The sequence below is a fragment of the Anabrus simplex genome, chromosome 12 (assembly GCF_040414725.1).
Source record: "Anabrus simplex isolate iqAnaSimp1 chromosome 12, ASM4041472v1, whole genome shotgun sequence".
In the NCBI taxonomy this organism is placed as follows: domain Eukaryota; kingdom Metazoa; phylum Arthropoda; class Insecta; order Orthoptera; family Tettigoniidae; genus Anabrus; species Anabrus simplex.
The window spans coordinates 45,520,214-45,592,302 of NC_090276.1; the positions used below are offsets into that span (position 1 = coordinate 45,520,214).

Genomic DNA, 72,089 nt, shown 5'->3' on the forward strand with positions numbered 1-72,089 from the left:
GGCCAGTATCCAGTATTCGGGAGATAGTAGGTTCGAACCCCACTGTCGGCAGCCCTGAAAATGGTTTTCCGTGGTTTCCCATTTTCAGACCAGGAAAATGCTGGGGCTGTACCTTAATGAAGGTCACGGCCACTTCCTTCCCACTCCCAGCCCTTTCCTGTCCCATCATCGCCATAAGACCTATCTGTCTCGGTGCGACGTAAAGCAACTAGCAAAAAAAAAAAAAAGACTTTGACGTTTTGAAATGGGTACAAGTTTTCCTCATGCAATGTTCGCCACTCAGGTGTTCGTGGGACACTGATGCGTACAGAAAGTGGCCGTATACTGGTAGTAGAACTACACTGCACCATTTCAGCAACGTGTTGCTATTCCTGCACAAGTTGTTGAACTACGCGTTCAGAATAAAAATGGGAACTTGAAAGAATACCTGCTTCAAGAAATGTGCTGACAGCTCTAGTAAACACTCTACGGTCAGGAATTCGACGTGTCGGAAAGCGCCGACGGTGTTCCTCGACAACAGCAGGAGCCGTAAACATACATCATATTTGCATTTTCTTCATTAGAGTAGATGTGTGGCAATTTAGCCAGCACGTGTACAAACACAGTTAACCGATGCTTCTTTCTGATACACTCTCAATCCCTCGCACTACTCACATGGACAACTGCGCGTTCAACGGGCTAGTTTAATGGCAGAAAGACATCCTGAGCAGAGAGGTTGAAAGAAACGAGGTACTTTGGGCTGGAATAAAACGTCAAATAGGTTGGGTGGGTAAGACCCACAAGAGTGCGCGCAACTTGCCCAAAAAGAAATGTACATAAAATGTGCTCTATTTCGGAAACAATTCGCAATTGGGCAAATGTCCATATGAAGATTTTTGCTTCAAATAATTGATCCTGTCATTTCCCTGAATATTGACCATTCTTCCTTGGACACCCTGTCGTCTACAACAACGAAAATAAGTAAAACTTTCAAAGCTAAAATTTAGAGATTGGAAGTAAATAGTCACTAGCTGTAATTGTAATGTTGAATGTAGTAGTAGGAAAATTAATTGTAGAAAGAAAAACATGCATATATCGAACATAATTTTGGTTCCAATAAATGACTACCCCCTCTCCAGTTCCAGGTGATCCGGACCTAGGGGATGGGAGTTTTCTATTCTATCAAACACTGACGACTTAAATATATTGCGCAAGTGGGGACTCAAAACAGACTGAAACTAAATTCACCAAAATACGGACTCATAACTACGGAACGGATTTCTATACGGTAACAGGCTAGATTTCATCGAGTCGAATGCGTATTTTAGACCGCGCGTAAGTAAAAACGTAATTATACAACAACAACAACAACAACAACAAGCAATTCCATGGAAAGAAAATATTACAAGAATACTACTAGATTCCAAATCCAGCATCATCATATATAAATTCATACACAACTTAAATATTTTCAGTGCCTAACACTACGGCTTACGGTACTCTAGGTTGAGCAGTACAATGACTTACTACCAGCTCAACATTTCAACACCGTCATATACAAATCCGCACGTGCCATAAGTATTTCAAAATTTTACACTATAACACAGCAGAGTGAACGGTCCAATTACTTCCCCTTAAGGCAGGACCTCTCAAACGCCCAAAATCTCACGCGTGCAAATCAAGGTGCAAGAGCTCCGTGCACTGTGCATCGGTTCCACTCGGCTGGGCTCAGACCAATGCTTCGTCTCTGGGCTACTCGGCTAAGCTCGGCTCAACTCGGCTCGGATTTGGAGCGCTACGAAGAAAGTGCGGAAGAGGAAGACAGAGGCAGCGAGCGAGACAGGCGTGGGGAAAGAGAGAGACAGCGCTATTGCTCCAAATCGAGGAGTAGGGGTCTGCACTCTGGGCAACCAAGCGAAGTCGTCTTTTGCACCGTGCACAGTGCATGCACCAGGCACATGCACCCTGAGAGGCCCTGCCTTAAGGGAAGGTGTTAGCCAATTTGGATTTTAAAAAATAACTTTTTTGCATGTTGTGTTCTATTATGATCTCATTTATGTACACATATCAAAAAATTGTCCAACGCCCCCCTCCCCCTAGTGGTTTATGGGCGCTTAAATACCATGTTGTATTAGGCGCCACACCCACATTTCTCTTTCGCTCATCAGTTCTCTTCTATAATTCGGAAATGTTTCCTACTTTGGAACTGAGACACATTTTATTAACGGTGTAATTTAATACAGCCATGAACGTCCACTCCCTGTGGCCGTTGGAGATACCATAAAAAAAGTGTACAGGGTTCTAGTAGACCTAACTTTCCTGAAGAAATGCTTGAAAGGCAAGACACAAAATCCTAACGAGTTCTTCCACAATGTTGTGTGGAGTAAAATCCCTAAAGACTATGTTTGATTGGATATGAAACTCTGTGCAGTTGTTGATGCTGTCGTGACTTTTTTTGCTGTTGCTTTACGTCGCACCGACACAGATAGGTCTTATAGCTACGATGGGCCAGGAAAGGCCCTAGGAATGGGAAGGAAGCGGCCGTGGCCTTAATTAAGGTACAGCCCCAGCATTTGCCTGGTATGAAAATAGGAAACCACAGAAAACCATCTTCAGGGCTGCCGACAGTGGGATTCGAACCCACTATCTCCCCGATGCGAGCTCACAGCTGCGCGCCTCTAACCGCACGGCCAACTCGCCCGGTGTCCTGACTTTTAATGATGGAAATTATGGAAGGGTATGTGTTTTGAAACGTTTGAACATTGAACCTGGCAAAAACACTGTGAAAGCGTTTAAAGAAATTGATATTTTGAGAGATAATAGAGTTGATAACGATGTTGAAGACCTTAGTAAGGAGGCTAGGAAGGACAAGAGGAAAAGTATAAAGACATGATGATGATGATGATAATGACTAAAACCCGAAGTACGCTGCAGGGATTGCACTGATGTATGTTGGAACTTTAGGTTAATTTTCCCGGAAACTTATTTTTTCGTAAAAAGGACCCGTTTTCTCAGAAACTGCTCATCATAGACCAATATTACTTTCCTCCAGTACATATTCTTATAAGGAAAATCTACTGAGTTACCCCTAACTCCCTTCTTGCATTTGTGTATATGTTACAGATAAATGTTTGATAAAAAGTTATGTACTACAGAAAAATATGTTTAAATTTCACAGTTGATTACAACTTCATGATACAAACTCAGTGTGTATACAATGTATCACTATAAGCGCATACTAAATCTGGTATATGTGGGGCTAACAGTCTCTGAGAGAACGGGTCACAAACTATTGCAATTTAACATTGGTCTATAGGGGCTAACACCTCTCCTAAAAACAATAATCACCACCACCACCACCGCTGTGATGTAAAGTATGGCTGGATGGCCAGGTAGTGTTACCTAGCAACCGTGCAGGCTATGTCGTATGGTCGGCGGTCATCTAGCGATACACGTGTTACCTAGCAACCGTTGATGGATGGCCATGACCGAGAGACATACAAGATAATATATTTCTGATCATTTGATTTTCCCATAGGAAAATATGAAACGACTTTCCTCTGCGAAATGGCAGACATGTGGTGGCTGCAATTGCTCCAAGAAGAAGTACAACTAAGCAGCCATCCTCAGATTGCAGAGAAAGCAGAACTGTGCTGATTGATGCCCAACAAACAGCAAATATATCACTACATACATTTTATATGCCGACATGGAGTATCGAATACGTCGAATTGATGAGCGTTTCCTCATACCTGTTCTGTACATCATCATCCAAGGCAGAGTATTAATCAAATCTTGTGTGACACTGGCACATGATAACTGCGAACGAAAATTGGTGAAGAACTTTCCCGCATCATATTTTAATTAATTGCCCGAGTGAGGTCTGCCCGTTCTCCTGCGGTTGAAAGTGAACGGCTCGGTTTTGAACGCAGTGTCGAATGTCAAACAGAACTTACATATTCCTTCCTCGTTACTAATGACCCTTTCTCCGAGGCAGCCAACTTAACAAACCGAATGCCCGGAGGAGGTCAACTCTCAGGAGGTCGTAAAATAATAAAGGTCCAAGAAGGTGCCTTACAAAATAAATGAGACAGGCATGAGACATGAGAAACCAATTTAACTTTACTACCTAAAGCTATCTAGAAGAAAGTGCTGGATGTTATGCCTACAATGAGATTATGTGTATGTTGAGTGCTCAGCCCGCAGGCTGGTTTGGACCTCAGCAGCTCCGCCATCAGGCCTCACAACATTCATAACAGGGACTGGCTGCATACGGAATGGCATTACTAGCATCGCTCATACCTCAGTCACTTTCATGTTGTCAAAGCCAAGGATGAGACTGAGACAAGTCAATGAAAGTAACAAATTTGTTCTAGCCCACACCAGAAGACTTAGTGCAGTGTAAACACTAGGTCTTGCCTGCAACGGCGGAGATGAAATTAAACTAAAAATCATCTCCAAAAGTCAGATTATTAAATAATTAGGGAGCGCTTACGACTAGTTCATTTTGGATTCTTACTTTCCTTCCCAATACCTCTTGAGTCCTGTTATTAGTTTTTCCTTTCTTTTCCTGTTAAAAAGGTTTGCGAGATTTCCATTCTTGTAGCAACTTCAGCCGCCTACGTCGCAAGCTATGTTAGCCAACTGTTGGTACAGTTCAGAGTTCACTTTCAGTCGCTAGATTCCAACCGGGAGCATTCTTGGCCCGTGAATTTTCCGGAGAATACGCCTTTCGAATTATTTCCAGGCCTTCCATAGTGCCTCTCCTGTTCATCAGTAAGGTATCCGCAGCATATTAGAACTGGGGGTCTTCCTGACTCAGTCCGGTGGTATTTGAAGGTGCTCAAATACGTCAGCCTGGTGTCGGTAGATTTACTGGCACGTAAAAGAACTCCTACCGGACTAAAGTCCGGCACGTCGGTCTCTCCCAATACCGTAAAAAAGTAGTTAGTGGGACCTAAAGAAAATATTATTATTATTATTATTATTATTATTATTATTATTATTATTATTATTATTATTATTATTATTATTATTATAAATGGGGTCTGAGAACAGTTTTGTAATGGCATATTTTGGCGTTCTTCAAAATGCACTTCTTGCTGTAACGGTTTTGCGAAAGATGGTATGCTGGTTGGGTTTGATACATCTGTCTAAAATGGAGGTTCCACTGAGATACCGGAATCGATTTCCTTTTCCAATCTTTCCACAGATGGTCGTCAAAGGGGCTTTTCCGGGGTGCTTACTCACGAAATATTTGGTCTTTTTGTATGATATTTGTAGTCCTGTCTTCGCCGTTGTCTCGTGTAAGGATTGAACGGCAACCGCAGGATCCTCAGAGTTGCTGGTTAGGATCGCGATGTCATCTGTGAAGGCCAGGCTCCTGATCTCGATCTTCCGTATTCCGGCTCCAGTGTTAACCGGTTTAATTTCGAGATTGTTCATTGGAAGTTCCCAGTTCTTTACGACTTTGTCGAGCAACATTGAAGAGAAGAGGCGAGAGGCCATCTTCTTGTCCCACACCAGTTGTGATCGTGAGATAACTCTCCTCTGAATTTTACCTCGGAGGAGTGTCTGGAGATTCTGTTCGATGAGGTGAAGTTAGTAAAAATTCTTAAATATTTTCTTTTTGCTATTTGCTTTACGTCGCACCGACAGAGACAGGTCTTATGGCGACGATGTGATAGGAAAGGCATAGGAATGGGAAGGAAGCGGCCGTGGCCTTCAGTAAGGTACAGCCCCAGCATTTGCCTGGTGTGAAAATGGGGAACAACTGGAAACCATCTTCAGGGCTGCCGACAGTGGGGATTGAACCCACTATCTCCCTGATGCAAGCTCACAGCTGCGCGCCCCTAACCGCATGGCCAACTCGCCCGGTGATTTAAATTTTAATCATAGCAAATACTGTATACCTACTCATTTTAAAAGTGTAAAATTTTTTGTGATAATTTAGCATACATACATTCATACATCTTCATTTTTGGACTGTTATACCTTTCAGCGTTCAGTCCGCAAGCCTCTGCGAATTTACTAATCGCCGCCACAATACTGAATTTGTAACTAGTTCTGTGTGCTTGTTGACTTCTATACCTCTTATGTTTAAATCATTAGAAACTGAGTCTAACCACCGCCGTCTTGGTCTCCCTCCACTCTTCTTATCCTACGTAACAGAGTCCATTATTCTCCTAGGTAACCTATCATCCTCCATTCGCTTCACATGACCCCATCACCAAAGCCGGTTCATGCGTACTGCTTCATCCATCGAGTTCATTTCTAACTTAGCCTTATCTCCTCTTTCCGACTACCCTACTGGAATTGTACCCACTTATTTGTACTCGCTACTTTCATGTCCGTTACTTCTAGCTTATGAATGAGATATCCTGAAGTCCACCCAGCTTTCACTCCCGTAAAGCAAAATTGGTCTAAAACAGACCGATATAAAGATAGTTTCGTCCGGAAGCTGACTCCCTTCTTGGAGAATACTGTTGATCGCAACTGCATTAGCTTTACTACACCTTGATTCAATCTGACTTACTATACTACCATCCTGCGAGACACGCATCCTAAGTACTTGAAATAAATTCTAAATTAAATTTCAATGAATAACATTTTATGTAACTTTAAATTATATTAAATTTACTTCTAATTTTAAGTAGATATAATGCTCAGTATATTCTGTTTGTGCAGGTGTATGATTATATGGTTTGGCATAAGCAAGCTTCATAGGCTGAAACCCAGTATGTACAGATAAGAAAATTAAAATTAAAATCCACAGCCTGCTTTCAATCATTCGATCGGTTCAGGAATGGAATGAATGAAGCAGTGAGGATAGGAATTGTGCCGGCTACCGAAGCCTGTCGCACTCCTCTGGGGAAATGATTAATGAATGGCAGATGAAAGGAAATGATATTAGAGAGTGGTGGTGGAATGAAATATGACAGGGAAAACCGGAGTACCCGGAGAAAAACCCTTTCCCTCCTCCGCTTTGTCCAGCACAAATCTCACATGGAGTGACCGGTACTTGAATCACGGAACCCAGCGGTGAGAGGCCGGCGCGTTGCCACCTGAGCCACGGAGACTCGTGAGCAGAAAAGGCATTAATAAAAATAAGTTAAGGGTTTCATCCTACTGAATTAGTCTTCTTTCCCACACAAAAACACATCGGTTACAATTCATCAGAAAGGTCAAAATTGCCAATAGGCCTATAGTCACCCTCTTCGCATTTATACAACAAGTTTGGCAGCCTATGTGAGCTGTTGTGGGACCACTTCTTCAGAATACATTATAACAGAGGTGCTCAACTGGGCATCCGTTGAGGCTAGCCCAGTGCGGCCGGGCTCGAGGCCGACGAGAAATACAGGCCATGGCCCGTTAAAGTCACGTGACAGGACCAGTCCCAGCAATGGTAGAGTGAAGCCGGTTATTGCATGTGTTCTTGCGGTGTTATTGCTAGTTTATTGTGGATTATGGAAGGAAATAACGGAGATTTTGTGTTTATATGAATATGTCGGTGTTGTGAAACAGTTCCTTACATTCATAGTGTTGTGTGCGGAAGTGTAAGTATTAATTTACAAAAATGTGTATATAACCTCAACGTTGTTCACATCATTCAGCAATGTTGGGCTGCAGTACACGAGTTGGATAAATTACAGCACCAGTGCTGAAGATTTAGAAGTAATACATTCATATCCTATTGAATTACAGATATATGAAAATGAAAATTTAAGTATTACATATGATGCTGAAGCCAGGTATGGAGTTGAACAAATACGAGACTTGTGAATAGCTTACAATGGGCCTACCTATCACCTTTGATTCAACAAGATATTCCATACATGAATGTTATTATAAATATAGACTTGATTGTACTTTCATTAGCAACATTTGACTTATTTGAGTGTGCATCTCTTTACTACAGTAAGATTTTTAGATTTTGTCAACCAAGGCTAGTAAGATACACTATTTAATTTATAATTGAATATGGTGGTTCCAAGGTAACTTCCACGAAGGTAGCAAAATTTAAGTATTAGATATGATGCTGAAGCCAGGTACGGAGTGGAACAAATGTAAGAGATGTAAATAGCTTACAATAGTCCTACCTTTCACCCTGGATTCAATAAGATATTTCTTACATGAATGTTATTGCGAATATAGAATTACTTTTACATTAACCATTAACATTATTGAGTGTGCATATCTGTACCTCAGTAAGATTTTTAGTGTTTGTTCAACCAAGGATAGTAAGAGACACTATGTTTCATTTGATCTGTAGTTCAGTAGTGTTATTTTAGTATGTTGAAATACGCTGAAATGTATTTTATTTACCACGCTACGATAGTCTCTCGCGTGAGCCTGGGGATGCATTCTCTACAGTAATACCGGTCGAGTCACGTGACATTCAGTGTATGACGTGCGCGCCGCGGCCTGTCTTTCTCGTCGGGCTCGGGCCGGGCCGGAGTGACGTAAATGCGGGCAGCTTACGTAGCAAGTATACGTCACAGTGAAGTGAGAGAACGAACACACTTTGCACGGAAGTAGAACAGTGACGTTCGATTCTGAATACGAAGCTCTCCTCGATTACTCATCGAAATGCTGACTGGGGTAAATACATTTTTTAAAATGAGATATTCGGTTTGATTTATAGTGCGCTCGATATAAAGCAGCCCTTTTTCTTGTATTTTTACATTCAAAGCAAACGGACACGTTATATTTTTTGTGTTATAATTCACAAAGTTACAGGGTTTAAGCGTATAAGCTACGATTTACAATTCCTTGGATTTAAAAAGGTACAATTCCTATCATTCATTCAGCAAAAGTAATATGTTTACATAATTCAACAAGTTTAGAGCTTAATTTTGCACAGTGTTGTAGTGTCGTGTAACTTTCCCTGTTCACTGAATTTATGAAAATAGTATTTATACTTATCAGACGTCTGATGATAATAGCTAGCCTCTGAATGGTGGGGAGTTTCATCACTAGTGAGGACATGGATATTTCTTCTTCTTCTTCTTCTTCTTCTTCTTTAGGCCTATCTGTTTACCCTCCAGTGTCGGTGTTTCCCTCGGACTCAGCGAGGGTCCCACCTCTACCGTCTCAAGGTCAGTGACCTGGAGCTTCATACTCTGGGTAGGGGATACAACTGGGGAGGATGACCAGTACCTCGCCCAGGCGGTCTCACCTGCTGTGCTTTGCGCGTGGATGGGAAGATTGGAAGGGATAGACAAGGAAGAGGGAAGGAAATGACCGTGGCCTTAAGTTAGGTACCATCCCAGCATTTGCCTGCAGGAGAAGTGGAGAAACCATGGAAAACCACTTCCAGGATGGCTGAGGTGGGAATCGAACCCACCTCTACTCAGTTGACCTTCCGATACTGATTGGACCCCATTCGAGCCCTCACACCACTTTTCAAATTTCGTGGCAGAGTCGGGAATCGAACTGATGTTATTCGCGGTAAGCGTGATTGAACTGTTGGTGAGTTTATCAGGTAATTTAAACCCAAGCAACTACAAGCTACAGCTTATCCACCTTAACTCCGTATTATATTGGAAATGTTTCTAAGCCCCTTTTAAAATATAATAGAGAAAATTGTAATTCATTACTTATAGTACAAAAATATTATTATATTTATTATATTTGAGGTTTTAGACCTAACTCCTTATTGTATCCGGTCAAAAAACAAACTGCAACAAACATAAATAATTTATTTCTTACAACGTTAATTGAAAATGGCGTGGATTTCCGCCCTCTTTCCTTCATTAGTCTCTGCCTCCATTTCAAGCTCTGCCATCGCTGCAGTGATCCAGAGTAGCTGGGAGAACTTCACCGAACCTTCACGGCCTGTGACGTAACCACAACGTCACTGTGGCTGAATATCATACGCTCACGTCCTGCCCGCCCGCCCGCTTACAGGGCTGTGTGCCCGCAGGACGAAATGGCCAGTGTGAGCACCTCTTGCGTTACACTCTTGCCTGGATTCTTGCTTCCACGTCTTCAGAGTCCGCAGATAATGTACTAAAAACCTCAACCTAACATCTTGGAGCTAGAGACAAGCTGTAGCGAACACAATAAGAAAATTTGCACTTCCAAGATTAAAATGATGCGAGTTGGGAAGGAAATGTATGAGAAATGAAAGTCCAGTGGGGAATATAAAACAACCGGATCATTTCTAGTCCTCAGAGTATATGGGATGGTATTAAAAACGAATGTTGAGGCAAAACTAATGAGGTATGAGGCAAAAGAAACTACACTGAAATTATTATTCACCTACTATCTACGTCTCCCTAGCAACAAAAATGTTGCAAAGTTCGGGCTGGGAAGAAAGGAGACGAGTTGCTCGACTAACTGATACGTTACGAGCTGTCAGTGGAGGCATTGCGTGGAATGATATTAGTAGGTGAATAAGTTTGAATGGTGCCTCTAAAAGTAGGAAAGTTCAAACATAAAGCGGAATTCAAGAGGACAAATTGGGGCAAATATTCGTTTATAAGAAGAGAAGTTAGGGATTGGAATAATTTACCAACGGAGATGTTTAATAAATTTCCAAATTCCTTGCAAATATTTAAGAAAAGACTAAGAAACCAACAGATACAGGATCTACCACGTGAGCGACAGCCCTAAATATAGATCAGTATTTATTTATTTATTTATTTATTTATTTATTTATTTATTTATTTATTTATTTATTTATTTATCGTATATGATAGTTCGACATATTGTCAATTCAGTGTTGTGATGGTGCTACAATGATGATTCTCACAACAGAACAGAATGTGTTTATCGCGGAACATTATTTCCGCTCATACGGAGCGGTGCGTCAGAATGAGCGGAATTTTTAAAATGAATTATTTGAATGACTAATCTTCTATCTTTCATTTGATGAAAACAAAATGAAAATATCTTCAATACTTCCGGAAATATGGTCCTAAATGTTAGTTGACGTCGTTTAAGTTCCTTTAAATTTCAGACTACCACACCCACATCAGTTAGTCACCTACTACTCTAAAGTATAGAGCCTCCGTGGCTCAGGAGGCAGCACGACGGCCTCTCACCGCTGGGTTCCGTGGTTCAAATCCCGGTCACTCCATGTGAGATTTGCGCTGGATAAAGCGGAGGTGGGACAGGTTCTTCTCCGGGTACTCCGGTTTTCCCTTTCATACATCATTCCAGCAATACACTCCAATATCATTTCATTTCATCTGTCAGGCATTAATCATTGTCCCAGAGGAGTGCGACAGGCTTCGGCAGCCGGCACGATTCCTATCCTCGCCGCTAGATGGGGCTTCATTCATTACATTCCTGACCGGAAACAGGCTGTGGATTTTCATTTCCATTTCACTCTAAATTATGTTTACTCCTTTCTTGCTTGTTCTCTGTTTTCATGGAGTGCACCGAATTTATTTTACTCTCTGAGGAACTGGACTTTCGAATTTCTATTGTTTATCTTTGTTTACTTGATAAATGTGGTTTTCGCGAGTACAAGGATTGAAATTGTTTTGTTTTCAAAGTAGTGATATTTGCGCGTATATAATTGATTGTAAGTGTAGTCGTTATTAGGGGAATATAAATGGCAAAACGTAATTTTATATATATGCCTTTAAGGCAGGGTTCCATGGAAACCAATAGAAAAACATTGGAAACAAAGCACAAGCACATGGTACCCCTAACCAAGTTTGCAGTAGTGCTTCAGCAAGAAAGCTTTCCAGCAACACTAGTTTTAGTAGCGATTGTGTCAATGATGTAAATATGGTTAATTTAAATATAACGTTTAGTAAACTTGAAGAAATTCTTGCATTGTGTGTGTGGAGCTAATGTAAATATTAATGTAGACAGGATACTAGGGTTAGGTTGTGATGTTAAAATAATGTGTAACAACTGCAAAGAAATTGCCTCTCTTGACAATTGTAGTAAATTAAGGACAAACAATAATGTTTATTCCATAAACAGACACGCTATTTATGCTATGAAGTGTGTGGGACAACGTTTGGCAGGTTTGACTGTGTTTTGTGGGTTCATGCATACGCCGCCACCACCTGTTAAAGAATCTACCTATTGTATGGTAACAAACACATTCTGACTGCAACATCTGAAGTAGCTAAAGGGTGCCTACGTAAGGCAGCCGAAGAGGAAGCAAGCCTCACAGGAAGCAGACACATATCTGTGAGTTGTGAAGGATCTTGGTTGACCAGAGGACATAGTTCACAACATGGGGTATGTACCGTAATAATTGGTGCTAAGACTGGTAAAGTAATAGACACACAGGTATTGTCAAAAATGTGCAGGGTTGTGAGTAGTGGAAGGGAAATGCTAATACTACAGAGCATTCTGAATGGTTGGAATGTCATAAAGAAGTTTGTGTCATAAACCTTGAGGGTAGTGCTGGTAACATGGAGGTGGAAGGTATGAGAGTGATATTCAGGCGCAGTGTCGATAAGCACAATTTGCGATACCTAAACTACGTTGGTAATGGAGATACAAAGCTGTTGCAGAAGACAAACCATATGAACCAGTGACTCATATTATGAAAAGGGAATGCATTGGTCATATCCAAAAACAAGGACGGGTACCCAGTTGCGCAAGTTGAATGACACCACGAGGGAAGGGTGGGGGGGGGACTTAGTGATGGAAAACCTCTAGGTGGTAAAAAACAGATTGACTGATTCTGTGATAAATACCCTCACAGTTTACTATGGGAATGCCATAAGAGGCAATTGTTCATCTGTAGATGGCATGAGACAAGCAATCTGGGCGATTTGGTACCATACGCGATCAACTGATAAAGAACCTACGCATTATTTTTGCCCAAAGGGTGGTGAATCATGGTGTCCATATCAAAAAGCTGTGGCTGAGGGATCTGTACAGCAGTACACTCATAAGAGCACTATTGACCCTGCTATAATGGAGGCAATAAAGCCAGCATTCAAAAATCTTGTTCAGACTGAGTTGCTACGGAGGTGTGTCGGTGTGTGATGAATTCTAATTAGGAAGGTATATCACACACCCTTTCCTAGAACAAGAGGAATTAACCAATGATAGTTAAAATCCTCGAACCGGCCGTGAATCAAACACGGGACACTTTGGAACAAAGGCCAGCATGCAAACCACTTAGCTATGCAGCCGGACAATTGTACAATGATTAGGCCTAAACATATACACCAGAGGCGCGGGCACACAGCTTATAACTTAAACGGGCGGGCGAGCAATTAATGTGTGCGCTTCAGCGACACCAACGTTATGATTACGTCACAGACCGCGAAGGTCAATCGACGGCGAACGTTCATTTGAGTGTTAAGGGACTTACGTTGTATGAAATCGGCAATTTCTGTTCTGTTTACTTATATTGATAAAGAAGGGTTTACCGGTACATGAAATTGATTTTGCAGTTCGAGTCTTCGCCACTCGACCTAATGAAAACTTTTAAACATTTTAAGAAAATGTGTGAAAGTTGTAATTGCGTTTTATACATCTACTAGATATTGCCTTTATAGTGTTACTGTTCTTGGGTAGTAAATTTCTGTGTCTTTATTAGTGATGAAACTCACTCGTTCATTAGAGGCTAGCTATTATCAATGGACGTCTCATTATAAGTTTTAAATACTATTCTCAGAACCTAACCTCCGTGGTTCAGACGGCAGCGCGTCGGCCTCTCACCGCTGGATACCGTGGTTCAAATCCCGGTGACTCCATGTGAGATTTGTGCTGGACAAAGCGGAGGCAGGACAGGTTTTTCTCCGGATACTCCGGTTTTCCCTGTCATTTTTCATTCCAGCAACACTCTCCATTATCACTTCATAGCATTTATCACTCATTAATAAATCCCCTTGGGAGTGGCGACCCCACTGTAATAACAGCCTATATATGTCTCATTCATCACATATCTGACCCGGTCAATGACTGGAAAACAGGTTGTAGGTTTTCATTTTCTCAGAAACTAAACAGGGAATGTCTCATAGCATTACGACACTGTGCAAAGTCAAGCATTAAACGTTTTGAAGTATATAAATATTAATTAATAATAAGAATTATAAACCAAACCCCACGGCACTTAACGCCCTTGAAAGGGCCTTGGCCTGGCCAGCGACCACTGCTGGCCCGAAGGCCTGCAGATTATGAGGGGCCGTGTGGTCAGCACGAAGCGTCCTCTCGGCCGTTATTCTGGGCTTCCGAGACCGGGGCCGCCATCTCACCGTCAGATAGCTTCTAAATTCTAATCACGTAGGCTGAGTGGACCTCGATCCAGCCCTAAGGTCGAGAGAAAAATCCCTGACCTGGCCGGGAATCGAACCCGGGCCTCCGAGCGAGAGGCAGGCACGCTACCCCTACACCACGGGGCCGGCAACAGGAATTATACTTTTCTTAATGGAAATTCTGGCATTCCTATCCAGGAAATAATTATAAATCGTAATTTGCACGCTTAAATCCTGTATATTTGTACATTGTAACACCAAACTTGCAACGTGTCACTTTTATTTTCAATTTACTTTACATCGCACCGACACATCGGTCTTATGGCGACGATGGTATAGGAAAGGACTAGGAGTGGGAGTGGGAAGGAAGCGGCCGTGGCCTTAATTAGGGTACAGTCCAGCATTTGCCCGATGAGAAAATGGGAAACCACAGAAAACCATTGTCGGGGCTGCCGACAGTGGGGATCGAAACCAATATCTCCCGAATGCAAGCTGAAGGCTACTGACCCAAACCACGCAGCCACTTACTCGGTACCTGCCACTTTCCTTTGAATGTGTAAATACAGGAAAATAAAACCACGTCTATTAATATCGAGCGCGATATAAATCAAACCCAAATACTTTTTTAAAAGGTATGTTTTCTTGCGACTGTAGTGTACTTTATATATATAATTACTCCAATCAACATTTCGTTGCACGGAGCGACGAGAGCTTCGTAGTCAGAATCAAATGTCACTGCTCCTGTCTCGTGCCCAGTGACGTACGCTTAGTATGAATGCTGCCCGCATTTCAGAGAAGCAAGCACGGCTGCGCCTGAACGGGCGCCCAGATGAACAACTTTGATCTACAGTAGATAGCTTTCTGTTGTTACTTGAGAATGCCAATTACTACATTCGAAGTATTCATTGTTATTCAACATTTGAACACAACTGTTACCGAACTCTAAATATAATGAGGTGGTAAGCTAAGCAAATGAAGAACAAATTTTCAAGTGTAGTGCTAGAGTGGCGGATACTTACTGCCATGTTCAGTGTGAACTTTAGTGCCCTGTTATGACTCATTTTAGAGTTCAGTGCGGGATGATGGGCTGCAGTACAAGGTGCAGTACTTCACCGCGGTAGAAACCAACGGAAATCCAAGCTGTTTACGGAATTCTGCATAATGAGAACTGGGGAACCAGTAGTAGATTCTTCACAGTTAATAAAAACACTTGGCTGAAATCCTGCATCAGCGATAATGATGTGAGAAGCAATTAAAGCCTTGCAAATCTTCTAGATGTTCCCAACGGTGAAAAATAGAGTTTGCGAAGGCAAATTAGCCTTCTTGGCCTTGTCGTAGATTACAATGGAAAAGGAGAAATAAACTTGTGCATCCGCATGTGAACTACTGGTTGAGCATGAGCTAGCGCAGATTTCCACTTCATGCACATGAGCGCTAAACGCTGAGAGGTTTCTGTGTGATTACATTTCACAAAACTGTCGTCAATTGATATCAAAATGGGTCTCTCAATGGAGAGAAGCAGTGCAATCTTCTCTCAAGGAAGGTCAAGAGATACTGGCCATTTCATATATTTTGCTGCTGATCAAAATTGAACACTTACTTAGAATGCTCCGACTGTTTCCCTTTGTTGATGGATGTAGTATTTTTGCGTCTATCTCTTGATGCAGCCCAGAGCAAAGTGTAGCTTCCACCGAAGTCCCTGTCTCATCCATGGCTCTGATAATATGGAAGCTGCTGGGGAATAGTTGGTGCTGAGTAATGACATTCGGAGCACGACCAATGTATCTGAGTGTTATGAAAGGTGTTGATCGTAGGGTGAGTCGTGCTACAGTAGCACTGTCTCTCCCAGTGTGGAAAGCAATGGCAAACTACTTCATGCCTTGTACCCTTCTTAACATTTTTGGTGGTACTACTGCATTTGAGGATCCAGCCAGCCCCCCGGGCTGAAAACTTAATATAGCCGGGCTGAGTGGCTCAGACGGTTAAGGCGCTGGCCTTCTGACCCCAACTTGGCAGGTTCGATCCTGGCTCAGTCCGGTGGTATTTGAAAGTGCTCAAATACGACAGCCTCGTGTCGGTAGATTTACTGGCACGTGAAAGAACTCCTGCGGGACTAAATTCCGGCACCTCGGCATCTCCGAAAACCGTACAAGAGTAGTTAATGGGACGTAAAGCAAATAACATTATTATTATTATTATTATTATTATTATTATTATTATTATTATTATTATTATTATTATTATTATTATTATTAAAACTTAATATACTTAGAATCCTCTTTGTAATAATAATTTCGTGTGGCTATTTCTAGCCCAGTGCAGCCCTGCTAAGGCAAACCCTCCGATGAGGGTGGGTGGCATCTGCAATGTATAGGTATCTGCGTGTTATTCTGGTGGAGGATAGTGTTATGTGTGGTGTGCGAGTTGCAGGGATGTTGGGGATAGCACAAATACCCAGCCCTCGAGCAATTGGAATTAACCAATCAAGGTTAAAATCCCCGACTCGGCCGGGAATCGAACCCCAGACCCTCTGAACCGAAGGCCAGTACGCTGACCATTCAGCCAATGAGTCGGACATCCTCTTTGTAAAACAAAATAAACGAAGAACACGGGCCGGGATGTTTGGCTGATTTCTTTTGGATTTAATTCGAGTTTTTGTTTTAAGGGTAGAATAGTGGGATACCAATCCTTCGTAAAGTATCTGAAAGGGAGGTAGGGTATCAATCCTTTGTGAAAATAATAATAATAATAATAATAATAATAATAATGATGGAGAGTTAGGGCAGAGGTAAGGGCAGTATAAAAAAAATCTGAAGGTGATGTAGGGACATAATTCCAAAAAATGTTTCGATTGATGTGCTGCTATTTTCATTCTTGGTGGTGCTCTAGTTTTTATTTTTATACTTTCTGCTAATGTTTTGTTGTTGTCGACTACGTTGTTTCGTTCACGTGTTGTTCTCATTGTAGCTGTGTTATCGTTTCTATTGTAGGTATATTTTTGATGTGGCTGTTATTGTTGTATTTCACTTGTTCCTATTGTTGTTACTGATATTTTGTTGTTTCTGATGACATTGTTGCAGTGGATGTTATTGTTGTATTTTGGACGTTACCGTTGCTGTCTTACCTACTATTGATATTACTTTTTTTTTTTTTTGGAGATGGTCAAGGTTGAATTATAGTAACCATATGCTTTATCCAATCTGCGTGCGAAATATGCCCGCTGATTGTTTCTGCGAAACTAACGTCGAACTAACTCAGGACGGCGGAAAATACTTGTTAAGTTTCTGGAATTTCAGTATCCCTCCTTCCCAGTGGAGAAAGCAGATCTTTGCTATAATAATAATAATAATAATAATAATACTCAGCGTAGTGGCATTGTACTAGAAGGCTCCTAGTTCGATTCCCGGACGAGCTGACGATTTTAACCGCGTCTGTTTAACTCCTCCAGCTCGAGGACTGGGCGCTTGTGTTCGTCAACACACGCAACAGTGAATACATCCCACCACACAGGGCAACCGGCTCTAAAACTGGGCTAAATGCAGGCCAAGAAGAAAAAGTAAAAGGTGGAGAAAACACGCGAGATATATTTTTTCTAGCGGGATTCCGAATATAAAGTCACATTTTGCACGTCCTCAAAAGCTCACTCCTTCAACTTGGCTGCAATAGAACCGACAGCCTTAGACAGAATAACACTTAAGATAGTCCACTAATTTATTTATTTATTTATTTATTTATTTATTTATTTATTAGTACAACTAAATAACCGATAGAGCGGCTGCGTGGTTTAATTCACGTAGCTGTCAACTTGCCTCCAGGAGACTGTGGGCCCGAACACTAATGTCGGCAGCCCTGAAGATTGTTTTCCATGGTTTCCCACTTTCACACCAATCACGGTCGCTTCCTTTCCACTCCTAGTCCATTCCTATTCTATCGCCACCGCAAGACTTATCTGTGTCGGTTAAAGTCACTTTAAAAAAAGAGCAAAGAAGAATTTAATAAACATACGTAATAATAATGTATTATGGATTCACCCACAGTGCTAAAAACAGAGTACGCGAAAATCAACAAGGTTAATAAATTTAAATACCTAGGTGAAATAATTCAGGTTAATGGACTCGATAGGGAAGCAAACAGATCAAGAGCAAGAAAACTGGAACTAGCATACCAACTTACTAAAGTTACCTACAATAAGAAGAATCTCTCAAGGAACGCCCAAATCAAACACTACAACACAGTAATCAAACCTGAGAGTCTGTATGCCACAGAATGCATGTTCTCTACGAAAGCTGGTGAAATAGAATAGATAGATAAAAAAGAAAGGAAAATATTGAGGAAAATTTGGGGACCATCGAAAACGAAGGAACGAAAGTTTAGACATAGGAAGAATAAAGATCTATACAAGGATGAAGAAAATTAAAGGCTGTTAGACACGATCAGGAAGAGGAGAATTAAATATTTTGGTCACATAATGAGGATGGATAACAGTAGAGTTTTTAACCAGGTTTACAAGAACAAGAATGGCAACCAGTGGATCCAAGGAGTAAAAAAACATATGACAGAGATTGGAATAACAGACGATGTAATACAAGACAGAACAACTTTCAGGTTGATACAAAATTTCAAGGGTTTCCAGGAGAAGGAAAGGAAGGAAGGTTATAATAACATCTGGACACAAGAGAGGAGGAAACAGCAAAGTGAAAGGATAAAGAACTATTGGAAGTCAAGAAAAGAAGGATTAATATGAATGCACAGGGCAACTTTCTGTGGTCCTTAGATGGCCAAAATCTAAGAAAGAAGAAGAAGAATGTATTTGCTGGCAAGATCTAGTATCTTCTGCTATAGGCTAGAGCAAATGTGTTACTTTCAATGATCTGTCTCAGACTTAACCTTGGCTCTGACAATATGAATGTGACTGAGGTATGAGTGATGCTAGTAATATCATTCCTTATGCAGCCAGCTCCTGTTATGAATAGTGTGAACATTTTGCTCATGGAGTCGGTTGGTGCATGCACCACAGTGGTCTTGCCAAATTGAGATGTAATAGCAACTTCTGGCCCAGTGAGGAAAGCAACGGGAAACTGCCTCACTCCTTGTTTCTTTAGTACGGCTCTTCATTGACGCCTGGGCCACCTAACGGCTGATGGCGGAGCTGCTGAGATTCAAATCAGCCTCCGGGCTGAATACTCAACATACCGTTACACAACAGTAATAATAAACGCAAACGTAAGTTCAACAGACATTCTAGAAAGAGACATCTTTAAACACAAACAGTTGGGAAACGTACACAAGCCATCTCTGAAAGAATGAAAGCCTATTGGAACAAGAACAACCCACAGAAGAATTGATCGAATTATCTGGTTAAACGTCTTCCAATATTTAGAGAATTCGCTAAGAAGGAGAAGAAGAATGTCATTGGCTTTACGGCCCACGAACTACTTTTACGGTTTTCGCAGAGGCTGAAGTGCCGGAATTCAATCCCTCACGAGTTCTTTTCTGTGCCAGTAAATCTGCCGACACGAGGCTGACGTATCTGACCACCAAATACCACCGGACTGAGCCAGGACCGAACCTGCCAAGTTGAGGTCAGAAGACCAGGCCTCAACCGTCCGGGGGCGCGACAGGTTTTCTCCGGGTACTTCAGTTTTCCCTGTCATTTTTAATTCCAGCAATACACTCTGATGTCTTTTCATTTCATTTGTCAGGCATTAATCATTGCCGAAGAAGAGTGTGGCCGCTAGATAAGGCTCCATTCATTGCATTCCTGACCTGGTCGAATTACCGGAAACAGGTCAGGATTTTCAAAAAGCAAATGTGTCACAGGAGATCTTTTACATCCACTCTTCAAAAATGTATCGCGTTTCAACCCGAGGTCTTCGGGTGCAGAGAACGTCGCTCTACTACTGAGCTACAGTGGGATCAGCTGAACAACTCATAAGAGCACTTACGTTGCAATTTGCTTTAAGTTGCATCGACACAGATAGGTCTTATGGCGACAATAGGATAGGAAAGGGCTAGGAGTGGGAAGGAAGTGGTGGTGATTTTTTTTAAAGATGGAGTACAACTAGGAAACCATCCCCTATATAACAGTAATCGGGAAGAAAAAATGGAAGGGATCCGACACTTCCCAAAGCGCCACGAAGGGCGTAAATATGAAAGACTCCCTAGACCTCGAGTGCTCTAACACCGTCGGGGTCGGAAAAGAACAAGAGTTGACCAAGAGAGATCGGATAGGATATATGAAAGTGAGGAGCCTGGCACAACTAAGTGGAAGCAATGCCAGGACACAGCTGAGGGCCCCGTGGTCGCCAACCCACGCTCCCAACTTTAGAGCCCCTTTTAGTCCCCTCTCACGACAGGCAGGAGATACCGTGCGTGTTATTCTACCGCCCTCAACCACGGGGGGAGGAGTAGGAAGGAAATGATCGTGGCCTTAATTAAGATACAGCCCCAGTATTTGCCTGGAAAACGATCATCAGGGCTGCCGACAGTGGGGTTCGAAGCCACTATCTCCAGAATGCAGGCAAACCCTTATCGCACGGCCAGCTCGCTCGGCCATAAGAACAATTACATCCTCACACGCGGCGTCATGGATATAAGCAGTAAAGTCACAAAAGAGAGAAAACCATTAACGAAAAAGAATCCACACAGATGTTGTTCGTTTACGAATTCTCAAGCACCTGTGGTACCATTGTTGCTAATATTACAATACAAAGACGCAGTTATTCCATTTCTTTTCCCGGTTAATGGAAGAAAGTGGTATATGATTCCCCTCTCTCACACTGTAACACAGACAGCAGCTGCCCTGCTGAAGAGAAAATACTCGCAGCATGGTTGGTCGGTGGTCGTTCTGGAAGGGGAGCCCCCGCCAGACCGTCCGTCCGTCCGTCCCGCCAAGGGAAAGTTTCATGCAAAACACACTCCAACACGCAATGTCAGAGGTGGGAGGAAGATGGACATGGCCAGCTATATAACAGCCCTGTGCACGTTTCGTGCATTGACAGTTAGTCTTCAGCAGGCTTTGTAAAGAGAAGCAGCAGGGTCCTTCTTCCTCGTAGGACCTGCGCGTAGAGGCGGCAGCAAGATGAAGACGTGGACACTCCTGGTCAGTGCAACAACCATCTATGTGACTTTTTAATACTACACGCAGTGATCGGTTTATTACATCTAACAAGCGTTCATGATAAATCCCAATCACATTACGTTATTCGTGAATTAGGCAAACAACCGCGCGTGTTTTAGTTGTGTGTATTATTTCTTTTATAATTTAACACTTTCAAAAATGTATCAGTGAAACGTGTGTGCAATATATTCAGAATTTCGTGAATGTGGATGGGATTTATCATTCACAAAGTTGGTACCTTCTCGACTTAAGGGTTGGGGTAGCTTTTTTTTTTTTTTTTTACTGGTTTAACATTTAATGTTTAACGGTGTGATAGTACCTCATTCATGGGGAACACTGTAAGAACCTAGGTGCTAAATTTTTGGTACAAGTTGCTTTACGTCGCACCGACACAGATAGGTCTTATGGCGACGATGAGATAGGAAAGGGCTAGGAGTGGGAAGGAAGCAGCCGTGGTTTTAATTAAGGTACAGCCCCAGCATTTGCGTGATGTGAAAATGGGAAACCACGGAAAACGATTTTGATGGCTGTCGACAGTGGGGTTCGAACCCACTATCTCCTGATTACTGGATACTGGCCGCACTTAAGTGACTGCACCTATCGAGCTCGGTACCTAGATGTTGATATAAGGCATGATCTTCATTGGGGTAATCATATTAACGAGTTTGTTAAGAAAGGTTACAGAACTTTTCACAGGTTATGAGATGATTTCGGGGTTGTAGTAATGATGTAAAGGAGAGGGCGTATAAGTCTCTGGTAAGACCGCAGTTAGAGTATGGTTCCGGTGTATGGTACCCTCACCAGGAATACTTGATACGAGAAATGGAAAATATTCAAAGGAAAGCAACTCGATTTGTTCTGGGTGATTTCCGACAAATGAGTTGTCTTACGAAAACGCTGGAAACTTTGAGCTGGGAAGATTTGGGAGTAAGGAAACGAGACGCTCGACTATTCGAGCTGTCAATGGAGAGTTGGCGTGGAATGACTTAAATAGACAGAAGCTGAAGCGAGCTTTTGAAAGTAGGAGATCAAAATATGAAGATATTTTTTGCTAGTTGCTTTACGTCGCACCGACACAGATAGATCTCATGGCGACGATGGGACAGGAAAGGGCTAGTAGTGGGAAGGAAGCGGCCGTGGCCTTAATTAAGGTACAGCCCCAGCATTTGCCTGGAGTGAAAATGGGAAACCACAGAAAACCATTTTCAGGGCTGCCGACAGTTGGGTTCGAACCTATTATCTCCCGAATGCTGGATACTGGCCGCACTTAAGCGACTGCAGATATCGAGCTCGGTAAATATGAAGATAAAGCTGGACTTCAAGAAGACAAATCGGGGCAAATATTCATTTATAGGACGAAGAGTAAGGGATTGGAATGAATTATCAAGCGAAATGTTTAATAAATTTCCGAGTTCTTTGAAAATTTTAAAGAAAAAAGTAAGTAAACGATTGATAGGGAAGCTGCGACAGCCCTAAATGAAGGTGATTGGTGATCGATTGGCTGTAGTTTGTAATTGTAAATTCAATTCTAAGTGAAAGTATCTTTATTTGTATTCGTCCATCCAAGATGGAATCGAATCTTAGGTCTTGCGATCCAGAAGCGAATTTTGGGCACGCCAAAAGATTACTAAAATGCTATTATCCTGTCACGATTATAATCAAGATAATAATATTGTTCATAAGCGTTGTCACCATTTTGTATTCGTTGTAGTTATTGTTGTTTCGACATTATAACTCCCGTATAAAACAACCGAAGGAAGAATGGGAGGGGTTACGTATCGTTGAAGTAAGGAAATGTCGGTTAAACAAATAGAAACCACATGAATTCAGCTACCACCTGGATCACAAAAGACCAATAGGTCGGATAGGAAATAGTACAAAGTTAGGAATACAGCACTAAAGAGCGGAAACCAACGCCCGGCTCACCTTGAGCCTATTATTGTCACATACGGCATGTCTCATAAATAGAGTCCGGATTATTAGGGACTAATAGGTTAGAATGCAAACTTACTTAAGCCAGTAACAAGTATACCCTACACTGTACAACGGTTATGCTATGAGATTTGCATATATATTAGGGGTACAGCCTATAGAACTCCTTGAATTTATGCGACTCTTCCTACATTGTGGTACAACGGGTTGCATGACACTTCCTACAAACCAAATTACTTTACATTCCGACCTATTACCACCTACAAATCTGAGGTATACTCATAAATTATGAATCCCTAAGGGAGTAATTTATATTGACATAAATGTCTTATTGAGGGTTATCTCAAAAATTACCGTAACAAAACATGTAACGGAAGTAGTGTAACCTAGCAACCGTGCATGTCGTGATGTAATGGTCAGACAATGTTACCTAGCAACCGTGCAGGCTGTCTGAAATATATTAGCGATTCAAAGTGTGTGACGTGATTATACCCAGCAACCGTTGATGGATCGCCATGACCGAGAGACATAAGATTTATCTATGATCATTTAATTTTTCCAAAGGGAAATTTGACAACACTTTGATATTAAATTTGCATCATGGAACATTTAGTTTCTGAAGTATAATATGCCATGCAAACTACAATCCTATAAGATATTTTAGGGTATGTTTTAAAATAATATCAGTGAAGAGCTATTATTTGCTTAAATATCTTATAATTAGCTTCCATGGCAGTCACCTCCGTACAGACCATGAAGGTCCTTGTGGGAATTGAAGATAAAGGCTTCCACTATCCGTAACCGCGACATCAAGTCTGGATCTCAATGCTCGGCTACCTATGCCTCCAGGAATTTACTTGAAATTCATTTTGGTTGTAGGCTGTGTGAGCCTCAGAACCACGTGCCTCTCGAGATATTTAAATTCTGTTTCATATATTTTTCAAACTCCTGACGGGAATCGAAATCATGCCTTTATTTCCTCGGCTAGACAGTGACTAAGCCGGCCCCGTGGTGAAGGGGTAGCGTGCCTGTCCCTTACCCGGAATCCCCGGGTTCGATTCCCGGCCTGGTCAGGGATTTTTACCTGGATCTGAGGGTTGGTTCGAGGTCCACTCAGCCTTCGTGTTTAGAACTGAGGAGCTATCTGACGGTGAGATAGCGACCCCGGTTTATAAAGCCAAGAGTAACGGCTGAGGGGATTCGTCGTGCTGATCACACGACACCTCGTGATCTGCAGTCCTGCGGGCTGAACAGCGGTCGCTTGGTAGGCCAAAGCGCTTCAGGACTGTAGTACTATGGGGTTAGGTTAGGTTAGCTTCGGCAGGGTCAAATTCTGCAATATAACTACGTATGCAAGCTGTGTTGTGTGTTTTGCAAGTTGTTCTAAGTTATGGAACGTAAGTCATTTAGTATCTGACGGAGAATAAATAGATAAACTGGCATACTAAATTTTCAAGTTAATTCACGAAATTACTACGAAATCAGTAGAAGAGATGTTGAACATACGTACATCGTTTGAGTCTACAAGATCAGAAACTTTAACTTGATATGTAAGAATTATCTCCACGATAATTGTCATGTTCAATCTATTTTACTTCCCTACTTGTTAGCTGTAAATATCGAAAGTACGAGAATATAATAGCAAAATGGAATGTTCAATTTTTATTCTTTGTTCCTACAAGACCTGCAAAATCAGTCAGTTCTTCTTAACCACGTCTTTCTTAATAATTATACTTCAGTGCCAGACAAAGTTGAGATATGAGAACCTATTTATATATAATACAGCTCCGTCGTGAAGAAGTAGCAAGCATGTCTCTTACCCGGTGGTTACGGGTTCGAATTCCTATGCAGTTTAGAGATTTTATTTCTGAACTGAAGCTTGAACGGGTTTTACTCAGCCTCGTGAAGCTAACGGAGGAGTTAACTGATAAACAGAGGCAGCGTACCCGGTTCCGAAAGCCAAACTGTAAGACTGAGGATGTCGCCACGGTAGTCTCCTTGGAAGTTCAAGGCCCTAATGGAACGCTGCGCCACAGGTTTGTTTTGTTTAACTATCTAAAATAAGTAGCATCGTATCTAATGGGGTTGTGTGTCAACCTAGACGGTTATTAATTGCAGGAAGCAGAGTAGTGACAGGACAGACTGAGTTCAAATTACAGATCTGTAAGTGTCGTCCAGGTTGCAGTAGTTCTGCGCCTACTGTTTATGCAAACTATTTTACAGACCTGTCATACGTTTATGTCACACTAACTTGTTAGTCGTTCGAACAGAATTACTTCATACGAATGATGCTTCCTAATTAGCACTACCAATACGTAATTTCCCGATGCCCTAGAAAGTTGTTCGTAACTTCGGACAGGAATTCTTCTATGTATTGCAATTATGTTTCATAAACCAAAACGTTCGTGCCACTTTCAAATTTATATTCAGAATCACCTAACTCAGACAGCACTACAACATACGACCAGAGTATAAGTTTGTTAGGGGTATATTGTTCGGTAGCAGAGGCAATATGAGGGAATATTTTTAAGGAATGTGAAATTAGTCATAACATTGTGATAGACCTCACAATCCGCACAAGGAAAGAAATTTTACGAATCCTGCATCATCGCTTGAACTTTTCACAATTTTGTTCCATTTTTAAACAAAATTGCGAAATTCATTCAAACAAATACAATAAACGTATTAACCAAGCTCATCGGTCTTACAAAAGAACTAGAACTACAACATATTAATGTACCTGAAGTTGAAACCAAATGTCGTGAGTGTGAAGATTTTCACTTCTTAATCTGCGGTTGGTGGCAACATTCCTTGTCTCCTCTCTCACTTTTATATTAACTGTCATTATTGCCAAAATTATGCACTTTCATCAGTTAATTAAACCACTTCCTCACGTTCCTTCATATTTACTCCTGGTGGTTTCTCAGTATGCTCAATACGTGTCAGTAGATATACTGGCATGTAAAACAGCTCCTTTGGAACCAAATTCCCGTACCTCCGCGTCTCTGAATATCGTAAAAATATTTAGTGAGACATAAATCTAGTGGCATATTATAATTATTACTTCCAAACCTGAGGAAATGTATTCTGACGGATTCAGGGTGAAAAGGACTGTCGGAATATGGCAGATTAACCTACAAGTAATCCAATAGAAAAATGACGTGAAGTTACACTTCCTCTTATAGGGCAAACTTTAGGCACTCCAGAGCCTCTTTAGTTCGATGGTATTTTCAAAGGGGCTCTTACTCACCGAATAAGCTGATATAATTAGAGTTGTTAAATCTATAAATTTTCCTCTAAATTGTTAGTATCTATAGCTGATTATATATATATATATATATTATACATATATAACATTTTCATCTTTAAGATAACAGCCAGCATTACCATTACAGATGAAAATATTCGTATAATACACGACCGAATACAATAGTATAGCGTAGTTTCTATTTTTATAATGCACTCAGTCTTACGTTGCTGCTTTACTTACTGCCTATCTCTCAGGTGGGATGCAATACAAACGCTTAAATTGGTCTAGTTCATTCCGAAATAGGAAGTGATGAATCAAGAGACTGATTCATTATTCGCTTTAAATGACATTAACATTGGTATTATCATTTAGATGACCTAAGAAAGAAGAGGAAAAGTACCCATGTAAACAATTGAAAGTGCGACTTCCAGGGCCTCGCTAATTAAGCCTTAAACGGTAAAAAACAATAGGTATTCAAGGAAGGAACCTACGACGCGCATGTGTCAGAATAATCGTCTCACTACATTTTCCACTCTTACGAAGGAGAGACCTAGAGAGTAGCTGGGCTGCATAGCTCAAACGGAAGAGTGCTGACCTTTTGAGCTTAAGTCCGCTGGTTCAGTTCCGACTCAGTCTGTGGTATTTGAAGGTATTCAAACACCACCATCCTCATGTCGGTAGATTTAGAGACAAGTAAACGTCCTCCTGCAGGCCAATATTCGGTACTTTGGAGTCTCTGAAAACTGTAGAAGTAGTTATTAAAACGTACAGACAATAATATTATCTCCAGACTAGATAGGGGCTGCCTGGCCGAGGCGGTAAAGGCGTGCTCGGTTCGCGCGGAAGGATGTGGGTTCGAATCCCGTCAGAAAGTCGTAAAATTTTAGAAACGAGATTTCCAATTCCGGAGGTGCATATGGCCCTGAGGTTCACTCAGCCTACACCAAAAATGAGTACCAGGTTAATTCCTGGGGGCAAAGGCGGCCGGGCGTAGAGCTAACCACTCTACCCCATCACGAGCCGAGGTTAACAATGGTAGAAACCTTTACCTTCCACTCCTCCAAGGGTATTCATCGATTTCTATGGAGATAATTTCAGAAATAGAGAAATCGTGCAATATCTTTCATATTTCTCTATAAGATATTTTTTTATTTTACAATAATTGGTAAATCAATTAAACTTTTTTTACACCGGGCGAGTTGGTCGTGCAGTTAGGGGCGCGCGGCTGTGAGCTTGCATCCGGGAGATTGTGGATTCGAATCCCATTCTCGGCAGCCCTGAAGATGGTTTTCCGTAGTTTCCCATTTTCACACCAGGCAAATGCTGGGGCTGTACATTAATGAAGGCCACGGCCACTTCCTGCTCTTAGGCCTCTCCTATCCCATCGTCGCCATAAGACCTATCTGTATCGGTGGGACGTAAAGCCACTAGCAGAAAAAACTTTTTTTTACAAAACATTGAACTCTGCGAAAATAACTTAGCAGGAGTTACTTTATTATTAAAATCTGACACTTTCTTCCCAGAAAATCATTCCGAAGATAATTAATCTCTTCTGTATAAAATGTTCGGTAACTACCCGCGCATTGAAGTCACCAGTCTGATCAATAATCGTGGTAATCCTATAACTATATCAAGAGTTTCATCAACACAAATAGTCTCCCTGATATCATTAGTAACATAAGAAATGACAAGATCTGTGGTTTGAATTGTATAAATTATTGATAACTAGTGGCAAGGAGATAAAGATCGACATTTGAACGGAAATCTCAATTACACTAACCCAAACCCTTTTAACATTAACGGACGGAGAAAAGGGAGGATTTTTCATCCCTATACAACGAGGGTACCATGTAAAGAAAGAGGAGGAGAGGCGTCTCTAAGTGAATGATTCCCTTTGATCTCGCGAATCTGGTAACCTTAAGGTTGGAAAAAAATGAATTTCAAGAAAGATTGATAAGTAAAAGTGACAAATTGTGTCTGGTGTGTGTGGGTGGGTGGGTGGGTGGAAGCAACACAATTTAGTTTCCGAAGTTTTATAATATACAGTATATCACATATGTCACAATGGAAAACATGAAATAAATGTTGAATACTGACCCCATTTGTTTGCCTCACAGCAAGATTAGGGAACGCAGCTTTTGGTGTCTGAAACAGTCAAGCTAGTTCTAATGTGACTGTGCTATAACGTCACGCAGCTGATTAATTCATAAGAAATACACTTGTCAAGAGACGGTACTTACAAGTTATTCTTCATCTTCCCTTCCTCATTTCTCAGCGTCTTTTCCGTCATAAAAAAACAAAGAGAGAATTTGAGAGAAATAAACAGTATCCAAACAATACTGGATTTCATTCGATATTTACTTAACTTCTACTCCCGTTATTCAGAATGATTCAACCCCCCCCCCCTCTCATTAGTGCAACCCCTCCTACAGAATTGCGATGCAGCTGATATAGCTTTGTAACTATCTGAAGATCGTCGCTGCCGGGAAAAAATCTCCTATTTGAAATATTTTTGCCTACAACTTTGGCCGGAAAAGTTCTGCTATCTAAAGTGCAATATTGTGTTAATATTGTCAAGGCATTCTCGCTCTTCATAATGTATGTGCTGCGGGTCAGCATATCTCCAAAAATATTATCACATAGGAGGTTTTGTTCCGACAACGACGAGATACTACAAATCAGCGTATAAAAAACCACTCGCTATAACTTACGTCTTCCCTTAACCATAAGACTAAACCTGAATGATTCCTTATATTACAAAATTTTAATGTAGCTTCATATAAACATTGTTATTGTGAGTATTTACAGGAGAAAATAGAACAACTTAGGGTTTTCAGCACTAGGTCAATACCTGATGAACATCTAAATTATTACTGATTAGCGATCAACTTAAATAGTCAAAATTACTCGCTCGAAAGAAATGTTATCACATCAGAATGTTGAGGAACAGAAAGACAAATATGATACTAGAAACTTACATTCAGGGACAGGGGTTGTTACTCTACCAAAACGTACAATGAATCATTTTACCTCTCCTAACCAAATAAAGATTAGAAATTATTATCCCTAAAAAGAAACTATCTGCGACTTATTAACAAGTTTCATAAAATATGATTCCGTCCTATGAACGGCGCCTACAATAAATGTTCAAATTTCTTGTGTTTCAAGGTTCTACTGGGGGTCCTCCTCGCCGTACCCGTCTACAGTAACCCAGTACGAGTAGAAAGACAGTAAGTATTATGTAGTTCACTTTTACGAATGTTTAAAATATTTCTGACTTCGATCCTGGTGCACTTGCGGAGGGAATCAAGTCACATCCACATTTAAACGATTACAGTTTAAAAAATAAGAAAAAGAAGCAAAGAGAAAAGCTTTTCTAAAGAAAAAATATCAGTTTCCTTTGACATAGTTTAAGAGCAAAATAAATAAAAAATTATTTATATTTTTCATAAAGTTTAACCGTGATTATTCCTCAAAAGTATGAATGTTAGTGAAAAATATCTTTTACATCAAATATCATTTCGAAACTTGTTGATCAATTTATTTATTTATTTATTTATTTATTTATTTATCCTTTCGTAAATTCGTTCATACGTTAACCATTAATTTATTTATGTATTCATAATTCATTCAAATTAATATATAATAGCACATGGCCTCCTGAAAAACATCTTCAGGGCTGCCGACGATGGTATTCGAACCCACGACCTCCCGAATGCAAACTCAAAGCTATGTGGTCCTAATCACACGGCCAACTCGCTCGTTAAAGTAGGATTTATCAGGCTCTGATGATGAACAGACTCGTATAATGAACAAGAATCAGAGAAGAAAATTGAAAGAAGCCCGAATAGTAATGTTATCGGTTTTAACTACTCTTACTAACCAACTGTACGGTTCTCTAAGATTCCGATGTGCCGGAATTTAGTCCTGTAAGAGTTCTTTTGCGTGCCAGTAAATCTACCGACACGAGGCTGACGTATTTGATCACCTTCAAATACAACCGAACTGAGCCAGGATCGAACCTGCCAAGTTGGGGTCAGAAAGCCAGTGCCTAACCGTCTGAGCCACTCAGCCCCAGCAAAGAAACCCTAACCTTCATCAAGGTAATGACAAAAGAAAGGCGAGAGCTATGAAAAGCGTGAAAATTGAAGGTACTCCAGGCCCCAGAGAGAAGTTAATAAAATCTAGGTTTGAAGAGGACAAGTGTCGGTCAAGGGAGATAGGATAGTAAACAACATAAAATCAGTCATTTGAAACAATGCCAGCCTCACACAGGAACGCGTGGTCCGTACCAGACGCTCTCAAATTAAGAGCCATTAAGTTGCATAAGTGCAGAGGTAATTCTTCTGGCAGTGAATCAAGATATCAGCGTGTTTAGTGTGGTCGGTCGTGGTCTGCCAATTGGCCGTGTCCTCCCATTAGTGTTACACGCTTTGACAATCTTAACTGAGTCACTTAATTAGCTGTTTATTGATGAACTACACTTTCTCCTCTTATCTCCTCTTCTCCTGAAAGCATATTCCTCAACAACGCTCGCTAACAGACGGCAAGTGGAGAAACAGGTACATAAACTGTTTACTTGAAAATTACAGCTTAGTGGCATTATCAGTGCCTTCTCCGTTAATGCAGTCGTAATTTCAATCTTACTAAATAAGATTTCAAACAATCACATCCCCGCGGTTCTGATTATCCGTAAAACAGTAGGTCTAGCAGTTCATAATCAGAATATCGACAGAGTCGAAGTATATAATAATCGTGCTTCATAACGATATATTTATTTTTGGTTCGTTAAGGCGCCTTGAATCACGTGGTTCCTAACTCTGGTTTCTTCTCAGCCCAGTATTCCTCCATCTGTGCACTGCGAGTTGCTTTTCTTGTATTTATATTATTTATGTACGTATTCCTTATAAAAAAAACTATTCCGTCTAAGGACTACATAAATTAACCCTATGCATTCATCTTGTGTTTCCTGTGTTACTTTCCAATAGCCGTTCATCTTTTTCCTTTCCTGTTTCCTCATTTCCTTGTATAATTTTCTCTTCTGTCTTATTATACCCTCTGTTATTCCGAACTCTGTCGTTTCTTCGCTTATTCCTTGCATCTACTGTTTTTCATGCTTGCGCTTGTAAACATGTTTGATTTTTTTTTTGTAAGTCTGCTATTATCCACCATTATGAAATAGTTCTCTTTCTGATTGTGTGACATCATTCCATTTCCTTCACTCTCTTACAGATCTTCATTTCTATTATGCCTAAACCCTTCCTCCACCGTTTTCAATGGTTCCTAGATTTTTCTCACAATTTTCCTTTCCTTTTTCTCTAGCTCTTCTGATTCCCTTGTTCTCATAGAGAATGTACAGTTCATTCTGTGCCTCGGCCTCCGATTGGTGCAGCTAGTATTCCTTTCGTAGCGTGGACTTACTTGCTAGGATAAGAAATAAAACAGGCTCGCACATATACGTAGAAACATACCTGGTGTGACGTGTTCGCCACACATCAAGTGTTACATTCCTGTAAAATAATTATATATTGTCTTTACTGACTTCTTAGTTCATCCTTGGATTCCTTTAGAACCGCCCATTCGTTCTTATCAAGAGAATTTTATTTTTCCTCCGTCATTTTCAAATCGTCCATGACCAAACTTCATCGCTTTCTTTTGAAGTACCCGAGTATTTTCCATTCTCACAACATTCAAGTCTTCTAATTTTTATCTTAACTACAATGTCTGGGGATCTGCACGAATTCTCAGCCAAAAACTGTTTCTTATTCGCAAATTTTAGGCCATGTAGTTTACGTAAAACGTTCCTCAGATAGTAGTCTATTCTGTTAGGCATTGCCCCAAGATTCACAGCCACATGTTGCTACGGGTTTAATAGTAGTCGTACATATCCTCGCCATGATCGCTTTATTCAAAAACCTTCCTCCTATCTGCTTCTGAAAAGCTTGAAGATGTCGACTACCTTCTGTGAGGTCCATCCCTTATGGTCATGTCATTATGAGCTACATTTCGTGTTCTCAAGACTTGAAAGCGTCCATTAAACCCGATATCTATGCCATTTGTGTCCAGATACTTTCATTTCTCGTGTGCTTGGTATCGGTATGGTTAATCAAATGTCTTATATTCCTATCATTCAAATTCCTGATATATCTAGCGTACTAAATTCCGTGAGGTTTCATTTTGAATAATCATGCTTATTAGTAGAGCCCGGATTTTTATGCTTTAATAGGTTAGAATGCAAAGTTTCTGAAGCGAGCAGCAAGTATAATCTTCCTTCACAACGATTAAGCTATGGAGGTTGCATAAATATTAGGGGTACGGCCCATCAGAACTCCTTTAACTTATGTTACTCTTGCTACATTATGGAAGAGCGGGTGGCCGACACTTACTATTAACCAAATTTAGTTTGCAATCTAACCTGTTACGGCATGAAAATCCGAGCTTTGCTTATTAGTGTTTGGGAGAGACAATTTAACTATGTTCCAAAGGAAAAATATGTAATCACCAATGCTGTTTTTAAGACATTACCGTAAAATGACTGAAGATTTCACATAAAGAACAAAGGTATTCCATGCCTTTGGAAGGAAAGCCGTAGTTGTATATCGGAGGTGTACACCTATTGTACTTTCGTTACGCACTGTACCAAGAGGTGTACATATCCATTGTTGTTACTTTTAACACAGTCTCAACGCACACATTACTTAGACGAGTTAGAAAATGCTATACATTACCGAAAGAGAAAGCGTGTAACTGAGGCAGGTTGACAGCAAATTACACATGGTTCATGAGCATGCGTGCGATGAAAGTGACTGAGATTAATCTGGTAAATATTCTCTCAGTGTGGAGTGAATTCCCTTTATACTCTCTTACGCTAAACTGAAATCAGTAGTACGGGCCAGTTGTGGTGAAGATGAAACGGTTAACTGGAAAACAAGTAGTTGCAAATACTCGCATTTAAAATCATACAGGGTGTCCTTGAAAAAGATTCCTATATTTACACAGGAGGCAGAATACAGCAGACGAAGGAAATTAAATGGCGTATGGCTTTTAGCGCCAGGAACGTCGGAGGACATACTCGGCTCGCCAGTGGCAGGTCTTTTGATTTGACTCCCGTAGGTGACCTGCGCGTCGCGATGAGGATGAAATAATGAAAACGACACATACCCAGCCCCCGTGTCAGCAGAATTAAACAATGGAGGTTAAAATCCCCCACTCTGACGGGAATCGAACCCGGGACCCCTCTGACCAAAGACCAGCACGCTAACCATTTAGCCATGGAGCCAGACAACAGACGAAGGAAAAAAAATGGTCCTATAAAACTTGATCGCAAACCCATCATCTTCGGAGTTATGGTCCGCTACCACTACTATCAACGATCACCGCGTCTTTTGACGTACTTTTGTACTCGATGCGACCGCCGTCCATAACAATTCAGCCTTTCACCTTACGCCGCCTGGCTGTTGCAGGATTGCACCACAGGCATCGAACACGCGTTCTAGAAGTGTATCCACATCATTTATGGAGACCACATACACCATGGTCTTGGCATGTCCCCAAAGCCAATAATCTAACGGGTTAAGGTCAGGCGAACAGGCAGGCCCTCCCCGACCAATCCATAGCTTTTGAAAGACTCGTGTTAGGTGTATGCTAACCCTGCGATGAAAATGGACTGGTGCCACATCATTCATGTAGCACATTTGCAGTGATTTACGACCAATGAGTAGGTAGGAAAGTATGCTGCCAAGTCTGTACATTTATTAAAATAGGAACATCAAGGAGCAACATGTTTACAACATGGGACCTGTCATGGTATTGCGACTACTTGGTGACTACTAGGTCATCGGCCCCTAATGGTACGAAATGAGACGAAATGCAATGACAATTTAAAAGTACAAAATCCATCCACTGACCAGAATTCAAAACGTGATGACGAAGAATGAATGGATGAATATGAATTTAAAACAATCAGGGGATCCGACCCGCAATGCCTCACCTTCTCAGAAACTATATTACTGACCAAGGGACTGCTTCCAGAGCACAATCCTGAGTCAATGATGCTTGTTGTCTAAAGAGGTTCAATATCCAGGTCAACGGTCCCTCATAACGGCACTTATAACTAGTACAGTAAAACCTTGGTATTTCTCAAGTTGCGGTACTAATCAAAGGTAGCGTAAACTCACGGTGTTCCAAACATTATGGTACTACTCACAAGTAGTGTACGTCGTACAGGTAACGCAGACCTATGGTGTTTCTCACATAATGGCACCATTCGTAGGCAACGCAAACACATGGTGCACTTAACATAGGTGTACTAATAACAGGGACTCGTACTATCCCGTGGTGTTCCTCACATAGTGGGTACAAATCACAGGCAACGCAGACCAACAATGTCGTTCATATAGTGGTACTAATCACAGGCAACGCCCAAACCCGTGGTGTTTCTCACGTAATGGTACAAATCACAGGCAACGTAAGTCGGTGATGTTCCGCATATAGTGGTACTAATCACAGGTACTGGAAACCCACAGTGAACCGCACACTGCTGCTACTTATCACAAACCTATTCTGTACCTAACATAGTGGTACTACTCGCAAGTAAAGGCGACCCATGGCTTTCCCCGCTTGATGGTACTAATCACAAGCAGTTTCATGGTTCTAATTCAATCATCCCTTGGTCACCACTTTTAGTCGCCTCTTACGACAGGTAGGGGATACCGTGGGTGTATTCTTCATCTGCGTCCTCCACCCACAGGGGATGGATTTTGGGTTGGATGAGGATAGTTCAATAGAGACTGTGGAACGAATGTATCACAATGTTAAATTGGCTTCACTTAAAAATTGATATATATGGATAACATAGCTGTTTAACAACGACAAAACGGACGTGGGAAGTGGTACTTTCAGTTTTATAAGCGTTTGATATAAATTGGCTGCTTGTGAACTGTATCTAGTGCATCCTAAAATTGTATGGTTGAGGTCTGATTCTTGATTGGGATCAGAGGGACAATTTGAGGAGTCTTCAACTTCGATTCTTAACAGATGATTGCGGTAAGATGCATATCTAATTCTCATTCTGATAATTGAGGTGATATGTCGGCGAGTTAGAGATAGTAGATTGAACCATGGTTTCTGTGGGATGTGACTATGGATAGCGGCGTAATGCTTGCCTTTGATGAGCTGAGTTGTTGCCCAGTGATTGGATTGTAAGCCTTCTTCCTGATGTGGCTTTGGAAGTCCGTATATGGTAGGGGTATTGTTTGGAACTAGCCTCCTGTAATGCTAAGAGCTTGCGTTGTTATAGCAACGTATAGATGACGCTACTCACCTAGCATGCTTAGACGAACACTAGTTGCCATGGTAACAATGGTGTCGGGAAATTTATGACAATAATACCGGATAGATCATCCAGTCCAAAAATAATATCCATGTTAAAAATAGACTTGGTTCACTATGTGAACCCCTCAAATATTTAACATTTTTAGGATGATTTTCATTAATTTTTGAATTCGTTCTTTGTTCCAGTGTGGATGTCGCCGAGCCCCGCGGAGACTACGGCCCTCCTCCTGAAGATCACCACCACCATCACGAGCCTGAACCTCAGGGCGTGTGGAAGAAGAAGTTAGTCTGGAAGGAGGACTGGGTAAAAGTGTGGAAGACAGCTTCTAAGTTGATCTGGAAGCCTGTCTGGAAGAAAATACAAGTTCCCATCTGGAAGGAAATCCAAGTCCCAGTGTGGAAGGAAATTAAAGTTCCGGTGTGGAAGAAAATCCAGAAACCAATCTGGAAAGAAATACAAGTTCCAGTATGGAAAGAAATTCAAGTCCCTGACTGGAAGAAGATAAACGTTCCGATATGGAAAGAAATAAAGGTTCCTGTGTGGAAAGAGATACAAGTTCCAGACTGGAAAAAGATCTGGGTTCCGGAATGGGTCAAAGAGTGGGTACCTGGAGAAAAGTCTCACGGTAAGGATCATGAAGGATGGGAGTACACTTCTCACGGCTTATGGAAGAAGAAGTTGATCTGGAAGCCTGTCTGGAAGAAGATCTGGAGGACAGACAAGAAGCTAATCTGGGTGCCTGAGAAGAAACTGGAATGGAAGGTAGAATGGAAACAGATCTGGAGAACAGAGAAGAAACAGATCTGGGTACCAGACAAGAAACTGATCTGGAAGGAGGAATGGATTCAGATCTGGAAGCAAGACAAGAAATTAGTCTGGGTACCGGACAAGAAACTAATCTGGAAAGACGAATGGAAGCAAACTAGCGTGCCAGAATGGAAGCAGTATCAAGTACCGGAATGGAAGAAGGTTTGGAAACCCGTTTGGGAACAGGTCTGGGTGCCAATAGAACATCATCCTCCACCACACCACGGATGGGACTGATAGCATACCAGTGGAAATAAATTCTTTTTTTAAGAAAAAAAGGACAATTCAAATAAAAAACAAAAAAATCCTAACTCATTCATAGATAGAATGAGTGAGTATGTATATTATGTAATCGGGTATTCTTCGCTGAAATAACAACGACCAGTTCTTATATTAAGACTGAATCTATGTGAAGAACATTATAATCACATCTTTTATGTTCTCAAGCTATCAATACGTTTCTGTAAGGTTGTATACAAAGTTGGAGAGTCTGTTTCAGCAGTACAGCAATCTGCTCCACTATTAACTATAAGGAAACAGTCATCACGGGTATTAATTGGCTGTTACCAGTTCATGCATCTTTTGTTTATACTGGAATCTAGAAACGTTCTTCCAAAATGCTACATAACTATGTGAAACATTAAGCATGAAATCCATCAGCTAACTTGCAAATATGAGCTAGACCGAAATCTTTTAATTCAATTTATATTCGATAATTTAATCGGATTAAGAAAACAAGGTCTTCCCTCTAATACATTAGTGCCTTAAATCCTTTAGCATATAAAACTTGTTTATTGATTTAGATTTGTTGTTTCAATGAACAATTGTATTATAGACTGCTATAAAAGTATCACTCTGTTCATAACAACTGCAAAGAATGTCATTTTGTTTTCTACAAATCGATTCATTGAGAAGGATCGCAGCGCATTGTATTCCAAACTAATTACAAAAGAAACACAAACAAGAGTTATGGTTCCGTAAGGATATTTTCCATGTAAGGTGTTACGAGATAGACATACAAGGCACGACTTTCCTTAGACAAGAATTTCTACGAACTGTTTGTTCTCCATGGAAAAACAGACAGCAATAATTCTTTCTCTTTATCAAGTCCTACCGAAGAATAAACTGGTCAATAAAAAGAGCACCATGCGACCTCAGAAATGAATCCATATCACTCAGTGATATAACGACATATCAATTCAATGAACGTGTAATCTATTTCGAACGAATTTTTACAGGGAGTAAATAATGATATGCATAGTGTCACTGGTATTAAAAAGATCGTATATACAGTTTGAGATTTTAAATTACCGCATGTCTTTCAAACATTTTTTATATTTTTATGGATACTTGAAATCTGAAAAGTGTTATTTACTACCTTACATAAAAGGAATTTTAAGAACTATTTCTCTCAAAATTGAAAAATTCCACTAAATGTAGTATTTAAACATTGTGAAGTAGAGAAACTTGTTTCATATAGTGCATCAAATTCTCTAATAATGCTTTCGTTTCCAGAGACGTTTTCGGAGAGAGTGAAATACTTGGATTTATTGTCATAGAAGAAAGGTTACACTTTCGGCATTCTAGAAGGGATCGTGTCTAAGATAAATGTATTTTCCTCCGCCAGTACAAGTCTCCGAGTTTAGATTATAAGAGAGGTTGATGGTTATCAGCCAGCTGCATTTAATATTAAGCAATGAAGTAAATCTTTTAATATCATCCTTCGTAAAGAAGCAAGCAACGTGTTGAGATCTTGACAGTACTGTCTGAAGTGTGTTGAACATCTATCGAATAGCAGATAATTTTATGTCATCATCTCAGGCTAACTTAAGACTTACGCAAACCTGTCTTGAGATTTCTCGAACCAACGCACTCACAGATCACGTTTCCTGCAGCAACTTTCGTAACCTCCGAGTTGAGGGGGTAAACGATGTTCTTGACCTTCGTGCTTGCAACTAGACGACCAACTTTCATTATTCATATCGGTGAGAAACCGACCACAATCTCTCATAAAGAGAAAGTTCGACCCTCGGGCCATCACATAATGTCCAAACTCATCTTCAACCTTTTTTATTTTATTTTAACTTTCACTGCACTCAGGGTCAATCCGGGCGTGATGGTGTAATAGAAAATGGCTGGCTAGTGTTAAAGAAACGTGCATCGTCATTGTAATGGAACATATGTTTAGTAATTGATTACCAACGAAAAAGAAAAGATACGCAATTCTCCCTCCATGCGCTTACATAAGTGGACATCAGCTTTCACTCCTTAACGCCGAAAAGTTGGTTTCTCTTTATTTTAAATCAGCAAAACGAAAGCGTCCACTTGTTTTTCTTTTGTCACGACAGATGGATCGCTTGGAAGAGTTCACCTGTCTCTTAACAGCCATGAACAAAAGAAGTTCGCATCCCGATCACCATAACCTACTTTCCGTAGTTAGCATTTAGCAGGCTTTGATTTATTGCGAACATTGATTCACTAACATTCCAAGCTTCCAATGGAGGATAAAAGAAATTCTGGAGACTTTAAGACCAGAATGCAGACCTATTTGGTCCTACAACACCGTACTTATAATGTTGTATTATTATGAGATAAAGTAGACATTGCAAGTTTACCTGTAATGATACAATATCTTTTAAATCATGTAACTTACGTAGACAGTAACTTCTTGTCATGTAACGTCGACTTGGTTTGAAATATCGGCGTCTCGTTCACTCCTGTTCACTTATCAGAACAAATGTTTGCATTTCGTAAACAGATTTGTACACTGATTACAACTCGGTGGTGCTAAGCAAACTACTGCCAATACGCAACACTAAGGCATATTCAGTGCACGAAATGTCTTCTAAATCGTTGATGTTTGCATTTGATAGTGCCGACTATCTAACAATGAGAGCGATAAAACTACCGCGTTTAATAGTAACGTAATATAACAACAATTCACAGTCACTGTGAAGATCTCAAACACAGATATAGACGTACGCAAATTAAATGTCACGATATCTATCAAGTAGATGAAATTATTGAATGATTGTGCCTCGGAGTAAAATTAGTTTACTGACATCAAGAATTTTTCCTGTCTTTACGATGTCTTAAGACATATATCACAGACAGTTCGTGACTTCATCTATCCCATTCATTCTTAGAGTGGAAGACCTAATAAAATATGTTTCTTTGTAGCACCTATACAGGATTCTTATATTAAATTTGTCACATATTTAATCTCGAGTACAAAAATTAACAAGTGATCAATAATTTTGTATATTTAGTAGCAAGACCAATGAAGAGGAACGTATGATATGGTTACCAATAATGTGCTTATATTTCTACTGTTATATGTTATTGTTATTGTTTTATATGTGTACCATATTGTTTTATACTATACAAATATATGAGTACTTTTATACAAACATTAAAAGAATGTGTCTTTATTTCGTTTTGCCTGCCTTTCCTCCTCGCTTCGTTCCTTTCGTTCTTTCTTTTCTTCCCTCCTTCCTTCTCATTTCCTAGGTTCAAAGAATGTATGAAAAATAAATGAATGTCCTCGATAGATCAGTGGTAAAGTGTCTAGCTCACAAACTCAGGATCTGAGGTTCGAACTTGGGTTGTGACCACGGGGTTCTTAGCTGAGTCCTAGCGTTGCTTCCACTTACTTATGCAAGGCTCCTCGCTTTCATCTTTCCTATCCAACCTCGTTTGGTCAACTCTTGTTCTTTCCCCATCCCGACAGTATTAGAGTACGCTACTCGAGGCCTAGAGAATCCTTCATTTTCACGCCCGTCGTGGCTCTTATCTTTCTTTAGCCGATACCTTCGATTTAATGTTCAAAACATACTACGTAAAACGTAAAATTAAGTAATTTCCTCAAATGTTGCCAACGGCCGTAGCCGTGTTGAAATGGGGAGGGGGGGAGGGAGTGGTAAGGGAATGGAGGAGCGGAAAGGAACTCGCCACCAATACTGCACGTAAACTCCGGCTCAGGAACACCTCTGCGGAGGTTCCGACCTGCCTTCGGGCAGAGTACACCTCCCCCCCCCCCCCCCACCTCAAATGTGCCGAAAGTTTAAAGAGCTAAAGGGACCGAAAAGTTTTCAAATTGTGAGTCTTGGATAGCTGTATCAAATTAAAAAAACAAATTGCGAAAATCACTTCGAGCCTAAAATGCAGTTTCGGAAAAAGACCCTAAAATCGCTTGTCTCTTTACTGGTTTTATTTTTTTAATTCAAATCCTAGCCAAATTAAGTTATATACATAATTCTTTCTGCAATGTTTTCCTCGGTTCAAAACCCTCAGGATATATTTTATTTTTAGAAAAATTTCCACACCGAATGTAGTTATCTATATATTAAAAAATTATGAAAACTAAAGTCAGTCAGTCAGTCTATCCGGTCGATTTTCTTCATTTTTTTAACTGAAAGGTATTCATGTACAGATTTGTCATCAGGTACTATAAATCACATAACTTCCTCCTTCCTCAAATTATTTGATTTTTTCAATTTTTTGTCTCTCTGAAGCTATAATATCTTTGGTTCTAATTGAGGTACGGAGTTCGTTTTGGCCTAAGAACACTCATTGGATCAAGCTCTTTCATTTCAGCTCTTAACTATTCAAATTGGTTGGTTCTGAGGAAAATTATGAGTGCACGTTCAATATGACGTCTCTTTACTTCAACATTTTTTCTCATTGAAGCAATCATATCTTTAGTTCCAATTGAGGTACGCAGTTCGTTTTGGTCTAAAAACACTCAGCGGATCAAGCGCTTTCTTGTGAGGTATTAACTACTATAAACGCACACATATTTTACAAACACAATTTCAAAGTGAAAAATACTATTCTGAACGTACCGGTATTTATCACAGTACAACACACCTACACGAAGAATTTCAATGATGATTGAAGTACAACATGCATATTGTTTAACCGGTGCTCTTCATTCGAGACCGCCTGTCAGTTACAATTAAGTTGTACTTGCTAAAAAGCTCTACATCGACAATGTTCGTGGAGGCCCAAATGCACAGCAGTGCTGCTGAGGCGAAGGAAGGTCTGCAAGTCTTCGATTGCAAAGTCGGCACATCAATATAGGCCTATGTGTATGAAAAGTTATGAGTACATTTGTCTCCATGACGAAGATCTTAGAAAGACTTTTTAACAGTTGGGCGCGTAGCGTTGTTCCAAAGGAACGTTTAATTCAATTTCTTTGTGTGATGTATTTTCAAGTGTTTTGTTGATATAATACTACTACTGTACATTCTATTACCACAGCAGATCTTGTGCGTTTAACTCGAAACTTTGCAAATACTTCCGTGAGAATAGTAACGAACAACACCATACTTTGTACATTGCGGGCGGACCCAGCGGGAAACTGCTAGTAAGGGTTTAACTGAAACTCTGCTTTGACTCACATTAGCGATCCTAGTCGTAGAAAAAAGGCAAACTACTAATTTAATCAACCTGTAAGGACTGTAATTTTTAGGAATAAATAAAGAATATGTTCTCATAATTTATTATATTTATTTTGCCTGAAGTTCGCAGCTCATATTCCTAGGATGTTTCCAACAATGAGTTGCTTGCCTGAAAGGCTAGAACTGTTTTGTTTTTTCGCTTTTTTGAAGTGTCAGACCCTTTCCATTTTTTTCCCCCTCTGATTAGTGTTATATAGAGGATGGTTGCCTAGTTGTACTTCCTCTTAAAACAATAATCACCACCACCACTCTGAGGTTCGATACGGATTTAAGCAGAGGCGTGGACACTCACGGCCGTAATAATAAAACGGTTAAATGCCTTTCAGCTCTGGTCTTATCGTCTTATGCTCAGAATATCTTGCTTGTATCATGTAACGTGGTTTTGCGGCGCATGAGAAAACAATTAGAAGTAACAAAGAGCATCAGAAAAAGGAAGCTGATGGTAGTGATTATTGTTTTAAGAGGAAGTACATCTAGGCAAACATCCTCTATGTAACACTAATGCGACACTTCGAAGACTTCGTAGGCCTCGGGAACCTGATACCAACGGGGTCGGAAAAGAACAAGAGTTGACCAAGGGAGGTCGGATAGGACAAATGAAAGTGAGGAGCCTAGCACAAGTAAGCGGAAGCAATGCCTGGACCCAGATAAGAGCCCCGTGATTATCAATCCACGCTCTCCAGTTCAGAGCCATTAGGGCCCCTTTTAGTCGCATCTTACGACAGGCAGGGGATACCGTGGGTGTTATTCTACCACCCGCATCCACGGTAGTTTCAAAGAAAGGAACACAACATACTTTAGCCACATTATGCATAACGAGAAAGGCCCCCTCCAACAACTCATACTGCAAGGAAAAGTAAAAAGAAGAAGAGACCCTGGCCGACGACGCATTTCTTGGTTGGAAAACCTCCGCCGGTGTTCCTGTTCATCATCAGCTGGCTTATCTAGAGCACCTTGTTAGCTGGGAGGCCTGGACCAGATTGACCAACGTCTATTGAGCATATGGCACTTTAAGAAGAAGACACAAAATTTCATACGAACATCTTAATGATAGAATGTTATGCCTTTCAGCGTTCAATCTGCAAGCCTCAGATGTTTTGTTCCCCATAGCAAACCTTCAAATCATGACAAATTTAATTAAACCATAGTCACCTTGGTCTTCCTCTACTTCTCTTACCCTCCGTGATCGAATCCATTATTCACCTCTCCTCCATCCTCTTCACATGATCCTACATTCAAAGCCGGTTTATACGCACAGGTGGTCATTGTAGTTGTGATTGTCTTAAGGGGAAGTACAACTAGGCAACCATCCTCTGTTAACAGTAATCGGGGGGGAGAAAAGAGAAGGGGTCCGACACTACGAAAAATGAATGTATCGGCCAAACAAAGACAACCACGAAGGGTGTGAAAATGAAAGACTCCCTAAGCCTCCGTACGTAATACCGTCGGAGTCGGAAAAGAACAAGAGTTGGCCAAGGGAGGTCGGATAGGATAGACGAAAGTGAGGAACCTGACACAATAAGTGGCAGCAATAATAATAATAATAATAATAATAATAATAATAATAATAACAATAATAATAATGTATTTGCGTATTCAGCCCGAAGGCTGGTTTGATTCGCCACAGCTCCGCCAATAGCTGTCAGAGAAGGTGTCGCTGAAGAGGCATACTACAAAAATGAGGAGTGATGTAATTTACCGTTGCTTTCCTCATCGAGTCAGAAACTGCTATTACAAATCAGTCAACCAAGCCCATTGAAATGGAAGCACGAACCGACCCTACGAGTGATATTTTCACACCAATCATAACGGGGACTGGCTGCATAAGGAATTGTATTACTAGCATCGCTCATACCTCAGTCACTTTCATATTGTCAAAGCCAAGGATGACAGATTAATGAAAGTAACAAATATTTATTTATTTTTTTATTTATTTATTTGTTTTCAAGTTGTTTAACGTCGCACACAGATAGGTATTACGCCGACAATGGACAGGAAATGGGCTAGGTACAGCCCCAGTATTTTCCTGGTGTCAAAATGGGAAACCACAGAAAACCATTTTCAGGGCTGCCGATAGTGGGGTTCGAACCCACTATCTCCCGAATACTGGATACTGGCCGCACTTAAGCGACTGCAGCTATCGAGCTCGGTACAAATTTATTCTAGCCCATACCAGAAGGCATAGTGCACTGTAAACACTAAATCTCTACCATCAAAGGCATATAATAATAATAATAATAATAATAATAATAATAATAATGTCCGACTCGTTGGCTGAACGGTCAGCGTACTGGCCTTCGGTTCAGAGAGTCCCGGGTTCGATTCCCGGCCGGGACGGGGATTTTAACCTTAATTGGTTAATCCCAATGGCACGGGGGCTGGGTGTATGTGTTGTCTTCATCACCATTTCATCCTCATCACGACGCGCAGGTCGCCTACGGGGGTCAAATAGAAAGACCTGCACCTGGCGAGCCGAACCCGCCCTGGGATATCCCGGCACTAAAAGCCATACGACATTTCGACATTTCAATAATAATAATAATAATAATAATAATAATAATAATAATAATAATAATAATAGACCCTAATAATTGACGGAATTTCAACGCAGACGGCGGGAAGAAAATAGCTTTGACAGACGATGGATTTTCGGGCGGAAACAAGCATCGCCTTTATTATACTCAATAATGTGAAAACCTGCCTCAGAAACACACTTAAAAACATCGTGGTGAATTCAATCCTTACTGTGCTTACCGATTTTAAGCGTGTGGGGGGAAAAATGCTGTCATGGTTATACCCTATCACAAAATATTCCGAAACAAATTGACAAGATGGCAGCCTTCATCAGAATAAACCAACCCACCATCTCTACTGAAGAACTAGACACACATTATGGCGACCTGGAGAATTATTATTCTAATCGACTTCGTTAAGTAAAGATATTTCAATTTCTTATTTATTTTATATGTTTTATTTCTTTAAATGGCCGGTTCCATGGTTAAATGGTTAGCATGCTGGCCTTCGGTTCAAGAGGCCCCGGATTCGATTCTAAGTCAGATTGGCGATTTTAACTATCATTGGTTAATTCCTCTAGCTCGGCGGCTGGCTGTTCGTGTCTTCTTCAGCATTCGGTTCGTCTTAGGTAGCGACTCATCCTCGCAGACGTGCAGGTCACCTATAGGCCGTCTACTCAAAATACCTGCATCAGGTCTCTACGGATGCTCCACGCCATTATTATTATTATTATTATTATTATTATTATTATTTTTAATATGAATTTTGACGGCTTTTCGGGGGTTAGTATGTCGGTGAAACAAATTACTCGTTAGCAAAATTGAGCACAGAACGGCAGCCCTGAGAGTGGGCCACACAGTTCCCACGCCGAACAACCACATTCGCAAACAAGTGTTTGACGCCGAGTCAACAGCGGGTAGGTTGGAGGTCAAAGGAAGCGACTTAAAAATGAAACGAAGGCTAAGATAAGGATGTTCAACACTGATATTGATCACTGGAAGACCTCACACCCCCACATTTCATCCTCAAGTCATTAGTCTACATGGAACGCTGTATTTTACAGAAAACCGACGACGAACAAGTGCCAAAAGACTACGTAGAAAACCAAAAGAAGTCAATCGATTATCACTGATCTTCACTTAGGATTATGATGATCATCATCATCATTATGATTGTGAAAATGAAATGGCGTATGGCTTTTAGTGCCAGGAGTGTCCGAGGACAAGTTCGGCTCGCCAGATGCAGGTCTTTTGATTTTAATCCCATAGGTGACCTGCGCGTCATGATGAGGATGATGATTAAGATGACACATACACCCAGCCCCCGTGCCAGCGAAATTAACCAATTAAGGTTAAAATGTCCCGACCCTGCCGGGAATCGAACCCGCGACACCTGTGACCAAAGGCCAGCACGCTAACCATTTAGCCATGGAGCCGGACATTATGATTACGATGCTTATTGTTTAAAGGGGCCTAACATCTAGGTCATCGGCCCCTAATGGTACGAGATGAGACGAAATGTAATGACAATTAAAATGCCAAAATTCATCCACTGAGAAGAATTCAAAACGATGAACAATGATTACAATGATTATGAAATTAAAACAATCAGTGGATCCGACCCGCAATGCCCCACCTTCCCACAGAACAACTTAAAATAATGGTATAAACTGAACAAGGGACTGCTTCCAAAGCAAAATCCTAAATCGCTTATTGTCTAAAGGGTGCAAAATCCAGGTCACCGGCCCCTCATAATGGTACTAATCGCTGGTGAAGTAGAACCATGGTGTTCCTCACATGGTGGTACTAATCACAGGCGCCGCCCAGAACCGTGATGTTCCTCACATAATGGTACTAATCACAGGTAATGTACTACACATAGGTAACACAGACCATGGTGTTACATAGTGGTACTAATCACAGGAAATGTACTACTCACAGATAACGCAGTAGTGTTCGGCGGTACTAATCACAGGCGCTGCCCAGACCCATGGTGTTCCTCACATAATGGTATTAATCACAGGTAATGTACTACACATAGGTAACACAGACCATGGTGTTACATAGTGGTACTAATCACAGGAAATGTACTACTCACAGATAACGCAGTAGTGTTCGGCGGTACTAATCACAGGCGCCGCCCAGAACCGTGATGTTCCTCACATAATGGTATTAATCATAGGTAATGTACTACACATAGGTAACGCAGACCCATGGTGTTACATAGTGGTACTAATCACAGGAAATGTACTACTCACAGATAACGCAGTAGTGTTCGGCGGTACTAATCACAGGCGCTGCCCAGACCCATGGTGTTCCTCACGTAGTGGTTCTAATCATAGGCGCTGCCCAGAACCGCGATGTTCCTCACATAGTGGTACTAATCATAGCCAACGCCCAGACCCATGATGTTCCTCACATAGTGGTACTAATCATAGCCAACGCCCAGACCCATGATGTTCCTCACATAGTGGTACTAATCATAGCCAACGCCCAGACCCATGATGTTCCTCACATAATGGTAATAAAGGTAACGGAAACCCATGGTGTTCCGCATACAGCGGTACTATTCACACGCAACGGAAACCCGTGGTGTTCCGCATACATTGGTACTAATCACGGGTACTGTAAACTCATAGTAATCCAACCCGATGATACTAATCACAGACCCATGGTGTTCCTCACATAGTAGTTCTAATTGCAAGTAAAGTCGCCCCACGGTGTTCCTCGCGAGATGGTACTAACCAGAGGTAATTTCATGGTTCAAAATCGATCATCCCTTGCGCGCCCCTTTTAGTCACCTCTTACGACAGGCAGGAGATACCATGGGTGTATTCATCTATCAATTGTTTACCTAGTTTTTCCTTACATGATTTCAAAGAACTTGAAAATTTATCAAATTTCCCTTTATAAATTACTCCGATCCCTAATTCCTCTTCCTATAAATTAATATTTGCCCCAGTTTGTCCTCTTCAATTCCATTTTTCATCATATTATGATCTTTCCTCAACAGAAAAGCTTCATTCAAGTTTATTCGTCCACTAATGTCATTCCACGCCATCTCTCCACTGACAGCCCGTCACAGAACGGTGAAAGGCTGCACTTATCACTTCACAAGAAGGCGCCATTCGAGCCAGTGCTGCTCTTTATGTGTATCAAGTTAACCTCGGGCACCTCTCGTTACCTTGACCACGATTTAATGGATCGTAGAACTGGTTTCTCGCCCGCTGCTGTGATGAAAGCCTTCCTCTTTTTCTTCTTCGTATCTTTCACTTTCTTCTGCTTCCTGCAGGTTAAGGTCTACCACACGTCGTGTCCTCAGGACGTGACTGTACTACGATATGCCATCGTCAACATAACCAGAGAAATTTCAACATTTCTCCTTGATACATTAGAACCTCCGTGGCTCAGGCGGCAACGCGCTGGCCTCTCACCGTTGGGTTCCGTGGTTCAAATCCCGGTCAGTTCATGTGAGATTTGTGCTGGACAAAGCGGACCAGGGACAGGTTTTTCTCCGGGTACTCCGGTTTCCCCTGTTACCTTCCATTCCAGCAAACACTCTCCATTATAATTTCATTTCATCTATCAGTCATTAATCACTGCCCCAGAAAAGTGAGAGAAGCTTCGACACCCGGCACAGTTCTTATCGTCGCTGCTAGATAAGTGCTTCATTCATTCCATTCCAGACCCGGTCAAATGACTGGAAAGAGGCTGTGGATTTTCAGTTTTAATTTCCTTCATAATTTCTAAGTGAAATCTGACAGTTGTTAGTAGATCCTTAATTACTCAAGCTCCCGAAGGTCCTGAATTCGATTGCCGGTCGGGTTAATTCGAATGCATCGAGAGCTGGGAGTGTGTATCATCTTCAGCATTAGATTTCATCATAGGCAAGGTCCCTCCTCACAGACAGGTAGGTCCCTTATACGATATCAGTTCGAAAGACTTACACCAGGCCTCTTCGGAGGCCATACACCATTAGTGAAAATCCGCCCACAACAATCCTCAAACCCACGGCCGACTGGATCCCTCGCTGCGCTCCTTATACCGACTTTGACAATCAATTGTGAAGCCTAGCCGTTGCCTACGAGATATACAAGGCCGGGAAATAGCTACTAATTTGTCGCTGAAAAAGCGGCCCGACCGTGTTCACAGTTTGGCCGCTAGATGTCAGGTTTCCGTTCTGTTCATGGCAAACTTTAACATTGTGATATGCGGAGTAATTGTGATGCTGTGTTGATTTTGTGCAATTTATTGTGAATATTGTTTCTGTAGGTGAGTGTCTGTGAGGTTGAAAAGGAGGTGCACTGTTGTGAACCTCTCTGTATGTCGGATGACACTAAAAAAGCATGAAAATATTGTCGTTCCATAGTTTCCCTTCCGAGTGCGGTTTAAGGGAGAAATGGAAGCAAACTATTTCTAGGCAAGGTGATATAGTAGGATCTCTTCAGGTACCTAGCAATTCTCATAAAACAGATTTCAGTGTAAGCACATCAATCAAACTTCCTTCTGTTTTCATTGTGTATCCTGTTCACAAACAGGAAAATGTCAAACGCAGGAAGCATCCAAGTAGTATAATTGGACAGTTCTGGCGCCACCGCCACCTCCGGCTCCCAGTGGCCGCCTCCTCCTCAGCCAGTGGCCTCCTCCTCCTCAGCCAGTGGCCTCCCAGTGGCCACCTCCTCCTCCTCCTCAGCCAGTGGCCTCCCAGTGGCCTCCTCCACCTCAGCCAGAGGCCTCTTCCAGTGCTGCCAACTTAACCTAACTAGCGCGAGATAAACAAAGCCACGTGCTTTTTGACAGACAACAACGCACCGCTAACCTCAGTACTGCCATCTTGACGGGCCTAAACCTCAGTAGTGCCAACTTAACCTCACAAGCGCGAGGTAAACAAAGCCACGTGCTTTTTGACAGCCACGTGCTTTTTGACAGATTTGTAAACAAAGCCACGTGCTTTTTGACAGACAACAACGCATCGCAAACCTCAGTACTGCCATCTTGACGGGCCTAAACCTCAGTAGTGCCAACTTAACCTAACTAGCATGAGGTAAACAAAGCCACGTGTTTTTTGACAGCCACGTGCTTTTTGACAGATTTGTAAACAAAGCCACGTGCTTTTTGACAGACAACAACGCATCGCTAACCTCAGTACTGCCATCTTGACGGACCTAAACCTTAGTGGTACCAACTTAACCTCACTAGCGAGAGGTAAACAAAGCCACGTGCTTTTTGACAGCCACATGCTTTTTGACAGCTGCCATCCGCCATCTTTGAGCACCGTGCTGCCCTCTTTCATCACCTGTCAAATAATAATAATAATAATAATAATAATAATAATAATAATAATAATAATAATAATAATCTAATAACACAATGCGAAAACATTCTTTCAAATATTGCAGTTCTCAAGGTACGCCCAGGTGGAGAACATTTTCCTTGAATAGCGTGTTTGTTTGCCATCTAATCAGGTCTCACTTTCACATCTCAACTAACTGCGTCTGGATTCAATCCCATTACTGTTAAGCATGGAATGTAGACACCAAGCAATGTTATTCATCGGGTCGTACTCGGCTGAATATACAAGACAGGGAACATTATTATATTACACAATAGTGAGTTCTGGTTTCGTATTATAACGCATGGGTGGAAAAGAGACAGAACTTACAAGAAGTGTTTATGGCTAACTTAATATTAAATATTTATATGGTGTGTTGTCTATGTAGCCTACTATACACTGAAGGAACACCTGGAGCGTGACATTTTGTGACCAATGGCGCGATACTACGTGGTGGCAACACCACGAGCGGCTTACATATAACATGCTGACCTTTCATACGCACGCCAGTCGATAACATTCGGCCGTAAAGGGTGAAGGTGGCAACTTAAGCGACCGCGGGCAGATAATTGGGGCCTGGAGATTTGGGGCCAGTATTTTGGCAATAGCCGCTCTTGTTGGTTGTACGCCATCTTTAATCACCGTGCTGCCCCGGTGACAGCAAATTACACGTGGAAACAAAGCCATGTGCTTTTTTGACAGCTGTCATCCGCCATCTTTAATCACCGTGCTACACTCTATGTGGTGGCGACAAATTCTAAATGCTTTACAAACCCATGTGCTTTTCTGACAGAGCTGTCATCCACCATCTTTAATCACCGTGCTGCCCCGGTGACGGCAAATTCTAAATGCTTTACAAACCTATGTGCTTTTCTGACAGAGCTGTCATCCACCATCTTTAATCACCGTGCTGCCCCGGTGACGGCAAATTCCACGTGCTCTTGTTTGGGAACAAAGCTTTTAATCCAGAGAGAACAGTGCTGCCCCGGTGGCGGTAAATTCCACGTGCTCTTGTTAGTTCGTGATTTAAAATCTAAGCTAGCTGTAAATCCCCCGATTCTCGACAGATTCTTAATCCGAGTTGTCAGGAAGGGCAACCAAGAGCTTAGATACTGCTAGTTTTGCATCAGGGAGGGCGACTAGTCTTAAAAACAAATTCTTGCGATTTAAAATCTTAGTCAGGAAGGACATCCGGCCGTAAAACAATAGTTCGTGATTTAAAATCTAAGAAGTGCATCTAGCTGTAAATCCCCGATTCCCCGTGTTAGACGTTGTAAAACAGATTCTTAATCCGAGTTGTCAGGAAGGGCAACCGGTCGTAAAACTATGAGGTTAGATACTGCTAGTTTTGCATCAGGAAGGACAACTCAACACATTCATGTGATTTAAACACATTTTTATCCCCAAGAGAATCGAACCCGAGACTACCGGGTGAGAGGCATGCATACTGTAGGCTATAGATTCGTTCTACAGTCCTCGAAGTATCGGCACAGTCATTCTGAGCGAGTTGTGTGGAATGCATGTGTTAGCTGAAATTGTATACGTATCTTCCGCCTCGACCTTGAGCGAGGACACTGATAAGCGGCTTGTAACTCGCGAACGTCTTATTATGTGAGTACTATTCAAGCTCTTAAAACACAGTACTAATTAAGGTTGTAAAATATTCTGAAATAGTCCACCTCTGTAGTGCAGTAGTTAGCTGCTACCCTCGGAGGTCCGAGTTCGATTCCTGGCTCTGCCACGGAATGTGTAGCATTTAGCCTATGTAAGTTCCTAACGTAAACTATCATGATTGTACGGAGAGGTTAAAACACACACAGTGCCTACTCCTATCGAAAGAACCTGCACGGTACCGGCATGTAGGCTTCTCCTGGTGAAGGAGCTTGCACATGGTTTAACGCCTCCTATCAACAGCCCTTACTTAATGCTGGCTTTTTTTTTCGCACACCCCGCCTCACACCATACGACCGGCTGCCCTTCCTGACTAGGATTTTAAATCGCAGTATACGTGATAAATTTGTTGTAGCGGGTTTTATAACTAGATATCCCGGTACCGATACATAGCCTACTCCTGACTAGAAGAAGCCTGCACAAGGCTTATTGCCTCCATCCGACAAATGAATCAGCATCAAGTCATGTACTCAAAAAATCATTTTCGAAGGAGTCTGCACAAGGTTTAACGTCCCCATCAACAGCCCTTACTTATTGCTAGCTTTTTTGCACACCCCGCCTCACACCATACGACCGGCTGCCCTTCCTGACTAGGATTTTAAATCGCAGTATACGCGATAAATTTGTTGTAGCGGGTTTTATAACTAGATATCCCGGTACCGATACATAGCCTACTCCTGACTAGAAGAAGCCTGCACAAGGCTTATTGCCTCCATCCGACAAATGAATCACCGTCAAGTCATGTACTCAAAAAATCATTTTCGAAGGAGTCTGCACAAGGTTTAACGTCCCCATCAACAGCCCTTACTTATTGCTAGCTTTTTTTTGCACACCCCGCCTCACACCATACGACCGGCTGCCCTTCCTGACTAGGATTTTAAATCGATATCCCAACATAGCCTACTCCTACCGAAGAAGGCAGCTTAACGCCTCCATCCAACAAATGAATCACCCTCAAACACTCTTCAATCATTCTCGCTACTTCGGAAGATAGCGGGTTCGAACTGGAAGCCGTAAATGCTAGGCGAGGGGCCTGCGCGATCGTCATTACATGATCTAGCTTTAGCTCAATACCTACAGGTAAGGAATACCGCGTATGTACCCTCGAGAAGTCGAGGATCACACGCTAACTTTCCAAGGATCGAACTCTTAAATTCTGACACCTCGGTATCAACAGGAGGTTTGAATACGTCAGCCTGCAGGTAGGAGCTCTTGTTTGCATTCGTTCCGACTGTACCGCAGTTGTCAGCTCAGCGATTATCATATCCGCTTGGTAACAAGCAGAATATTTAGCCGCAGCAGTCTGCGCGAAGTGCTCACAGTTCTCTGTATGCGTTTATTACATGCACACATCTCCCGTCTGCAGTGAATATTATTCTTCAGCCTTTATCTTAAGGTAAGGTAGAACTGTTAATTACCTTTTTTTATTTGCAAAGCAACTTCTACGCTAGACATCTACATTCATATATGTTTGTTCTTTTTTTTAGGTACCGTTCGAAAGTACGCAACAATTTTATTCATCCCAGTAACAGCCTGCAGCACGTGCATTTTTTTAAAGGTATGTTTTCGAACTTTGAGTTGTAAAGATAATTAGGTTAGATGATGTACCCTACACTACATTCATATATGTTTCTTCTTTTTTTTTAGGTACGACCAGAATATTATCATTCGAGTTTCAGGCTTGAACGCACGCATTTTATACATCCGAGTAACAGTTTGCAGCGCGAAGATTTTAAGGTATGTCTGACCTCTATTCGTTGAAACTTGGTTTCTTCTAAAACATCGTAACTTTAGTCTATTGATAAATAGTTGTTCTCTTTAATCCTCACGCTATAGACGAGGTGCGTACATAGCTATGTCTGCCCTCAACAGGCTGAAACTTGGTTTCTTCCGTAACTTTAAGCTAATCATAAATAGTTGTTCTCTTTAATCAACATACTATAGACGTGGTATAATTTCAAACACGTACACATAGCTATGTCTGCCCTCAACGGGCTGAAACTTGGTTTCTTCCGAACATCGTAACTTTAGTCTATTGATAAATAGTTGTTCTCTTTAATCTACATACTATAGACGAGGTGCGTACATAGCTATGTCCGTCCTCAACAGGCTTAAACTTGGTTTCTTCCGAACATCGTAACTTTAAGCTAATCATAAATAGTTGTTCTCTTTAATCCTCACGCTATAGACGTGGTATAATTTCAAACACGCATACATAGCTATGTCTGACCTCAACGGGTTGAAACTTGGTTTCTTCCGAACATCGTAACTTTAGTCTATTGACAAATAGTTATTTTCTTTAATCTGCATGTCATAGAAGAGGTTAATCTTATAATTTCAAACACGCACGCATAGCTATGTCTGACCTCAGCAGGCTGAAACTTGGTTTCTTCCGAACATCGTAACTTTAAGCTAATCATAAATAGTTGTTCTCTTTAATCAACATACTATAGACGTGGTATAATTTCAAACACGTACACATAGCTATGTCTGCCCTCAACGGGTTGAACTTGGTTTCTTCCGAACATCGTAACTTTAGTCTATTGATAAATAGTTGTTCTCTTTAATCTACATACTATAGACGAGGTGCGTACATAGCTATGTCCATCCTCAACAGGCTTAAACTTGGTTTCTTCCGAACATCGTAACTTTAGTCTATTGATAAATAGTTGTTCTCTTTAATCCTCACGCTATAGACGTGGTATAATTTCAAACACGCACACATAGCTATGTCTGACCTCAACGGGTTGAAACTTGGTTTCTTCCGAACATCGTAACTTTAGTCTATTGACAAATAGTTATTTTCTTTAATCTGCATGTCATAGAAGAGGTTAATCTTATAATTTCAAACACGCACGCATAGCTATGTCTGACCTCAGCAGGCTGAAACTTGGTTTCTTCCGAACATCGTAACTTTAAGCTAATCATAAATAGTTGTTCTCTTTAATCAACATACTATAGACGTGGTATAATTTCAAACACGTACACATAGCTATGTCTGCCCTCAACGGGCTGAAACTTGGTTTCTTCCGAACATCGTAACTGTAGTCTATTGATAAATAGTTGTTCTCTTTAATCTACATACTATAGACGAGGTGCGTACATAGCCATGTCCGTCCTCAACAGGCTTAAACTTGGTTTCTTCCGAACATCGTAACTTTAGTCTATTGATAAATAGTTGTTCTCTTTAATCTACATACTATAGACGTACTATAATTTCAAACACGCACACATAGCTATGTCTGCCCTCAACAGGTTGAAAGTTGGTTTCTTCCGAACATCGTAACTTTAGTCTATTGATAAATAGTTGTTCTCTTTAATCAACATACTATAGACGTGGTATAATTTCAAACACGCACACGTAGCTATGTCTGTCCTCAACAGGTTGAAACTTGGTTTCTTCCGAACATCGTAACTTTAGTCGTTCTCTTCAATCCTCATGCTATAGGCCTAACTCACAGCCATGTCCAACCTCTATAGGTTGAACATCGCAACTTTAGGCTAATCTCTATTGGTTGTTCTCTTTTCAGAACTTGTTGCATACGCTGTTCACCTAAACACTTTATTCGAAGAAAGAGAAGACACTATGTTCCCATGCGAGCTGTGTAAGGCAATGTTCACAAGACGTGACAACCTTGCACGCCATGTAAAAACAAAACATCATCAGCTATCTGCTTGCGACTATAACCCAACTATGTTCCCCTGCGAACAGTGTAAGGCAACGTTCGTAAGACAGGATAACCTCGCACGTCATATAAAAGCAAAACACCCTAGCATAACATCTGCTTTATGTGATGTTTGCGGGCTGTACTTCGCTAATGTAGAGCAATACCAGGCTCACTTAGCAGAGGTACATCAAATATCTACTTGCCCTCAGGTAGTAGTAGGGAAAAAGCGTGCAGCTACTGATGTAGCTGTAGAAAGTACTAGTAGTAAAAAACCTAGGAAAAATGAACTTCAAACTATTCACTGCGAGCACTGTAACACTGATGTACCATCTTCGCATTTTCAGGGACACTTACGGAGTAATGCGCATAAAAATAATGCGTGTAGAAGTGGTAGTAACGCAAACATCGAGGAAATTAATACAGCATTTAAAAGTAGGATTGCTAGTTACCGAATTCGCACCAGTCAAAAGTTTCAGAGCACTTCAAACTTTTTAAATTGCGTTCAACCGGATGTACAACAGCTTCTTGCTAAATCTTTGTCCAATCATAGTTTATTTAAAGTTAATTTTGAACTTTTCGCCTTGTACATTAAAAGCACGGATGAATCCGAAATAACGGACATTAAATCATTTAATACGAAGAATTTTGGTGATGTACTTAGGGATGTCTCTAACATTATTTCAACTAAGAGCGAGGAATTTCAGGAAAAGGAATCAGGGTGGGCTTTAGTTGAAATAATGTATCTAGAAGTTAACATCAATAAGTACAATCCCATGCGAGGTTCATCGTACATCGAGCTGCCGACATGGATTCAGCAAAGAAAAGCTGTTGTAAACATCCAAAACAATGACGAAGCATGTTTTGCATGGGCGGTGATGTCAGCTTTAAATCCTGTGAAACGGAATGTAGCGAATAGAACATCATCCTATCCACACTATTCAACGCAGCTAAATTTCGATAGTATAGAATTTCCTGTGCAGATAAAGGATATTAAGCGCTTTGAGGAACTAAATAACATTAGTATCAATGTGTATGGTGTAGAGAAAAAGTCTGTAGTAGGTCCTCTGTATTATACATGTCATAAGAAGAGTACTCACCAGTGGCGGCCGGTCAGTACGTGCTACCGGGCTCCAGCACGTAGCTTGGAACTGTAAGGAATATTATTTATGTACAGTACAATTATCCTGGTGCCTTTTCGTGGTTTGAGTACGATATGAATTTGTGTTTTGTGCAAATCAGGACGAGATCTGTCGAACACCTAGCGCCGTTCTCCCGGGGAACAAGGCTCGTGCTCATGTGAAGTGAGCCCTTGCCTGTAGCCTGAAGGAAGCAATACGCAGGCGCAGCCAAGCTTGCAACACTCCCCCTAGCCGGCGGAGTATACCGTAAACCGGGATCAACTTTCACTGATCCCGTTTATAGTTACTTCCTCTCCCGCAAGGGGGTAGAATTACTCAATGTCTCCTGCTACCCGGAGCGCAGCGAGGGATCCAGTCGGCCGTGCTTATGTTGAACGTGGTAAGCGAATCTGCCACTAGAGAGTAGCATCGTCTGAGTTCGAAAGTAAAGCGTAAGTGGAGGCAATCTATCTCACACATGCTTATTAAAATATCCATCTTCCTTTTGTGTCAAAAATAAGGAATTCGTAGGTGAGTCAAAGAATCTTTGACTGACCCTAAATGTTATCCCGCATTACAATGTAATTTACTCTGGTGAAATGAAATAGCGTATGGCTTTTAGTGCCGGAAGTAACCGAGGACATGTTCGACTCGCCAGATGCAGATCTTTTGATTTGACGCCCGTAGGCGACATGCGAGTCGTGATGAGGATGAAATGATGATGACGACAACACGTACATCCAATTATGGTTAAAATTCCAGACCCTGCCGGGAATCGAACCCGGGATCCCTGTGACCAAAGGCCAGCGCGCTAACCATTTAGCCATGGAGCCGGACATTTACTCTGGTAATAGGGGAGGTCTCAATGAATCAGTTGGCAGCTCTTTCAGTTGCTTTGTGCGGTTTTTAATCTCGCAGTTATATTACTGGTGCGTGTTTTTTCTGTCATTGTGTTAGTGCTAAAGTTTATACGAAGATTTATCAAATTATTTATTAACTGCAGTGTATATAAAGTGAAATTAAATTAGTGTTCTTAGTGGGGATCTATATTCCCACGATTCTATTTGCACTGATGTAAGTTGCGCCATTAGGTTAGTAAAAACAATATTTCTCGAATGAATTATTTATCTCGTAGACAGTTGTCGAAGAATTCATCTGCTTCCAAATTAATGTTGTTTTTGTTTGTTCTGAGTTATAAATTGTGAGAAAAGTTGTATTATTATTATTATTATTATTATTATTATTAGTAGTAGTAGTAGTAGTAGTAGTAGTAGTACCAAGTTTGAAGTATACGTTATTCATCATGGCAATATGCAGATTTAAAACAGCGTATTTAGCTTGTTTTTTGTAGCACGTAGGACGATTTTTTCACGAGCCGCCACTGGTACTCACGTTAATTTACTCTATGTTGAAAACAGTGAGAATAGCCACTTTTGCTGGATTAAAAATCTGAGTAGACTTGTTGGCAGTCAGTTGTCAAACAGGTGTAACAAAAAGTGGCTATGTGATGGATGCTTGCAGTATTTCAGAAATGAAGATCAGTTAACGAAGCATTCCAAGAATGACTGCAATCATGTACGTACAGAGATACCTACTACAGGCAATAATGTTTTAAAATTTACAAATTTTCATAAGCAGATGTGGGTACCGTTCGTGATTTATGCAGACTTTGAAGCCATCCTCACGCCATGCAACACATGCTCACCTAATCCTGACAACTCTTTCACTAATACTACGCACATGCATGTCCCGTATAGCTTCGCGTATTACATCAAGTGTAGTTACGATAGTACGCTTAACAAGTTAGAGCTGTATCGAGGACATGATGCTGCTAAAGTATTTTTAGAAAGACTTGAAAGTGATGCAGTTCGTCTCGGTCGTATTCTGAATAGTAATATTCCTATGAAGCCACTCACCGACATTCAGTTAAATGATCATGAAAGTGCTACAAAGTGTAGCATTTGTGATGGGGGATTTTCCGAAAATGACCCTAAAGTTTTTGATCATGATCATTTAACTGGTTTCTACAGATGTGCCGCTCATTATAGCTGTAATCTTAAGTATAGAGTTCCTAAATTCATCCCTGTAATTTTTCATAACTTATCTGGTTACGACTCTCATTTCATCATTTCACAATTTGGAGCTTCGGATGAAAAAGTAGATATAATCCCTCAGAATAAAGAGCGGTACATTGCGTTTGCAAAGTCTGTAAAAGTAGATGCTGAGCATTCTATAAAACTGAGATTCCTTGACTCGTTTCGCTTTATGGCGAGTAGCCTCGATAAACTTTCTAGTCATTTACAGCCTGACCAATTTACGGAAATTCGACGCGTTTTCCCCGAAGAAGCGCAGTTTAATTTACTTCGGCGTAAGGGTGTTTTTTGTTACGAATATCTCGACTGCTTAGACCGCCTCGAAGAACGTGCCTTACCATCGAAACAATCCTTTTACAGCTCGCTGAATTCAGCAGATATTAGTGATGATGACTATTTACATGCACAACATATCTGGGAGCAGTTCCACATTCAAACGCTAGGTGAATACTCCGATTTATATTTAAAGACAGATGTACTTTTGTTAGCTGATGTTTTTGAAAATTTTCGCTGTGTTTGCATGAACACCTACAGCCTTGACCCATGTCAGTATTTTACTGCACCTGGGTTAAGTTGGGACGCGATGTTAAAATACACGCGTGTGAATTTGGAGCTGCTAACGGATATCGATATGGTGCACTTTATAAAAGCATCCATTCGAGGCGGTCTGAGTCAGTGTAGCGGCCGGTATTCGAGTGCTAATAATAAGTACATGCCGAGTTTCGATACCAGTCAGGAATCTCAGTATATCGTTTATCTGGATGCTAATAATCAGTATGGGTGGGCGATGAGTCAGCATCTACCGGTGAGTGGTTTCCGCTGGCTGACGCAGTGCGAAATTGATGCTTTACAGCTACACGCCCTAGGCGATGAAGCTGATAAAGGTTATTTCCTCGAAGTTGACTTACAGTATCCGAAAGAGTTACACACTTCTCATAATGACCTACCGTTCTGCCCTGAAAATATGAAGTCCCCGTACATTGCATCAACGACGAAAATGCTCATTGCTAATTTATGCGATAAATCTAAGTATATCATTCATTACCGAAATTTAAAACAGTGTTTGCAGCATGGTTTGAAGTTATCCAAAATTCATCGCGTACTAGAATTTAATCAGTCACCGTGGCTAAAGCCATATATCGATCTGAACAATAATTTAAGAACGAATGCGGTTAACGAGTTTGAAAAAGATTTCTACAAGCTCATGAATAATAGTGTGTTTGGTAAGACTATGGAGAATGTTGACAAACGCGTTGATGTAAAATTGATTACAAACTGGGATAATATTAAGAAAAGGTATGGTGCTAACTATTTAATAAGTAAACCAAATTTCCACAGCTGCACCATCATACATGAGAATTTAGTTATTATACAGATGAATCGTGTCAAGGTTAAGTATGACAAACCTACCTACGTCGGCTTCACAGTACTTGAATTGGCTAAAACACTCATGTATGAATTCCATTACGATTATATGATGAAGAAGTACGCGCATAATGCGCAATTGCTCTACACAGATACCGATTCGTTTATTTATCAAATCAAAACTGATGACTATTACAATGATATAAAGCCTGACTTGGGTAGGTTTGATACGAGTAACTATCCTGCAGATAATCAATATCATCTACCGCTAGTGAACAAAAAGGTTCTAGGTAAAATGAAAGATGAATGTGCTGGGAATATTATCGATTCATTTGTAGGTACTAAATCCAAGTCATATTGCATAAAACTCTTAAATGAATTACAAATAAAGAGATTGAAGGGGGTTAAAAAGAATGTCGTTCAGAATCAGCTAAGTTTTGAAAACTATAACAATTGCATTAAAAGTAATCCACCTGTTTTGCATAAGCAAATGTCTGTCATTAGAAGCAAGAAGCACCAGTTGTACACTCATTTAATTAGTAAGGTAGCCCTTAATAGCGATGATTGTAAACGGTTTGTCATTCCAAATTCTACCAACACGCTAGCCTGGGGGCATAGTAGTATTGATAAGTACTACTTTACATAAACATTATGCTAGAGGTGTGTGTACTTACGTTACGCTGTCTTACATCACAATTCGGGAGAGGAACGCTGGTACGGCAAGTCTAAACTTGTACATTCAAGAATTGCATCGAGAAGTACGCTAGGGTGAAATGATTCGAGATAAAACTTGTACATACAAGATGTAAATAAATAATGTAGAATTGGCATATTCTTTTATTTTAGGTTAGGTATCACCTTCCTCCCGCTCCTTATTTGCAGGATAGAGTTTTTGTTTATTACTCATAGAAGAAAGAAGGTGATGAGCAGTTTCGCGAGTATAGTTCGGTAAGTATCTCGAGAGCAGAATTTTTTTTTGTCAAAAAAGCACATAGCTTTGTAAAGCACGTAGAATTTGCCACCACCGGGGCAGCACGGTGATTAAAGATGGTGGATGACAGCTCTGTCAGAAAAGCACATGGGTTTGTAAAGCATTTAGAATTTGTCGTCACCACATAGAGTGTAGCACGGTGATTAAAGATGGCGGATGACAGCTGCACATGGCTTTGTTTCCACGTGGAATTTGCCGTCACCGGGCAGCACTGTTCTCAAAGACGGTGGATGACAGCTGTCAAAAAAGCACATAGCTTTGTTTCTACGTGGAATTTTTCAATTTGCCGCCACCACATAGAGGGCAGCACTGTTCTCAAAGATGGCGGATGACAGCTGTCAAAAAAGCACATGGCTTTGTTTCCACGTGGAATTTGCCGTCACCACATAGAGGGCAGCACTGTTCTCAAAGATGGCAGATGACAGCTGTCAAAAAAGCAGAGGGCAGCACTGTTCTCTCTGGATTAAAGATGGCGGATGACAGCTGTCAAAAAAGCACGTGAGTATGTTTTCAAACAAGAGCACGTGGAATTTTTCAATTTGCCGCCACCACATTTCAAAGGTAAGTAGCTAAAGAGGGCAGCACTGTGCTCTATAGATTAAAGATGGCAGATGACAGCTGTCAAAAAAGCACGTGAGTATGTTTTCAAACAAGAGCACGTGGAATTTGCCGCCACCACATAGAGGGCAGCACTGTTCTCTCTGGATTAAAGATGGCGGATGACAGCTGTCAAAAAAGCACGTGAGTATGTTTTCAAACAAGAGCACGTGGAATTTTTCAATTTGCCGCCACCACATTTCAAAGGTAAGTAGCTAAAGAGGGCAGCACTGTGCTCAAAGATGGCAGATGACAGCTGTCAAAAAAGCACGTGAGTATGTTTTCAAACAAGAGCACGTGGAATTTGCCGCCACCACATAGAGGGCAGCACTGTTCTCTCTGGATTAAAGATGGCGGATGACAGCTGTCAAAAAAGCACGTGAGTATGTTTTCAAACAAGAGCACGTGGAATTTGCCGCCACCACATAGAGGGCAGCACTGTTCTCTCTGGATTAAAGATGGCGGATGACAGCTGTCAGAAAAGCATATAGGTTTGTAAAGCACGTGGAATTTCCCGCCGCCACAAAGAGGGGTAGCGCTGTGCTCAAAGATGGCTGCTGTCACGTGGAATTGTCCTGCCACCACATAGAGGGCGGCACTGAGGTTTGCGATGCATGATGGCGGATGACGTACCACATTTCAAAGGTAAGTAGCTAAAGAGGGTAGCACTATGCTCAAAGATGGCGGATGACAGCTGTCAGAAAAGCACATAGGTTTGTAAAGCACATGGAATTTACCGCCACCACATAGAGTGCAGCACTGTTCTCTCTGGATTAAAGATGGCGGATGACAGCTGTCAAAAAAGCACGTGAGTATGTTTTCAAACAAGAGCACGTGGAATTTGCCGCCACCACATAGAGTGCAGCACTGTTCTCTCTGGATTAAAGATGGCGGATGACAGCTAACGAAATTGCCCGCAGCACAGTGCTCTATTGATTAAAGATGGCGGATGACAGCTGTCAAAAAAAGCACGTAGCTTTGTTTCCCAACAAGAGCACATGGAATTTTTCAAATTACCGCCACCACATTTCAAAGGTATCTAGCTAAAGTGTACAGCACTGTGCTCTGTTGATTAAAGATGGTGGATGCTAGCTGTCAAAAAAGCACGTGAGTTTGTTTCCAAACAAGAGCACGTGGAATTTGCCGCCACCACATAGAGGGCAGCACGGTGCTCAAAGATGGCTGCTGTCACGTAGAATTGTCTGCTACCACAGGTATCTAGCTAAAGAGGGCAGCACTGAGGTTTGCGATGCAATATGGCTGCTGTCAAAAAGCATTTTTCAAATTATCCGCCACCACATTTCAAAGGTAAGTAGCTAAAGAGGGCAGCACTGTGCTCAAAGATGGCGGATGACAGCTGCACGTGGCTTTGTTTACCTCGCGCTAGTTAGGTTAAGTTGGTAGCACTAAGGTTTAGACCCGTCAAGATGGCAGCACTGCCGATGACAGGTGACGAAAGAGGGCAGCACGGTGCTCAAAGATGGCGGATGGCAGCTGTCAAAAAGCATGTGGCTGTCAAAAAGCACGTGGCTTTGTTTACCTCTCGCTAGTTAGGTTAAGTTGGTACCACCGAGGTTTATTCCCGTCAAGATGGCAGTACTGAGGTTAGCGATGCGTTGTTGTCTGTCAAAAAGCACGTGGCTTTGTTTACAAATCTGTCAAAAAGCACGTGGCTGTCAAAAAACACGTGGCTTTGTTTACCTCATGCTAGTTAGGTTAAGTTGGCACTACTGAGGTTTAGGCCCGTCATGATGGCAGTACTGAGGTTTGCGATGCGTTGTTGTCTGTCAAAAAGCACGTGGCTTTGTTTACAAATCTGTCAAAAAGCACGTGGTTGTCAAAAAGCACGTGGCTTTGTTTATCTCGAGCTAGTTAGGTTAAGTTGGCACTACTGAGGTTTAGGCCCGTCAAGATGGCAGTACTGAGGTTAGCGATGCGTTGTTGTCGATGACAGCTGTCAAAAAGCACGTGGCTTTGTTTACAAATTCAAATTTCGCGCTAGTTAGGTTAAGTTGGCAGTACTGTCGCGCTAGTTAGGTTAAGTTGGCAGTACTGGAAGAGGCCACTGGCTGAGGTGGAGGTGGCCACTGGGAGCCGGAGGTGGCGGTGGCCGCAGAATCCCTGTATTATACTACTCATCCAGCTCCCAAAACTGATGAATTGCCATCACAATTTTTTTTTATTTTTTTTTTTTTTTGCTAGTGGCTTTACGTCGCACCGACACAGATAGGTCTTATGGCGACGATGGGGTAGGAAAAGCCTAGGAACTGGAAGGAAGCGGCCGTGTCCTTAATTAAGGTACAGCCGCAGCATTTGCCTGGTGTGAAATGGGAAACCACGGAAAACCATCTTCAGGGCTACCGACAGTGGGATTCAAACCCACGATCTCCCGGATACAAGCTCACAGCCGCGCGCCCCTAACCGCATGGCCAACTCGCTCGGTCCTTCATAATTTAGTAAAAGTTCCGAGTCAGATAACGATGAAAATATATCTTCATACATCAGCCACAAACGAAAAAGGAGTACAAGTCTCGTTTCTATATCAAAGAAAGTCTGCGAGTAGCTCTTGTTAAATCTAAAACAAAATACCGATGAGAAAATTAAATACCAGATTACAGGAAAGCAATCTGTAAATTGAGAAGTAGGATACGGGTAATGAAATAAATAAAAAAAAGGTTACGGTATCTGAACTTGACCACACAAAAAAAAAGCAAACCAAATTGAAAAGCATGCTAAAATTGGTCATTTAGGAGCATAATTCCTGTTGGAACGAATTTAATTTTCTTCTTCTTTCTTCATCCGTTTAACCTCCAGGGTCGGTTTTTCCGTCGGACTCAGCGAGGGATCCCACCTCTACCGCCTCAAGGGTAGGGTCCTGGAGCACCAGACTTCGGGTCGGGGGATACAGCTGGGGAGGATGACCAGTACCTCGCCCAGGCAGCCTCACCTGCTATGCTGAACAGGGACCTTGTGGAGGGTTGGGAAGATTGGAAAGGACAGGCAGGGAAGAGGGAAGGAAGCGGCCGTGGCCTTAAGTTAGGTACTATCCGGCATTTGCATGGAGGAGAAATGGGAAACCACGGAAATACACTTCCAGGATAGCTGAGCTGGGAATCGAACCCACCTCTAGTCAGTTGACCTCCCAGGGTGAGTGGACCCGTTCCAACCGTCGTACCACTTTTCAAATTTCGTGGCAGGGCCGGGAATCGAACCCGGACTTCCGGGAGTGACAGCTATTCACACTAACCACTACACCACAGAGGCGAACACAAATTTCATTTTACGGCAAGAAAAAAAGAGAAATACGGGTAAACGCCGCTAAATATAGCGTAACGGGCATAACATCGCTCACCAAACAGCGGCTTCAATACGAATGTCAAAATATCAGATGTGCGGAGGAAAAGATTGGATCGCTGATAATTGGTGAAAGGGCCATTAAACCTAAAGTTATTTATGACCGCAATCTCGATCCGCTTCTCGGATACTCTGAGGCACAATTAAAGGAATCGGTAAGAAGTGACAAACTCGCTATCAGATTTCTCTGCTTCTTTCGTGAATTACTTATTTCGTTTAAGCATATTGTAAGAAATACGTTGTAGAAAATAAGTCAAATAATTGCTCTTCGTCTATCTTTGATCTCATTTTTTTGCTGCCTTCTGAAATTACTAGTTTTAATGAATTTTTATAGTTTTTCATATATGAACGTGTTGCAATGAGCGGGCGAGACAGAATAGTAAAGAGAACTCTAGCGGCGCTTGTCGGAAGTATCTCGAGGACAAGTTTAGTGTGCTGTATTTCCCGGCCTTGTGTATCTCGTAGGCAACGGCCTAGCATAAAGCTGTAATTGGAAAGTTTCACCATAATGCCGCTGGAGCGCCGGCCTCCTAAGTCACTGACATGAAGCTCTACTGTTTTACTGTTGTAGTGGTGGTAATGTGTTCGCAATGAGGTGTTTGTTGGCTTGTTATTGAGAGTTAATAGTTATGCACTAATTACTTTATTTTTCATTGTGTAGTGTGGTGATTAGATTTTTTAAATTGTGTTTACAAATCTTGGAATATGCGATGTTGTGCGCCTTTTTTCACTCCGAACAGAAATTTTCTGCCAACAAGAACAAATGTAATGAGTGGCTCGAAGTTAGTTCTCGCGATAAATTTGTCCCTAACACTAATTCTGCTTCTGTTGTCTGTAGCCTTCATTTCAGGAAATCACTTCAAAGTTTTTGCATTTTTCAGAAATCATTCATTGCCTCTAACTACAACTAACAAGCTGACACAAAGCTGAGAACACTACGTTCAAATCTATGAAAAAATAATCTGATGAATTCTTATATTGTTGAGATTTACTTACAAATTCTTTTTCAAATGTCAGTTTCACTGTAGAACAACTAGCATAAAGTGGAGATATGCCTGAAGGAGAAATGACATTACAAGCAGAAGGATGACTAAAACACCTATGTTTGTATTACAGCTCCCTACAACCACCCTTGAATAAAACACTTTCATCTTAATTTTCCGTTTCTACTTTCGGGTATTTATTACCCCTAAATTTTCTTTCATTGAATAATTCTTTAGGTGGAGAATGTTGCACATGCATTCTTGCAGGAATTGCAATAATTAGTGAAGCATTAAGTCTCCCGTAAAGACTGTAATAATGCATCTTTCAGGCAAGATCTGAGCTGTAAAAGCTAGTGATACTTATTATATATACCAGCAGTAACCCATAAAGGGTTACTTTACTTCATTTGCAGTAGCAGTGATTGAGAATTAGAAGCGGTGGGGGGAAAAAGAATTTACAGACAATAAAAAGTAACGGGGTTCTAAGGGATATAGTGGTGGGTGTATGTTTAGTCCTCAGCCCGAAGGCTGGTTGGATCCTCAACAGCTCTGCCATCAGCTGTCATAGATGGCCTAGGTGACACTGAAGAGGCGTACCAGGGAAATGAGGAGTGAGGTAGTTTCCCGTTGCTTTCCTCACCGAGCCAGAAGTTGCTATTACATATCAGTCTGCCAAGCCCACTGAAATGCATGCACCAACCGACCCTATGGACAATATTTTCACACCATTCATAGCAGGGACTGGCTGCAGAAGGAATGGCATTACTAGCATCGCTCATACCTCAGTCCCTTTCATTTTGTCAAAGCCAAGGATAAAGCTGAGACAGATCAATGAAAGTAACAAGATTGCTCTAGCCCATACCAGAAGACATAGTGCACTGTAAACACTAAGTCCATTGAAAACAAATAAAAAAAGGTAGCTACAATATGGTAAGTTTTTGATGCTCTCTGAGCAAATTTCAACAGAGAGGTAAAGAATGACAGTTTACCAACTTAACTGTGGTAATAATATTTTGAGATTTTGATTCAATACTATACAATAAAACTTACACCAAAGGAACAATTAGACATGTACTACAATTAAACAAAAGTAGGGCATGATTATAGCCGGCCCCGTGGTGTAGGGGTAGCGTGCCTGCCTCTTATCTGGAAGCCCCGGGTTCGATTCCGGGCCAGGTCAGGGATTTTTACCTGAACCTGAGGGCTGGTTCGAGGTCCACGTGATTAGAACTGAGGAGCTATCTGACGGTGAGATGGCGGCCCCGGTCTAGAAAGCCAAGAATAACGGCCGAGAGGATTCATCGTGCTGACCACACGACACCTCGTAGTCTGCAGGCCTTCGGGCTGAGCAGCGGTCGCTTGGTAAGCCACGGCCCTTCAAGGGCTGTAGTGCCATGGGGGTTTGGATTTTATGGCATGATTATACAATAAAGAGTCTTAATATTTGACTACAGACTAAGAAAGTGTGGGAGTGCCAGACTGACAAATACGCACGGCAAGAGAATGAACTGTATCTCCTTGGCAAAAAATATACCCCTGTTTTCCTTCCTCACAACACATGCTAGAAGTACGATTACTATCTGATGGTACAAACATGCGCAAAGCCCAAGCTTTGAGGGGAATGTAGGGAAAGGAAGGCAGTGGAGGGGGTAACTACTGCAGAGCTATTGGGAGCGCGAAATGAAGCCTTGTCACACTAATGTAGTCACCAGGAACTGATATGAACACATCAGTAGCAACTAGCAAAGTGACCAATCCCCCCGCCCACCTCTGTCATGCTGCAGCACATGGAGTTGTATGCATGAAAAACTCATTTAGTGCATATCTAACATAGTAATAGCACTTCTACATGCTGTTGCGCAAGTCTCCACTACTCGCTGTGGCGCTGTACAAATCAGTTAGCTGTGTCGAATGACATTTAGTGCATATTTCTGCTAAGTAATTCTATTAATATTTTAAAAAATAAAGGGAAGATTCAGGTGAAAAAACAACAGGGCTTGTATAAATTGTGTTTATTTAATTCCCCAGTTTGAGTTGGCTATACTGGAATAAAAAATTTAATTTTTCTCCACAAAGTGGGGGACGACTGCCTCCCCTCACCCTGCTAAATGCTGCTACTGCTCCTTCGTGATTCACTTTAAAGCACAGGCAAGAAAAGTGCCATGCTCCAACTTACTACAAAATCACTTCATAGATCTTTCTGAATTATCATTTACAATGACCAGGTACTTACAGGCTATTAGGAAGAATGGATATCCTACATTTTATTCCGTTAGGCCAGAGGAAAAACAAGATTTACAGAACAGTTTGCAAACCTTCATGTGGTTATCGCAGTGGCATGCAGTGAACATATTCATTACCCTAGGCTGCAAAAAAGGTTTTTCAATATAAACAACTGTAGCCCCTCTACACTCTCTAAAGTCAACATTACCATTTTATAAGGCTGCATTTTTCATGGAAAGGTCTACCTGAGAAAGATTTTTCAAGAATATTTTCAACCACACGCTCGCACATACTTCCAAACTGATATTCACGGCAGTACGACACCATCATAACTTAATTTAACTGGTATTTTACCATCCCTGAAGTTCTATAGTTTCACTCGCATACTGAGTGTATCTGCATCAACGACAAATGAAGGAAAATATTTGTCATGATGTATAACACACGTTATATTCATGAAGAATGCCACAGAACTCGCGAAACCTTTACCTATAATCCAAGAGGAACACTACAAAAATTCACTATATACCACCATCACAGACAACAATTTGCGCTTAACTCTGTGTTCATGCTGGGCAACCTAAATATTTTTCTGCGGCTATCAGAATATATTCTTCTATATTAAAATTGATTTCATATACTGGCTCTATTTTTATTAGCAAGACGATGTGCAAGTGGCTATACTATTAAGATGTTGATATTTCTTCTTGCAGTCTCCAGTGTGTGGCGCTGAAGACTTTGAGTGTCAAGTATTAAAACTAAAACCCCTTACCTAAGCTAGCTGGCCTGTCGCCGTAAATTGCTGTCGGGGAAGGAGGCACAGCTCCGCCTCGAGGAAGCTTCAAGTGCATGCGTCACCCAAGCGATCTTAAATTTCGCTGAGGTTAGCTCTCTATTGCGCTGTCGAGGAAAGCCATCTCACTGGAAAAGCTGAACTGCGGTAGTGCAAATGGATTGTCGAGACAGCTGTACTTGGCTTGGCTTAGATGTTCGCAATTTTTTAAACATTATAAAAAGTATTGTAGGGAATAACTGGAAAATGTTTATACAAAGCTCTTTACCCCAGCAGCACTGGGGTAGATGGGGTTTAGTACACACCACTGGGTTATCGCCTCTGAACTTTCTGAGGTAAGAGGAAAACGTTGTGGTGATGACGATGATGATGATGATGATTGTTGTTTAAAGGGGCCTAAAAGCTAGGTCGTCAGCCCCTAATGTCATGAGGTGCAACGAAATGAAAATTAAAACTTAAGAATGTATCCACTGACTAGAATATAAAATGAATGATTAAGAAAAAATGATCATGAAACTAAAACAATGAGTGGATCAAATTCACAATACCTTAATTACTGGGATGATGCTTATTATCTAGAGAGTTCGCAATTCTAGATCACCGGCCCCTCACAATGATACTGATCACTAGTAAAGCAGAACCATGGTGTTCTTTATGCAATGGGACTACTCCCATAGTAATCATCCCTCGTTAATACTAATCACAAACCCAGCAGTAGGCCATAGCGGTTCGTGCTCCTTAGGTAGTAGTGATTATTGGTCTAAAACGGAGTAAAAGTCCCAAGTAAAGTCGATCCATGGTGCTCATCATGTAATGGTGGTAACATTGACCCAGGGTGTTCCACACGTAATGGTACTAATCACAAGTAGTCTCATGGTTCTAATGTCATCATCCCTCGGTCACCCCTTTTAGTCGCCTCTTAATGACAGGCAGGGGACACCGTGGGTGTATTCTTCGTCCGCATCCCCTACCCGCAGAGGGTAGAAAAAGTTGTCAGGAAGTATTTGTTTCCAGGGATTCTACCTTAAATAATTCTATTTTTTGAAATTTGCAAAAGTGGAGAATTACTAACACAGCTTGTAAATTCATATGGTCTTAATCCCACAGTAAAAGACCCTATGATAATAACAAAATTTAGTAAAACAACTCCTGATCAAATTTTTATAAATACAAATTCTGTCACACAACAGAGGTTTTAGTGACCATTGTGCAAAAATATTGAGCATTATTGTAACTCAATGAGTAATGAAATTTAAAAAAAAAAAAAACCTACAACACAGATCATTCAATGAATCAAATACTGCATATTTTAATCAATTGTTAAAAAGGGAATTATGATCTGATGTCTATAAATTAGAAAACATAAATGATAAATTTAATATGTTTGTCGGCATATTTAAACACTATTTTGAAATCGCATTTCCTCTTAAAACAGTAAGCTTAAATTGGACAATATAACAATAGGGATTAGAAACTCTTGCAAAAAAAGAATTACTACACAGAATAAATACACAAAAACTACACAACACTTGAATTCCACATTGACTACCAAAAAAAAAATACACAGCATATTGAGTAAAGTAATAAGACTAGCAAATACGTGCAAAATGATAAACACATTACCAGATTATCTAATAACAACAGGGCTATGTGGGACAAAATAAAGAGGGAGACAGGAAACAAGGCAAAAATACATCAAAAATCATACTGGCATGTGATAATGGACTTATTAAGAACCCTGAAGAGTTGCAAATACATTTAACAAGTATTTTTTGGAGATTCCTGAAAAGTTACTGGGGAACACCATGTAGGTACTCAAAAATTTAACAGTACGATAAAAACATGCTGTGAATCTCTGTTTCTAAATCATGTCACATTGGATGAGGTACAAATAGCTATAAAGAAACTAAAGACTAATTTCTGAACTGATATTGATGGCATTCCTAATGCAATTTTAAAGAAATATGCTGAAAATACAATTTATCCATCAACTAATTTGTGTAAGAGCTCACTTCTTACTGGAACTTTTCCTAAAACAATAAAGCTCTCTAAAGTCATTCCAGTACACACAAAAAAAAAAGGGCCAAGTGATAAATTGGATAACTATCGACCAATCACTTTAGTAACGTGCATTTCAAAAATAGTTGAAAAAAATAATGTGTAACAGACTACTGTAGTAAGTTTTACAAAAAAAAAAAAAAAAATATATATATATATATGGATGGATTCAGAACTGGGATGTCAACACAGCCAGCCATTTATGATGAATGTATGAATAATATACTAAAACTGATAACAAAATAAATGTAACTGGCATATTCCTGGATTTGTCAAAGGCTTTTGATGTTCTGTTATAAATCATAAATTCTTTCTTGCAAAATTAAATCAATATGGTATTAGGAGTGTAGCTAATAAATGGACTGAATAATTTCTAGTTAGATGGAAAAAAAAATTCTTAGCTTAAAATACAATGATGGTGGAAACACTCCACGTAATGAGCAGCTATCTGATGAGGGTACCTCAAATTTGGAATTCCACAGGGATCAGTCCTGGACCCACTTCTTTTTCCTCACTATATAAATAACATAACGCAGAATAATGATTTATGTTAAAGGATTTTGTTTGCGGATCATACCACACTTTTAATAAAAGGTAAAACAAATGAGGTTGTAGCTGTCTGCTGATGCTGATGCTGTTGCAGAATAATTATCTGAATAGTCTTGAAACAATTGTCTAGCAATAAATTATTGGAAAACTGGATCACTTAATTTCCATACCACTCAGAACAGGAAACCTGCAACTCCAAATATAAATTTAAATGTCCACCAAACAGAAAACAAGCTAAAAACAAAACATTTAAGGATTTGGAATCAGCATGATCCCAAGTGGGATAAACATATACAGTATTTAAATTCAAAAGTGAGTATGATATATTTGCTTTGTGTGTTTTGAAAACTTGCACAAATATGATAACGTGCTTATATCCATGCACACTTAAAATATGGAGTAACATTTTGGGGTATGTTGCCAGATGTTTAAAGTAAAAATTAATAATAATAATAATAATAATAAATAATAATAATAATAATAATCGTATGGCCTCAGCTACCGTGTGCAGACATTTCGATTTGACGCCATCTGGCTGTCTGCTCGTCAATTTCGATGTTCCGTTTTACTCTAGGCCCACTAGATGGCAGACAGAGTACACCGGAACTCTCTTGGGCGTCTACGGCTGAGATTTAATTAATTTTGTCGGGTAAATACCAAATGTATCACCAGAGATCTTTTACATGCTGACATCGTATGACATGGAGTGTTGAG

General features: G+C 41.0%; 1 protein-coding gene across 1 annotated transcript; it reads left to right on the top strand.

Moving 5' to 3' along the window:
- The first annotated feature begins 25,023 nt into the window (after positions 1 to 25,023).
- LOC136884129 (uncharacterized) lies at positions 25,024 to 36,842 on the top strand. The gene is made up of 2 exons (XM_068229802.1): positions 25,024 to 25,250; positions 35,984 to 36,842. The coding sequence occupies exons 1-2, from the start codon at positions 25,024 to 25,026 to the stop codon at positions 36,840 to 36,842; spliced, it is 1,086 nt and encodes a 361-aa protein (XP_068085903.1).
- The last annotated feature ends 35,247 nt before the right edge of the window (positions 36,843 to 72,089 follow it).

What these genes read in the sequence shown, in the direction of transcription:
- LOC136884129 (XM_068229802.1), top strand. Translation starts at nt 25,024, where the DNA reads ATGTCTCTTACCCGGTGGTTACGGGTTCGAATTCCTATGCAGTTTAGA. An exon ending in AATGGAACGCTGCGCCACAG is followed by an intron (nt 25,251 to 35,983) that starts GTTTGTTTTGTT and finishes TCTTTGTTCCAG; the next exon opens with TGTGGATGTCGCCGAGCCCC.